The sequence below is a fragment of the Oncorhynchus mykiss genome, chromosome 1 (assembly GCF_013265735.2).
Source record: "Oncorhynchus mykiss isolate Arlee chromosome 1, USDA_OmykA_1.1, whole genome shotgun sequence".
Classification (NCBI taxonomy): domain Eukaryota; kingdom Metazoa; phylum Chordata; class Actinopteri; order Salmoniformes; family Salmonidae; genus Oncorhynchus; species Oncorhynchus mykiss.
In genome coordinates this window covers 1,083,039-1,155,127 of record NC_048565.1, presented here as the reverse complement: position 1 = coordinate 1,155,127, position 72,089 = coordinate 1,083,039, and the positions used below count along the sequence as shown (strand labels likewise).

General features: G+C 43.4%; 1 protein-coding gene across 1 annotated transcript; it reads right to left on the bottom strand.

Annotated features, from left to right (window-relative positions):
• Positions 1 to 21,219: 21,219 nt before the first annotated feature.
• tubgcp5 (tubulin, gamma complex associated protein 5) lies at positions 21,220 to 65,732 on the bottom strand. The gene is made up of 23 exons (XM_036978058.1): positions 65,167 to 65,732; positions 65,004 to 65,057; positions 64,807 to 64,915; positions 63,797 to 63,893; positions 63,630 to 63,706; positions 61,752 to 61,878; positions 54,496 to 54,613; positions 54,222 to 54,311; positions 51,876 to 51,969; positions 50,384 to 50,627; positions 49,835 to 50,037; positions 43,727 to 43,842; positions 39,798 to 40,063; positions 37,730 to 37,928; positions 35,840 to 36,028; positions 33,925 to 34,107; positions 33,293 to 33,377; positions 29,733 to 29,853; positions 27,340 to 27,488; positions 25,515 to 25,640; positions 23,280 to 23,368; positions 22,118 to 22,218; positions 21,220 to 21,908 (listed from the first exon to the last, which is right to left on the bottom strand). The coding sequence occupies exons 1-23, from the start codon at positions 65,304 to 65,306 to the stop codon at positions 21,862 to 21,864; spliced, it is 3,024 nt and encodes a 1,007-aa protein (XP_036833953.1). The 5' UTR covers positions 65,307 to 65,732; the 3' UTR covers positions 21,220 to 21,861.
• Positions 65,733 to 72,089: the final 6,357 nt, after the last annotated feature.

Sequence of the window (72,089 nt, the reverse complement as noted above, 5' to 3'; positions counted from 1 at the left end):
ATCTATATACCACTATTACATACCACCATCTATATACCACTATTACATACCACCATCTATATACCACTATTACATACCACCACCATCTATATACCACTATTACACACCACCATCTATATACCACTATTACATACCACCACCATCTATATACCACTATTACATACCACCAACCACCATCTACATACCACTATTACATACCACCAACATCTATATACCACTATTACATACCACCACCATCTAACATCTATATACCACTATTACATACCACCATCTATATACCACTATTACATACCACCACCATCTATATACCACTATTACATACCACCACCATCTATATACCACTATTACATACCACCAACCACCATCTACATACCACTATTACGTACCACCACCATCTATATACCACTATTACATACCACCAACATCTATATACCACTATTATGTACCACCAACATCTATATACCACTATTACATACCACCAACCAACATCTATATACCACTATTACATACCACCATCTATATACCACTATTACATACCACCATCTATATACCACTATTACATACCACCATCTATATACCACTATTACATACCACCATCTATATACCACTATTACATACCACCATCTATATACCACTATTACATACCACCATCTATATACCACTATTACATACCACCATCTATATACCACTATTACATACCACCACCATCTATATACCACTATTACACACCACCATCTATATACCACTATTACATACCACAACCATCTATATACCACTATTACATACCACCAACCACCATATACATACCACTATTACATACCACCAACATCTATATACCACTATTACATACCACCACCATCTAACATCTATATACCACTATTACATACCACCATCTATATACCACTATTACATACCACCAACCAACATCTATATACCACTATTACATATCACCATCTATATACCACTATTACATACCACCAACCAACATCTATATACCACTATTACATACCACCAACCACCATCTACATACCACTATTATGTACCACCACCATCTATATACCACTATTACATACCACCATCTATATACCACTATTACACACCACCATCTATATACCACTATTACATACCACCAACATATATATACCACTGTTACATACCACCACCATCTATATACCACTATTACACACCACCATCTATATACCACTATTACATACCACCATCTATATACCACTATTACATACCACCACCATCTATATACCACTATTACATACCACCAACCACCATCTACATACCACTATTACATACCACCAACATCTATATACCACTATTATGTACCACCAACATATATATACCACTATTACATACCACCATCTATATACCACTATTACATACCACCAACCAACATCTATATACCACTATTACATACCACCACCATCTATATACCACTATTACATACCACCATCTATATACCACTATCACATACCACCATCTATATACCACTATTACATACCACCATCTATATACCACTATTACATACCACCAACATCTATATACCACTATTACATACCACCATCTATATACCACTATTACATACCACCACCATCTATATACCAATATTACATACCACCAACCACCATCTACATACCACTATTACATACAACCAACATCTATATACCACTATTATGTACCACCAACATATATATACCACTATTACATACCACCATCTATATACCACTATTACATACCACCAACCAACATCTATATACCACTATTACATACCACCACCATCTATATACCACTATTACATTCCACCATATATATACCACTATCACATACCACCAACCAACATCTATATACCACTATTACATACCACCATCTATATACCACTATTACATACCACCAACCAACATCTATATACCACTATTACATATCACCATCTATATACCACTATTACATACCACCAACCAACATCTATATACCACTATTACATACCACCAACCACCATCTACATACCACTATTACGTACCACCACCATCTATATACCACTATTACATACCACCATCTATATACCACTATTACATACCACCATCTATATACCACTATTACATACCACCAACCACCATCTATATACCACTATTACATACCACCACCATCTATATACCACTATTACATACCACCATCTATATACCACTATTACATACCACCAACCACCATCTACATACCACTATTACACACCACCATCTATATACCACTATTACATACCAACATCTATATACCACTATTACATACCACCAACCAACATCTATATACCACTATTACATACCACCAACCAACATCTATATACCACTATTACATATCACCATCTATATACCACTATTACATACCACCAACCAACATCTATATACCACTATTACATACCACCAACATCTATATACCACTATTACATACCACCACCACCATCTATATACCACTATTACACACCACCATCTATATACCACTATTACATACCACCATCTATATACCACTATTACATACCACCAACCAACATCTATATACCACTATTACATACCACCATCTATATACCACTATTACATACCACCAACCAACATCTATATACCACTATTACATATCACCGTCTATATACCACTATTACATACCACCAACCAACATCTATATACCACTATTACATACCACCAACATCTATATACCACTATTACATACCACCAACCAACATCTATATACCACTATTACATACCACCAACATCTATATACCACTATTACATACCACCAACATCTATATACCACTATTACGCACCACCAACCAACATCTATATACCACTATTACATACCACCAACCAACATCTATCTATATACCACTATTACATACCACCAACATCTATATACCACTATTACACACCAGCAACCAACATCTATATACCACTATTACATACCACCACCATCTCTATACCACTATTACACACCACCCACCAACATCTATATACCACTATTACATACCACCAACCAACATCTATATACCACTATTACATACCACCATCTATATACCACTATTACATACCACCAACCAACATCTATATACCACTATTACATACCACCATCTATATACCACTATTACATACCACCATCTATATACCGCTATTACATACCACCATCTATATACCACTATTACATACCACCATCTATATACCACTATTACATACCACCATCTATATACCACTATTACATACCACCACCATCTATATACCACTATTACACACCACCATCTATATACCACTATTACATACCACCACCATCTACATACCACTATTACATACCACCAACATCTATATACCACTATTACATACCACCACCATCTAACATCTATATACCACTATTACATACCACCATCTATATACCACTATTACATACCACCACCATCTATATACCACTATTACATACCACCACCATCTATATACCACTATTACATACCACCAACCACCATCTACATACCACTATTACGTACCACCACCATCTATATACCACTATTACATACCACCAACATCTATATACCACTATTATGTACCACCAACATCTATATACCACTATTACATACCACCAACCAACATCTATATACCACTATTACATACCACCATCTATATACCACTATTACATACCACCATCTATATACCACTATTACATACCACCATCTATATACCACTATTACATACCACCATCTATATACCACTATTACATACCACCATCTATATACCACTATTACATACCACCATCTATATACCACTATTACATACCACCATCTATATACCACTATTACATACCACCACCATCTATATACCACTATTACACACCACCATCTATATACCACTATTACATACCACAACCATCTATATACCACTATTACATACCACCAACCACCATATACATACCACTATTACATACCACCAACATCTATATACCACTATTACATACCACCACCATCTAACATCTATATACCACTATTACATACCACCATCTATATACCACTATTACATACCACCAACCAACATCAATATACCACTATTACATACCACCAACCAACATCTATATACCACTATTACATAACACCATCTATATACCACTATTACATACCACCAACCAACATCTATATACCACTATTACATACCACCACCATCTATATACCACTATTACATACCACCAACATCTATATACCACTATTACATACCACCACCATCTATATACCACTATTACACACCACCATCTATATACCACTATTACATACCACCATCTATATACCACTATTACATACCACCAACCAACATCTATATACCACTATTACATATCACCATCTATATATACCACTATTACATACCACCAACCAACATCTATATATACCACTATTACATACCACCAACCAACATCTATATACCACTATTACATACCACCAACCAACATCTATATACCACTATTACATACCACCAACATCTATATACCACTATTACGCACCACCAACCAACATCTATATACCACTATTACATACCACCAACCAACATCTATATACCACTATTACATACCACCAACATCTATATACCACTATTACACACCAGCAACCAACATCTATATACCACTATTACATACCACCACCATCTCTATACCACTATTACACACCACCCACCAACATCTATATACCACTATTACATACCACCAACCAACATCTATATACCACTATTACATACCACCACCATCTATATACCACTATTACATACCACCATCTATATACCACTATTACATACCACCAACCAACATCTATATACCACTATTACATACCACCATCTATATACCACTATTACATACCACCATCTATATACCGCTATTACATACCACCATCTATATACCACTATTACATACCACCATCTATATACCACTATTACATACCACCATCTATATACCACTATTACATACCACCACCATCTATATACCACTATTACACACCACCATCTATATACCGCTATTACATATGACCACCATCTATATACCACTATTACATACCACCAACCACCATCTACATACCACTATTACATACCACCAACATCTATATACCACTATTACATACCACCACCATCTAACATCTATATACCACTATTACATACCACCATCTATATACCACTATTACATACCACCACCATCTATATACCACTATTACATACCACCACCATCTATATACCACTATTACATACCACCAACCACCATCTACATACCACTATTACGTACCACCACCATCTATATACCACTATTACATACCACCAACATCTATATACCACTATTATGTACCACCAACATCTATATACCACTATTACATACCACCAACCAACATCTATATACCACTATTACATACCACCATCTATATACCACTATTACATACCACCATCTATATACCACTATTACATACCACCATCTATATACCACTATTACATACCACCATCTATATACCACTATTACATACCACCATCTATATACCACTATTACATACCACCATCTATATACCACTATTACATACCACCATCTATATACCACTATTACATACCACCACCATCTATATACCACTATTACACACCACCATCTATATACCACTATTACATACCACAACCATCTATATACCACTATTACATACCACCAACCACCATATACATACCACTATTACATACCACCAACATCTATATACCACTATTACATACCACCACCATCTAACATCTATATACCACTATTACATACCACCATCTATATACCACTATTACATACCACCAACCAACATCAATATACCACTATTACATACCACCAACCAACATCTATATACCACTATTACATACCACCATCTATATACCACTATTACACACCACCAACCAACATCTATATACCACTATTACATACCACCACCATCTATATACCACTATTACATACCACCAACATCTATATACCACTATTACATACCACCACCATCTATATACCACTATTACACACCACCATCTATATACCACTATTACATACCACCATATATATACCACTATTACATACCACCAACCAACATCTATATACCACTATTACATATCACCATCTATATATACCACTATTACATACCACCAACCAACATCTATATATACCACTATTACATACCACCAACCAACATCTATATACCACTATTACATACCACCAACCACCATCTATATACCACTATTACATACCACCAACCAACATCTATATACCACTATTACATACCACCATCAATATACCACTATTACATACCACCAACCAACATCTATATACCACTATTACATACCACCACCATCTATATACCACTATTACATACCACCAACATCTATATACCACTATTACATACCACCACCATCTATATACCACTATTACACACCACCATCTATATACCACTATTACATACCACCATCTATATACCACTATTACATACCACCAACCAACATCTATATACCACTATTACATATCACCATCTATATATACCACTATTACATACCACCAACCAACATCTATATACCACTATTACATACCACCAACCAACATTTATATACCACTATTACATACCACCACCATCTATATACCACTATTACACACCACCATCTATATACCACTATTACATACCACCAACCACCATCTACATACCACTATTACATACCACCAACATCTATATACCACTATTATGTACCACCAACATATATATACCACTATTACATACCACCATCTATATACCACTATCACATACCACCAACCAACATCTATATACCACTATTACATACCACCATCTATATACCACTATTACATACCACCAACCAACATCTATATACCACTATTACATATCACCATCTATATACCACTATTACATACCACCAACCAACATCTATATACCACTATTACATACCACCAACCACCATCTACATACCACTATTATGTACCACCACCATCTATATACCACTATTACATACCACCATCTATATACCACTATTACACACCACCATCTATATACCACTATTACATACCACCAACATATATATACCACTGTTACATACCACCACCATCTATATACCACTATTACACACCACCATCTATATACCACTATTACATACCACCATCTATATACCACTATTACATACCACCACCATCTATATACCACTATTACATACCACCAACCACCATCTACATACCACTATTACATACCACCAACATCTATATACCACTATTATGTACCACCAACATATATATACCACTATTACATACCACCATCTATATACCACTATTACATACCACCAACCAACATCTATATACCACTATTACATACCACCACCATCTATATACCACTATTACATACCACCATCTATATACCACTATCACATACCACCATCTATATACCACTATTACATACCACCATCTATATACCACTATTACATACCACCAACATCTATATACCACTATTACATACCACCATCTATATACCACTATTACATACCACCACCATCTATATACCAATATTACATACCACCAACCACCATCTACATACCACTATTACATACCACCAACATCTATATACCACTATTATGTACCACCAACATATATATACCACTATTACATACCACCATCTATATACCACTATTACATACCACCAACCAACATCTATATACCACTATTACATACCACCACCATCTATATACCACTATTACATTCCACCATCTATATACCACTATCACATACCACCAACCAACATCTATATACCACTATTACATACCACCATCTATATACCACTATTACATACCACCAACCAACATCTATATACCACTATTACATATCACCATCTATATACCACTATTACATACCACCAACCAACAACTATATACCACTATTACATACCACCAACCACCATCTACATACCACTATTACGTACCACCACCATCTATATACCACTATTACATACCACCATCTATATACCACTATTACATACCACCATCTATATACCACTATTACATACCACCAACCACCATCTATATACCACTATTACATACCACCACCATCTATATACCACTATTACATACCACCATCTATATACCACTATTACATACCACCAACCACCATCTACATACCACTATTACACACCACCATCTATATACCACTATTACATACCAACATCTATATACCACTATTACATACCACCAACCAACATCTATATACCACTATTACATATCACCATCTATATATACCACTATTACATACCACCAACCAACATCTATATACCACTATTACATACCACCAACCAACATCTATATACCACTATTACATACCACCAACCAACATCTATATACCACTATTACATATCACCATCTATATACCACTATTACATACCACCAACCAACATCTATATACCACTATTACATACCACCAACATCTATATACCACTATTACATACCACCACCATCTATATACCACTATTACACACCACCATCTATATACCACTATTACATACCACCATCTATATACCACTATTACATACCACCAACCAACATCTATATACCACTATTACATACCACCATCTATATACCACTATTACATACCACCAACCAACATCTATATACCACTATTACATATCACCGTCTATATACCACTATTACATACCACCAACCAACATCTATATACCACTATTACATACCACCAACATCTATATACCACTATTACATACCACCAACCAACATCTATATACCACTATTACATACCACCAACATCTATATACCACTATTACATACCACCAACATCTATATACCACTATTACGCACCACCAACCAACATCTATATACCACTATTACATACCACCAACCAACATCTATCTATATACCACTATTACATACCACCAACATCTATATACCACTATTACACACCAGCAACCAACATCTATATACCACTATTACATACCACCACCATCTCTATACCACTATTACACACCACCCACCAACATCTATATACCACTATTACATACCACCAACCAACATCTATATACCACTATTACATACCACCACCATCTATATACCACTATTACATACCACCATCTATATACCACTATTACATACCACCAACCAACATCTATATACCACTATTACATACCACCATCTATATACCACTATTACATACCACCATCTATATACCGCTATTACATACCACCATCTATATACCACTATTACATACCACCATCTATATACCACTATTACATACCACCATCTATATACCACTATTACATACCACCACCATCTATATACCACTATTACACACCACCATCTATATACCACTATTACATACCACCACCATCTACATACCACTATTACATACCACCAACATCTATATACCACTATTACATACCACCACCATCTAACATCTATATACCACTATTACATACCACCATCTATATACCACTATTACATACCACCACCATCTATATACCACTATTACATACCACCACCATCTATATACCACTATTACATACCACCAACCACCATCTACATACCACTATTACGTACCACCACCATCTATATACCACTATTACATACCACCAACATCTATATACCACTATTATGTACCACCAACATCTATATACCACTATTACATACCACCAACCAACATCTATATACCACTATTACATACCACCATCTATATACCACTATTACATACCACCATCTATATACCATTATTACATACCACCATCTATATACCACTATTACATACCACCATCTATATACCACTATTACATACCACCATCTATATACCACTATTACATACCACCATCTATATACCACTATTACATACCACCATCTATATACCACTATTACATACCACCACCATCTATATACCACTATTACACACCACCATCTATATACCACTATTACATACCACAACCATCTATATACCACTATTACATACCACCAACCACCATATACATACCACTATTACATACCACCAACATCTATATACCACTATTACATACCACCACCATCTAACATCTATATACCACTATTACATACCACCATCTATATACCACTATTACATACCACCAACCAACATCAATATACCACTATTACATACCACCAACCAACATCTATATACCACTATTACATACCACCATCTATATACCACTATTACATACCACCAACCAACATCTATATACCACTATTACATACCACCACCATCTATATACCACTATTACATACCACCAACATCTATATACCACTATTACATACCACCACCATCTATATACCACTATTACACACCACCATCTATATACCACTATTACATACCACCATCTATATACCACTATTACATACCACCAACCAACATCTATATACCACTATTACATATCACCATCTATATATACCACTATTACATACCACCAACCAACATCTATATATACCACTATTACATACCACCAACCAACATCTATATACCACTATTACATACCACCAACCACCATCTATATACCACTATTACATACCACCAACCAACATCTATATACCACTATTACATACCACCACCATCTATATACCACTATTACATACCACCAACATCTATATACCACTATTACATACCACCACCATCTATATACCACTATTACATACCACCAACCAACATTTATATACCACTATTACATACCACCACCATCTATATACCACTATTACACACCACCATCTATATACCACTATTACATACCACCAACCACCATCTACATACCACTATTACATACCACCAACATCTATATACCACTATTATGTACCACCAACATATATATACCACTATTACATACCACCATCTATATACCACTATCACATACCACCAACCAACATCTATATACCACTATTACATACCACCATCTATATACCACTATTACATACCACCAACCAACATCTATATACCACTATTACATATCACCATCTATATACCACTATTACATACCACCAACCAACATCTATATACCACTATTACATACCACCAACCACCATCTACATACCACTATTATGTACCACCACCATCTATATACCACTATTACATACCACCATCTATATACCACTATTACACACCACCATCTATATACCACTATTACATACCACCAACATCTATATACCACTGTTACATACCACCACCATCTATATACCACTATTACACACCACCATCTATATACCACTATTACATACCACCATCTATATACCACTATTACATACCACCACCATCTATATACCACTATTACATACCACCAACCACCATCTACATACCACTATTACATACCACCAACATCTATATACCACTATTATGTACCACCAACATATATATACCACTATTACATACCACCATCTATATACCACTATTACATACCACCAACCAACATCTATATACCACTATTACATACCACCACCATCTATATACCACTATTACATACCACCATCTATATACCACTATCACATACCACCATCTATATACCACTATTACATACCACCATCTATATACCACTATTACATACCACCAACATCTATATACCACTATTACATACCACCATCTATATACCACTATTACATACCACCACCATCTATATACCACTATTACATACCACCAACCACCATCTACATACCACTATTACATACCACCAACATCTATATACCACTATTATGTACCACCAACATATATATACCACTATTACATACCACCATCTATATACCACTATTACATACCAACAACCAACATCTATATACCACTATTACATACCACCACCATCTATATACCACTATTACATACCACCATCTATATACCACTATCACATACCACCAACCAACATCTATATACCACTATTACATACCACCATCTATATACCACTATTACATACCACCAACCAACATCTATATACCACTATTACATATCACCATCTATATACCACTATTACATACCACCAACCAACATCTATATACCACTATTACATACCACCAACCACCATCTACATACCACTATTACGTACCACCACCATCTATATACCACTATTACATACCACCATCTATATACCACTATTACATACCACCAACCACCATCTATATACCACTATTACATACCACCACCATCTATATACCACTATTACATACCACCATCTATATACCACTATTACATACCACCAACCACCATCTACATACCACTATTACACACCACCATCTATATACCACTATTACATACCAACATCTATATACCACTATTACATACCACCAACCAACATCTATATACCACTATTACATATCACCATCTATATATACCACTATTACATACCACCAACCAACATCTATATACCACTATTACATACCACCAACCAACATCTATATACCACTATTACATACCACCAACCAACATCTATATACCACTATTACATATCACCATCTATATACCACTATTACATACCACCAACCAACATCTATATACCACTATTACATACCACCAACATCTATATACCACTATTACATACCACCACCATCTATATACCACTATTACACACCACCATCTATATACCACTATTACATACCACCATCTATATACCACTATTACATACCACCAACCAACATCTATATACCACTATTACATACCACCATCTATATACCACTATTACATACCACCAACCAACATCTATATACCACTATTACATATCACCGTCTATATACCACTATTACATACCACCAACCAACATCTATATACCACTATTACATATCACCATCTATATACCACTATTACATACCACCAACCAACATCTATATACCACTATTACATATCACCATCTATATACCACTATTACATACCACCAACCAACATCTATATACCACTATTACATACCACCAACCACCATCTACATACCACTATTACGTACCACCACCATCTATATACCACTATTACATACCACCATCTATATACCACTATTACATACCACCATCTATATACCACTATTACATACCACCAACCACCATCTATATACCACTATTACATACCACCACCATCTATATACCACTATTACATACCACCATCTATATACCACTATTACATACCACCAACCACCATCTACATACCACTATTACACACCACCATCTATATACCACTATTACATACCAACATCTATATACCACTATTACATACCACCAACCAACATCTATATACCACTATTACATATCACCATCTATATATACCACTATTACATACCACCAACCAACATCTATATACAACTATTACATACCACCAACCAACATCTATATACCACTATTACATACCACCAACCAACATCTATATACCACTATTACATATCACCATCTATATACCACTATTACATACCACAAACCAACATCTATATACCACTATTACATACCACCAACATCTATATACCACTATTACATACCACCACCATCTATATACCACTATTACATACCACCATCTATATACCACTATTACATACCACCAACCAACATCTATATACCACTATTACATACCACCATCTATATACCACTATTACATACCACCAACCAACATCTATATACCACTATTACATATCACCGTCTATATACGACTATTACATACCACCAACCAACATCTATATACCACTATTACATACCACCATCTATATACCACTATTACATACCACCAACCAACATCTATATACCACTATTACATACCACCATCTATATACCACTATTACATACCACCAACCAACATCTATATACCACTATTACATATCACCATCTATATACCACTATTATATACCACCAACCAACATCTATATACCACTATTACATACCACCAACATCTATATACCACTATTACATACCACCACCATCTATATACCACTATTACACACCACCATCTATATACCACTATTACATACCACCATCTATATACCACTATTACATACCACCAACCAACATCTATATACCACTATTACATATCACCATCTATATACCACTATTACATACCACCAACCAACATCTATATACCACTATTACATACCACCAACCAACATCTATATACCACTATTACATACCACCAACCAACATCTATATACCACTATTACATATCACCATCTATATAAAACTATTACATACCACCAACCAACATCTATATACCACTATTACATACCACCAACATCTATATACCACTATTACATACCACCACCATCTATATACCACTATTACATACCACCATCTATATACCACTATTACATACCACCAACCAACATCTATATACCACTATTACATACCACCATCTATATACCACTATTACATACCACCAACCAACATCTATATACCACTATTACATACCACCATCTATATACCACTATTACATACCACCAACCAACATCTATATACCACTATTACATACCACCATCTATATACCACTATTACATACCACCAACCAACATCTATATACCACTATTATATACCACCAACCAACATCTATATACCACTATTACATACCACCAACATCTATATACCACTATTACATACCACCACCATCTATATACCACTATTACATACCACCACCATCTATATACCACTATTACATACCACCAACATCTATATACCACTATTACATACCACCACCATCTATATACCACTATTACACACCACCACCATCTATATACCACTATTACATACCACCATCTATATACCACTATTACATACCACCAACCAACATCTATATACCACTATTACATATCACCATCTATATATACCACTATTACATACCACCAACCAACATCTAAATACCACTATTACATACCACCAACCAACATCTATATATCACTATTACATACCACCATCTAGATACCACTATTACATACCACCAACCAACATCTATATACCACTATTACATATCACCATCTATATACCACTATTACATACCACAAACCAACATCTATATACCACTATTACATACCACCAACATCTATATACCACTATTACATACCACCACCATCTATATACCACTATTACATACCACCATCTATATACCACTATTACATACCACCAACCATCATCTATATACCACTATTACATACCACCAACCAACATCTATATACCACTATTACATACCACCACCATCTATATACCACTATTACATACCACCAACATCTATATACCACTATTACATACCACCACCATCTATATACCACTATTACACACCACCATCTATATACCACTATTACATACCACCATCTATATACCACTATTACATACCACCAACCAACATCTATATACCACTATTACATATCACCATCTATATACCACTATTACATACCACCACCATCTAACATCTATATACCACTATTACATACCACCAACCAACATCTATATACCACTATTACATACCACCAACCAACATCTATATACCACTATTACACACCACCAACATCTATATACCACTATTACATACCACCATCTATATACCACTATTACATACCACAAACATCTATATACCACTATTAATACCGCCGACATCTATATACCACTATTACATACCACCATCTATATACCACTATTAATACCACCAACTATGTACCACTATTACCCACCACCATCTAACATCTATACACCAATATTACACACCACCATATATATACCACTATTACACACCATCTATATACCACTATTAATACCACCAACTATATACCACTATTACATACCACCATCTATATACCACTATTACATACCACCATCTATATACCACTATTACATACCACCATCTATATACCACTATTACATACCACCATCTATATACCACTATTAATACCACCAACTATATACCACTATTACATACCACCATCTATATACCACTATTACACACCACCAACTATATACCACTATTACATACCACCATCTATATACCACTATTACATACCACCATCAATATACCACTATTAATACCACCATCTATCTATCTACCACTATTACACACCACCATCTATATACCACTATTAATACCACCGACATCTATATACCACTATTACACACCACCAACTATATACCACTATTACACACCACCAACATCTATATACCACTATTACATACAACCATCTATATACCACTATTACATACCAACATCTATATACCACTATTAATACCACCAACTATATACCACTATTACATACCACCAACCAACATCTATATACCACTATTAATACCACCAACTGTACCACTGTTAGATAACACCAACTATAAAAATAACTACCATCAACTAGCATCTACAGTTGAAGTCAGAAATGTACATATTCTTATGTTGGAGCCATTAAACATACACATTAAAGCTCGTTTTTCAACCACTCCTCACATTTCTTGTTAACAAACTATAGTTTTGGCAAGTCGGTTAGGACATCTACTTTGTCATCTACAAGTCATTTTTCCAACAATTGTTTACAAAGAGATTATTTCACGTATAATTCACTGAATCACAATTCCAGTGTTCCAGAAGTGTGCATACACTAAGTTGAGTGTGCATACACTAAGTTGAGTGTGCATATTCTAAGTTGAGTGTGCATACACTAAGTTGAGTGTGCATACACTAAGTTGAGTGTGCGTACACTAAGTTGAGTGTGCATATTCTAAGTTAAGTGTGCATATTCTAAATTGATTGTGCATATTCTAAGTTGAGTGTGCATATTCTAAGTTGAGTGTGCATATTCTAAGTTGAGTGTGCATACACTAAGTTGAGTGTGCATATTCTAAGTTGAGTGTGCATATTCTAAGTTGAGTGTGCATATTCTAAGTTGAGTGTGCATTTAAACAGATTTGAAAATTCCAGAAAATGGTGTCATGGCTTTAGATATCAAGCCCTGACCTTAGTTATCTTAGTTTTCTTTATAATTTGGTTAGGTCAGGGTGTGACAAGGGTGGTTTGTGTGGTTTTGTATTGTCTAGGGGTTTTTGTATGTTTATGGGTTTACTTAGTCTATGTGTTTATATGTCTATGGTTGCCTAGATTGGTTCTCAATCAAAGGCAGCTGTTTATCGTTGTCTCTGATTGGGGACCATATTTAGGTAGCCATATTCCTTGGATAGTTTGTGGGTTGTTATTCTATGTTTAGTTGCCTGTTCTGCACTAGCCATATTGCTTCACTGTTCCTTGATCTTTTCAGTGTTCTCTCTTTAATTAAAGAGTTATGTTCGCTTACCACGCTGCGCCTTGGTCTCCTCATTACGACGACCGTGACATTAGAAGCTTCTGATAGGCTAATTGACATAATTTCTATAATTTAGTCCAAACAACTACCTCTCCCCCTACTGTATTTATTTATTTAGCTCCTTTGCACCCCATTATTTCTCTCTCTACTTTGCATATTCTTCCACTGCAAATCTACCAATCCAGTGTTTCACTTGCTATATTGTATTTACTTCGCCACCATGGCCTTTTTTTTTGCCTTTACCTCCCTTATCTCACCTCATTTGCTCACATTGTATATAGACTTGTTTATGCTGTACTATTGACTGTATGTTTGTAACTCCGTGTTGTTGTATGTGTCGAACTGCTATGCTTTATCTTGGCCAGGTCGCAATTGTAAATGAGAACTTGTTCTCAACTTGCCTACCTGGTTAAATAAATAAGTAAAAATACAAATTTGAGCCAATTGGAGGTGTACCTGTGGATGTACTGTATTTCAAGGCCTACCTTCAAATTCAGTGCCTCTTTGCTTGACATCACGGGAAAATCTAAAGAAATTAGAATAAAAATGGTAGACCTCCACAAGTCTGGTTCATCCTCGGGAGCAATTTCCAAATGCCTGAAGTTACCACGTTCATCTGTACAATAGTATGCACATATAAACACCATGGGACAATGCAGCTGTCATACTGCTCAGGAAGGAGACGCGTTCTGTCTCCTAGAGATGAACGTACTTTGATGCGAAAAGTGCAGATCAATCCCAGAACAACAGCAAAGGACCTTGTGAAGATGCTGGAGGAAACAGGTACAAAAGTATCTATATCCACTGTAAAACGAGTCCTATATTGACGTAACCTGAAAGGCCGCTCAGCAACATCTGCTAACCATGTATATGTGACCAATAACATCTGCTAACCATGTATATGTGACCAATAACATCTGCTAACCATGTGTATGTGACCAATAACATCTGCTAACCATGTGTATGTGACCAATAACATCTGCTGACCATGTGTATGTGACCAATAACATCTGCTAACCATGTGACCAATAACATCTGCTAACCATGTGACCAATAACATCTGCTGACCATGTGTATGTGACCAATAACATCTGCTAACCATGTGACCATTAACATCTGCTGACCATGTGTATGTGACCAATAACATCTGCTAACCATGTGACCAATAACATCTGCTGACCATGTGTATGTGACCAATAACATCTGCTAACCATGTGTATGTGACCAATAACATCTGCTGACCATGTGTATGTGACCAATAGCATCTGCTAACCATGTGTATGTGACCAATAACATCTGCTAACCATGTCTATGTGACCAATAACATCTACTAACCATGTGTATGTGACCAATAACATCTGCTAACCATGTGTATGTGACCAATAACATCTGCTAACCATGTGTATGTGACCAATAACATCTGCTAACCATGTGTATGTGACCAATAACATTTGCTAACCATGTGTAAGTGACCAATAACATCTGCTAACCATGTGTATGTGACCAATAACATCTGCTAACCATGTGTATGTGACCAATAACATCTGCTAACCATGTGTAAGTGACCAATAACATCTGCTAACCATGTGTATGTGACCAATAACATTTGCTAACCATGTGTAAGTGACCAATAACATCTGCTAACCATGTGTATGTGACCAATAACATTTGCTAACCATGTGTATGTGACCAATAACATCTGCTAACCATGTGTATGTGACCAATAACATCTGCTAACCACGTGTATGTGACCAATAACATCTGCTAACCATGTGTATGTGACCAATAACATCTGCTAACCATGTGTATGTGACCAATAACATCTGCTAACCATGTGTATGTGACCAGTAACATTTGATTTGATTTAAAGCTGGATTCAAGCATTAAAGCAAATTACCCCAAAACAACTATTAGTTGTGCTTGTCATAAGGACTCATGCATTTGACCTGTTTTAGCATGGACATTGCCAATGAGGGCTTGCACCATTTTAAAGTTGTCAACTGGGTGGGGATTCTTAAGAGCTGGGAGAAATCTGCCAATGAAGAAAATGTACTACTTTAAAATGGAAATGGCCTCAATGGCGCTGCCCATGCTGTGACATACTTAATGACATACAAAGATGAGTCCTGGGTCTCTTATTGCCTGTTCTCCATATGCATGTCTGCCCACTCATTGGCTAGAAGGATCCCACCTGACCTCTTCTGCCTTCCATCTATGAGGGCATGTCATTTTCATTGTTAAGAGCGGTCACTCAAATATGTTGTCAATATAACAGACAATCTTGGACTTCATCCACTAGGGATGAAGGAAACAACTTACCAGGGAAGGACTAAACGCACTCCTCAATGAATGATACATTAGTTACATTACAGCTTAAAAGTGATTCAATTGTTTTTTCCACCCTCATTTTTTAAAATGTATTTTATTTCTCCTTTATTTAGCCAGGTAGGCTAGATCACCTTTATTTAACAAGTTAGGCTAGTTGAGAACACCTTTATTTAACCAGGTAGGCTAGTTGAGAACACCTTTATTTAACCAGGTAGGCCAGTTGAGAACAAGTTCTCATTTACAACTGTGACCTGGCCAAGATAAAGCAAAGCAGTGCGACACAGACACACAGTTACAAATGGAATAAACAATAAACAAGCCAATAACACAATAAACAAGTCAATGACACAGTAGAAAAAAGAAAGTCTATATACATTGTGTGCAAAAGGCATGAAGAGGTAGGCAATAAATAGGCCATAGGAGCGAAATTACAATTTAGCAGATTAACACTGGAGTGATAAATGAGCAGATGATGATGTAGAGATGTAGAGATATTAAGTTAAGATATAAAGATATAAAGACATAAGATATAGATATAAAGTAAATAAAATAAACAGTATGGGAATGAGATAGGTAAATTGGGTGGGCTATTTACAGATGGACTATGTACAGCTGCAGCGATCGGTAAACTGCTCAGATAGTTGATGCTTAAAGTTGGTGAGGGAAATAAACTTCAGCGATTTTTGCAATTCGTTCCAGTCACAGGCAGCAGAGAACTGGAAGGAAAGGCGGCCAAATGAGGTGTTGGCTTTAGGGATGATCAGTGAGATATACCTGCTGGAACGTCAATCTACATACAACAATATCCCATGACAAAGCAAAAACAAGTTTTTAGAAATGTTTTCAGATGTATATACATTTTTATTAAATATCACATTTACATAAATATCCAAACGACTCAAATCTTCATGGGTATTTATTGTTTATTTTACCTTTATTTAAGTAGGCAAGTCAGTTAAGAACAACATTCATATTTTCAATGACGGCCTGGGAACAGTGGGTTAACTGCCTGTTCAGGGGCAGAACGACAGATTTGTACCTTGTCAGCTCGGGGGTTTGAACTTGCAACCATTCTGGTTACTAGTCCAACGCTCTAACCACTAGGCTAGAATGATGGAGACCACAGTGTTCTTGGGGACCTTCAATGCTGCAGACATTTTTTAGTACCCTTCCCCAGATCTGTGCCTCGACACAATCCTGTCTAGGAGCTCTAAGGCAATTCCTTCGACCTCATGGCTTGGTTTTTGTTGACATGCACTGTCAACTGTGGGACCTTTATATAGACGTGTGTGTGCCTTTCCAAATAATGTCCAATCAATTGAATTTACCACAGGTGGACTCCAATCAAGTTGTAGAAACATCTCAAGGATGATCAATGGAAACAGGATGCACCTGAGCTCCATTTCGAGTCTCATAGCAAAGGGTAGGAATATTTATGTAAATAAGGTATCTGCTTTTTATTTAAAGATTTGCTAACATTTATAGACCCGTTATTGTTTTGTCATTATGGGGTATTGCGTGTAGATTGATGAGGAAAACAAATGATGCAATCCCTTTTAGAATAAGGCTGTAACGTAATAAATAAAAAGTGAACGTGACTGAATAGTTTCCACGGTAACATGATATTGTGTAATAATGTGACCAGGTTTGATTGAATATTTAGTTAATGTTTATTATCCGTACATTTCAATGAACTAAACTAACACCAGGGAGATACGAGAGAGATTTAAACATGCATTATTATGATATTCTGGATTGACAGTAGTTCAATTAACAAATATACAAATGCAAAACAATTCAAAAATAATCTCACCAGAAATCAAAATCCAATAAAACCCAAACAAATGTAAATCCGTAGTTGTAAAACACTAAACAGCAGGATTGTGCAGGAAGCCTACATATGGATGACAACACCATAAAACAGCTTCAAAATCAACAATATTTACAAGCAGTCACACATCTGTAATACTTCTGAGACTCTGGATTGTCTTGAGGGCATTGAGGAGGAGCATCCATGATTTAGGAGAAGGGATAGACCCTTCACACACGCTCTGTTTCTCCACTAGCAACGGGGAGAGTGTGACATCCTTATTCACCAGTCTTGTGTGCTATGAAGTCAGAACAACAACAGTCACAACTAAAGTGTATGCATCCCAAATGCCACTCTATTCCCTATAGGGCCAAAACTAGTGCACTTTGAAGGGAAGAGGATGCCATTTGGGGGGGGGGGTCTGGTGGTCGGGGGGAGCGAAGGGTCTGGTGGGCGAGCAGAAAGAGATGTTCTTCTCTCAGCACTGTTCAAAGCCAGCCATCAGAGACAGGGCAAGGGACTCCACTATTAGAGAGAAGAGAGAAAAGACCGTCAGGACACCCCTCACAGCAGACGCCCCTCACAGCAGACGCCCCTCACAGCAGACGCCCCTCACAGCAGACGCCCCTCACAGCAGACGCCCCTCACAGCAGACGCCCCTCACAGCAGACGCCCCTCACAGCAGACACCACTCAGACAAACATCTTAATTTAACAGATCAGTGTGGAACTTACAGTGTGGAAATGACCCGCGGCAGACAGCTTTGTTCAGTATAGTCACCAGGAACATGTGACAGTTCTTGAAATCAGATTCCATCTTATCAATGGATTCGATCCTGGAAACGACAGAGGAACACAATTTTCAAGGTTCATTTAAATCAAATTTGATTTGTGACATGCGGCAAAATACAAAAAGGTACCTTTATTTTATTTCACCTTTATTTAACCAGGTAGGCTAGTTGAGAACAAGTTCTCATTTACAACTGTGACCTGGCCAAGATAAATCAAAGCAGTGAGATACACATTAAATAAACAAACATACAGTCAATAACACAATAGAAAAATCTATGTACAGTGTGTAGGGGAAATATAGTAAGATTAGGGAGGTAAGGTAATAAATAGGGCCATAGTGGCGAAGTAATCAATTTAGCAGATTAACACTGGAGTGATAGATGTCAAGATGATGATGTGCAAGTAGAGATACTGGGGTGCAACAGAGCAAAAATAAATAACGAGGGGATGAGGTAGTTGGATGGACTATTTACAGATGTGTACAGGTGCAGTAAGCTGCTCTGACAGCATACTTATTTTCCACCAAAATGTGCAAATAAATTCATTAAAAATCCTACAATGTGATTTTCTGGATTTTTGTCCCTCATTTTGTCTGTCGTAGTTGAAGTGTACCTATGATGAAAATTACAGGCCTCTCTCATCTTTTTAAGTGGGAGAACTTGCACAATTGGTGGCTGACTAAATATTTTTTTTGCCCCACTGTATATCTTAAAATCTGTGAAGGTTATTTAATAGTTTTTACAAAAGCTATTTAAATTTAAGGACATAAATACCCTGACCAGAGGATAAACATATCTTCAAATTTCTGTTTAGGTTATTTAAATAGTTTAATATTTAGTTTTTAATTTAACGGCATCACCAGCTACGTTCCAATCGCTGGAAGGAGGAAAACAATCGCAACAAATTGGACTCGCCGTTGTTTCCAGGCATCGTAAGGTGAGTACAGCGACGATTCTTACACTAAATAGCAGAATAACATTCATTGTAAAATTGAAAAGCAAAGACCATCAGTGGTCCTTCGAGACAGATATACACTCTACTTAACAGAAACACATGAGATTGATTTTAATCATGGATGATTTCTCTAATAAATGACACCACTCACTTCCACGCTCCAAAGCCAACCTGCCAGCGGTCTGAGAAGATGAGGACCAGATTGAGAACCTTCATGATCGCCTCCTTCACAAAGCTCACCTGGAGACGAAACATCCCCAGTTACATTATGAAAACTAACATTAAATAATGTGATGCGTTCTGAATGCTCCAGTGTTGATCTCTGCAGGGGTTCTGTGTTTTCTTTAGCAGGACTGCATCACCTTCCCTCATGAGATGGAACATTTCTCCATGGGGAGAGTGGGACAGCTTCACTTACTCATGGGGGACAGCTATACCTCTTAGGAGGGCAGGTATACATCTAGCAGGACATGTATACATCTAGCAGGACAGGTATACATCTAGCAGGACAGGTGTACATCTAGCAGACAGGTATACATCTAGCAGACAGGTATACATCTAGCAGACAGGTATACATCTAGCAGACAGGTATACATCTAGCAGACAGGTATACATCTAGCGGACAGGTATACATCTAGCGGACAGGTATACATCTAGCGGACAGGTATACATCTAGCGGACAGGTATACATCTAGCGGACAGGTATACATCTAGCGGACAGGTATACATCTAGCGGACAGGTATACATCTAGCGGACAGGTATACATCTAGCGGACAGGTATACATCTAGCGGACAGGTATACATCTAGCGGACAGGTATACATCTAGCGGACAGGTATACATCTAGCGGACAGGTATACATCTAGCGGACAGGTACACATCTAGCGGACAGGTACACATCTAGCGGACAGGTACACATCTAGCGGACAGGTACACATCTAGCGGACAGGTACACATCTAGCGGACAGGTACACATCTAGCGGACAGGTATACATCTAGCGGACAGGTATACATCTAGCGGACAGGTATACATCTAGCGGACAGGTATACATCTAGCGGACAGGTATCTGTAGCAAAGGTAGACCAGTATCTAGTAGTACAGCTATCGAGTGGACAGGTATTGTCAAACATCTAGTAGTACAGCTATCAAGTGGACAGGTATTGTCAAACATCTCATTCCAATATTATGGGCATTAATATGGAGTTGGTCCCTCCTTTGTTGCTATAACAGCCTCCACTCTTGTGGGATGGCTTTCCACTATGTTGGACATGTGCACTATAAGAGCTCAGTGACCATCAACATGGGTAACACCTTCATAGGATGCTACCTTTCCAACAAGTAATTTCGATTAAATTTCTGCCCTGCTGGAGCTGCCCAGGTCAACAGTAAGTGCAGTTATTGTGAAGTGGAAACGTAAAGGAGCATCAACGGCTCAGCTGCAAAGTGGTAGGCCACACAAGCTCACAGAACGGTACCACCGAATGCTGCAGCACTTAAGAATAGTCTGTCCTCGGTTGCAACACTCACTATTGAGTTCCAAACTGCCACTGGAAGCAACGTCAGCACAAGAACTGTTCGTCTGGAGCTTCATGAAATGGGTTTCCGTGGCCGAGCAGCCGCACACAAGCCTAAGATCACCATTCTCAATGCCAAGCGTCGGCTGGAGTGGTGTAAAGCTCGCAGCCATTGGAGCCGTGGAAACACGTTCTCTGGAGTGATGAATCACGCTTCACCATCTGGCAGTCCGAAGGACAAATCTGGGTTTGGCCGATGCCAGGAGAACGCTACCTGCCCCAATGCATAGTGCCAACTGTAAAGTTTGGTGGAGGAGGAATGATAGTCTGGGGCTGTTTTTCATGGTTCGGGTCCCTTAGTTCCAGTGAAGGGAAATCTTAACGCTACAGCATACAATGACATTCTAGATGATTCTGTGCTTCCAACTTTGTGGCAACAGTTTGGGGAAGGACCTTTCCTGTTTCAGCATGACAATGGCCCCGTGCACAAAGCCTGGTCCGTACATAAATGGTTTGTCGAGATCGGTGTGGAAGAACTTGACTGGCCTGCACAGAGCCCTGACCTCAACCCCATCAAAACCTTTGAGATGAATTGGAACGCCGACTGCGAGCCAGGCCTAATCGTCCAACATCAGTGCTCGACCTCACTAATGCTCGTGGCTGAATGGAAGCAAGTCCCCTCAGCAATGTTCCAACATCTAATGGAAAGCCTTTCCAGAAGGATGCTTGTTATAGCAGCAAATGGGCACCAATCCACAGGCATTAGCCTATGATTTTGGAATGAGATGTTTGACGAGCAGGTGTCCACATACTGTTGGGTAATATAGTGTATATAGTGGATCAGTATCTATAAGACAGGTATCCATCTTACCTTCTCTCGCAATAGACAACGGTCGTGGATAGTGGACAGGTATCTGTAGTGGATCTTAATCAGCTGGTCCAGGTCTTTAGCCTCCTGGACTTGGTGCTGGAACTCCAGTCCAGTGCTGTGAAGAATCTAACAAGACAGGGATATCGCCAAGTACGATATGGAACGTTTAGATATTGACCAGAAATCTATCTAGACATGTAATATGATTAGAGCTCCATACAGATGCCTGATGGGAAACTTCTGAACTACAACTAACGCGACAACTAGAGCTACACTACAACAGCACTACACCTAGCCTAGCACTACACCTAGCCTAGCACTACACCTAGCCTAGCACTACACCTAGCCTAGCACTACACCTAGCCTAGCACTACACCTAGCCGAGCACTACACCTGGACGAGCACTACACCTAGCCGAGCACTACACCTAGCCGAGCACTACACCTAGCCTAGCACTACACCTAGCCTAGCACTACACCTAGCCTAGCACTACACCTAGCCTAGCACTACACCTAGCCGAGCACTACACCTGGCCGAGCACTACACCTGGCCGAGCACTACACCTGGACGAGCACTACACCTAGCCGAGCACTACACCTAGCCGAGCACTACACCTAGCCGAGCACTACACCTAGCCTAGCACTACACCTAGCCGAGCACTACACCTAGCCTAGCACTACACCTAGCCGAGCACTACACCTGGCCGAGCACTACACCTAGCCGAGCACTACACCTAGCCGAGCACTTCACCTAGCCGAGCACTTCACCTAGCCGAGCACTACACCTAGCCGAGCACTTCACCTAGCCGAGCACTTCACCTAGCCGAGCACTACACCTAGCCGAGCACTACACCTGGCCGAGCACTACACCTAGCCGAGCACTACACCTAGCCTAGCACTACACCTAGCCGAGCACTACACCTAGCCGAGCACTACACCTAGCCGAGCACTACACCTAGCCGAGCACTTCACCTAGCCGAGCACTTCACCTAGCCGAGCACTACACCTAGCCGAGCACTACACCTAGCCGAGCACTTCACCTAGCCGAGCACTTCACCTAGCCGAGCACTTCACCTAGCCGAGCACTTCACCTAGCCGAGCACTTCACCTAGCCGAGCACTTCAACTAGACTAGCACTTCAACTAGACTAGCACTTCAACTAGACTAGCACTTCAACTAGACTAGCACTTCAACTAGAGCTACACTACAACAGCACTACACCTGGACGAGCACTACACCTAGCCGAGCACTACACCTGGCCGAGCACTACACCTAGCCGAGCACTACACCTAGCCGAGCACTACACCTAGCCGAGCACTACACCTAGCCGAGCACTACACCTAGCCTAGCACTACACCTAGCCGAGCACTTCACCTAGCCGAGCACTACACCTAGCCGAGCACTTCACCTAGCCGAGCACTACACCTAGCCGAGCACTTCACCTAGCCGAGCACTACACCTAGCCGAGCACTACACCTAGCCGAGCACTTCACCTAGCCGAGCACTTCACCTAGCCGAGCACTACACCTAGCCGAGCACTTCAACTAGACTAGCACTTCAACTAGACTAGCACTTCAACTAGAGCAACACTACAACAGCACTACAACTAGCCTAGCACTACACCTAGCCTAGCAGTACACCTAGACTGGCACTACACCTAGACTACAACTAGTCTAGTACTGGCTACTTCTATCTCTTCCAATGATGACCTTTGAACTTGACTAGGAGTAATACATGTCCACTTTGTGTCCACTTACTCTAGTCATGTCCACTATGTCTCAGACTTCTTACCCTAGTCATGTTCACGGTCTCGGACAACCTCTTACCCTGGTCACAATGTAGTTGTGGAGGCTGTTGACGAAGTGCATCAGTTTGACCCTAAGCAGAAACATCCTGTGGATCTGCTGGTTGATTGGCTCTTTAGCCTTCACCTCCTCCGGGGTCCCTTCCAACCGCTTAGCTGCTACTGTCAAATCTATAGGAGGAAACAATCCAGCATTAATTAACACCTGTGGTGAGGTCATGACCTTCAGAAATCCCTGATGTTTTGAGAGAATCTTCTTATTTGACCATATATATATATATTTGATTGTGAAGCAGACGGATTACCAGGATGCGCTGACAAGCTGGCAAGTGTCTTCACTGGCATTTTCAACCTCTCCCAGTCCCAGTCTGTAATACCAACATGTTTCAGGCAGACCACTATAGTGCCTGTGCCCAAGAACGCCAAGCTAACCTGTCTAAGTGCCCCGTCTGCACTAACATCTGTAGTCTTGGTTCACATCAACACCAGCATCCCAGAAACCCTGGACCCACTCCAATTCACATGCTGTTTTTTACCATGTGTTTTTCAGTCCAAATTAACGGTTTCTAATAATTGTCCAGTTGCTTATAAAAGGACTTGTTCAGAAATATAGGAACGTTCTGGAATAGATATCTGTTGGAGAAGGAAAACCATCTCTTCCCAGTAGGGATAAGGGGAACGTTCTGGAATAGATCTCTGTTGGAGAAGGAAAACCATCTCTTCCCAGTAGGGATAAGGGAAACGTTCTGGAATATATATCTGTTGGAGAAGGAAAACCATCTTGATGGCATTAACTCTTCCCAGTAGGGATAAGGGAAACGTTCTGGAATAGATATCTGTTAGAGAAGGAAAACCATCTCTTCCCAGTAGGGATAAGGGAAACGTTCTGGAATAGATATCTGTTGGAGAAGGAAAACCATCTCTTCCCAGTAGGGATAAGGGGAACGTTCTGGAATAGATCTCTGTTGGAAAAGGAAAACCATCTCTTCCCAGTAGGGATAAGGGAAACGTTCTGGAATAGATATCTGTTGGAGAAGGAAAACCATCTCTTCCCAGTAGGGATAAGGGAAACGTTCTGGAATAGATATCTGTTGGAGAAGGAAAACCATCTCTTCCCAGTAGGGATAAGGGGAACGTTCTGGAATAGATCTCTGTTGGAGAAGGAAAACCATCTCTTCCCAGTAGGGATAAGGGAAACGTTCTGGAATAGATATCTGTTGGAGAAGGAAAACCATCTCTTCCCAGTAGGGATAAGGGGAACGTTCTGGAATGTGATGGAGAAGGAAAACCATCTTGATGGCATTAACTCTTCCCAGTAGGGATAAGGGGAACGTTCTGGAATAGATATCTGTTGGAGAAGGAAAACCATCTCTTCCCAGTAGGGATAAGGGGAACGTTCTGGAATGTGATGGAGAAGGAAAACCATCTTGATGGCATTAACTCTTCCCAGTAGGGATAAGGGAAACGTTCTGGAATAGATATCTGTTGGAGAAGGAAAACCATCTCTTCCCAGTAGGGATAAGGGGAACGTTCTGGAATGTGATGGAGAAGGAAAACCATCTTGATGGCATTAACTCTTCCCAGTAGGGATAAGGGGAACGTTCTGGAATAGATATCTGTTGGAGAAGGAAAACCATCTCTTCCCAGTAGGGATAAGGGGAACGTTCTGGAATGTGATGGAGAAGGAAAACCATCTTGATGGCATTAACTCTTCCCAGTAGGGATAAGGGGAACGTTCTGGAATAGATATCTGTTGGAGAAGGAAAACCATCTCTTCCCAGTAGGGATAAGGGGAACGTTCTGGAATAGATCTCTGTTGGAGAAGGAAAACCATCTCTTCCCAGTAGGGATAAGGGGAACGTTCTTCAGAACTGTATGTTGGTTTTGAATGGGGGGGAAATTAGCTTAAAATACATAACAGTACAGTTTTGTAATTTTCAATTCCCAGGTAGGGAAACTTTTCTAAGGTCATCTTAAAACAGGAGATATTCTAGTCAAGGGTCCTGTTCTTGAACGGACATCAAATCATTATGTGTTGTTATATGTTTCCTTGTGTCGATTGTCAATAAAGTTTATAAAATTGAGATTCAAAGTGAGAGAAAGACAAGGAGAGAGACAGAGGGGGGAGAGAGAGACAGAGGGGGGAGAGAGAGACAGAGGGGGGAGAGAGAGACAGAGGGGGGAGAGAGACAGAGGGGGGAGAGAGACAGAGGGGGGAGAGTGAGGGGGGAGAAAGAGAGGTGGAGAGAGAGAGAGAGGGGAGAGAGACAGAGGGGGGAGAGTGAGGGGAGAGAAAGAGAGGGGAGAGAGAGAGAGAGGGGAGAGAGAGAAGAGAGAGAGGGGGGGGGGGGGTGCTGGAGAGAGCGAAGAGAGGTGCGGGGCAGAGCGACAGAGACCGAGTAATACTAGACTTACCACTGAATGCCAGCGTGTCCAGACTGTATTTGGCCCATTTGATCTGCAGCAGCAGCAGGAACACCTGGTTGTAGATCCTCTGACACTCTGAGCTGACCACAATGTCAACAGGCCAGGGCACCTTCAGGACAACCCACAAGAGAAACATAGAATCAACTGTTTAGTGCACTAAGTCGCATATTCCTGTGTATTCTGATACCTACAAATGGTTGAATTAACTTGAAAATAGGGAGTGTACTATATAGGGAACAGGGTGCCGTTTGGGGAGGTACACTAGTCACATTTCATCTACTGCAGAGTAAGAGTATAGTGTGGCTGCTGATTCTGATCTTCCCCCTGACCTTTCCCAACCCAGACTAAAGATCTAGAAGCTTCTGTACACCATCTCTGCTTTACTCGTGGAGAACAGGCTGCTCTGGCCAATGAATGGTGCTCCATTTATTCAAGTCAGATCAAAGCTGAATCAATGTCTACAAGATCACACAATGATCGTGTTCTACATAACAGAACCCAATACAATAGCATTGTATTACTACGTTATCATGTAGCCGAAACTCCACAGCCGCGAGCTACTAGGCAAAATACAGAGAGGCTATGCTACAGTTTACCACCATCTGTTCTGTAATAGAGGCTACGCTACAGTTTACCACCATCTGTTCTATAATAGAGGCTATGCTACAGTTTACCACCATCTGTTCTGTAATAGAGGCTATGCTACAGTTTACCACCATCTGTTCTGTAATAGAGGCTATGCTACAGTTTACCACCATCTGTTCTATAATAGAGGCTATGCTACAGTTTACCACCATCTGTTCTATAATAGAGGCTACGCTACAGTTTACCACCATCTGTTCTGTAATAGAGGCTATGCTACAGTTTACCACCATCTGTTCTGTAATAGAGGCTATGCTACAGTTTACCACCATCTGGTCTGTAATAGAGGCTACGCTACAGTTTACCACCATCTGTTCTGTAATAGAGGCTATGCTACAGTTTACCACCATCTGTTCTATAATAGAGGCTATGCTACAGTTTACCACCATCTGTTCTGTAATAGAGGCTATGCTACAGTTTACCACCATCTGTTCTGTAATAGAGGCTATGCTACAGTTTACCACCATCTGTTCTGTAATAGAGGCTATGCTACAGTTTACCACCATCTGTTCTGTAATAGAGGCTATGCTACAGTTTACCACCATCTGTTCTGTAATAGAGGCTACGCTACAGTTTACCACCATCTGTTCTGTAATAGAGGCTATGCTACAGTTTACCACCATCTGTTCTGTAATAGAGGCTATGCTACAGTTTACCACCATCTGTTCTGTAATAGAGGCTATGCTACAGTTTACCACCATCTGTTCTGTAATAGAGGCTATGCTACAGTTTACCACCATCTGTTCTGTAATAGAGGCTATGCTACAGTTTACCACCATCTGTTCTGTAATAGAGGCTATGCTACAGTTTACCACCATCTGTTCTGTAATAGAGGCTACGCTACAGTTTACCACCATCTGTTCTGTAATAGAGGCTATGCTACAGTTTACCACCATCTGTTCTGTAATAGAGGCTATGCTACAGTTTACCACCATCTGTTCTGTAATAGAGGCTATGCTACAGTTTACCACCATCTGTTCTATAATAGAGGCTATGCTACAGTTTACCACCATCTGTTCTGTAATAGAGGCTATGCTACAGTTTACCACCATCTGTTCTATAATAGAGGCTATGCTACAGTTTACCACCATCTGTTCTGTAATAGAGTTTTGGAATAGGTTTCATTTCTCAGAACAAGAATAGACTGATGAGTTTCAGAAGGAAGTTCTTTGTTTCTGGCCATTTTGGGCCTGTTATCGAACCCACAAATGCTGATGCTCCAGATACTCAACTAGTCTAAAGGCCAGTTTTATTGCGTCTTTAATCAGAACAATTGTTTTCGGCTGTGTTAACATAATTGCAAAAGGGTTTTCTAATGATCAATTAGCCTTTTAAAATGCTAAACTTGGATTAGCTAACACAACGTGCCACTGGAACACAGGAGTGATGGTTGCTGATAATGGGCCTCTGTTAATGTTGTAAATGACTGGAAACAGTACAATGTCTACACTGTATTTCTGATCAATTTTATGTTATTTTAATGGACAGAAAAAAAGCTTTTCTTTCAAAAACAATTCTAAGTGACCCCAAACTTTTGAACGGTAGTGTATGTTTGCGCCCATCTCAGTGAACTAATCCATTATGGAGGCCTAGACTCGAGCTCCGTACCGCATCGCCATGCTCCCCCCCCAAATGTTGTAACAATGCGGAGCGCTCTGTAAAGCTCCGCATTGATGTGATTGGTGGACGGTTGTTGGGGGCGTTACATCCTGTAGAAAACACTAACTCACTTCCTTGACAACAGCTCTGCAATGCTCAGCAAAGCGCAGGAAGTATGAAATCCCTTCTGCTGAGGCCGTATCACCATAAACGCTGCACGGCCAATGGAGACGTCAGATTGACCATGTGACCAGATGCACAATACACTTCCTCTCTCCGGCCAATTTGTGCACATCGTTTCATAACTTCACTGTGTGAATTGTTTGTGTTTTATTGTTAGTGTATATTAATTCCCCATTACATATATCACCTGTACGACATTTACCCTTCATTCCTATAATGAAAAAAAAATCTACAATGGTAATGTATTTTAGTACTTTCAATATTATTATTCCAGTCTTCCTGTTCTCATTGTCTGGAGTGGACACATGGTTTGCAGAGTGTACAACCACAAGTTCTGATTTATTTCATTCCATTTCTGAGTTGTCAGTTTAGTCGTTGTCTTTTGTTTGGAGCGCACAGATACGTGTAGGGAAGGAGACCACAGAAACGTGTAGGGAAGGACACCACAGATACGTGTAGGGAAGGAGACCACAGAAACGTGTAGGGAAGGACACCACAGAAACGTGTAGGGAAGGACACCACAGATACGTGTAGGGAAGGACACCACAGATACGTGTAGGGAAGGACACCACAGATACGTGTAGGGAAGGACACCACAGATACGTGTGTTTAAAGTAGAGGTAAAGAAACACAGAACACATGCGAAGAAGCTTCTGGACCTTTAATCCGGCGAAAAAAATGGTCAGGGAAAAGTCGGATCTGCAGCGAAAATGTTATCAGTATTGTGGATAAGGTTGGTAGGAGACTCACCTTGTAACTGAGGGTCAAACCATCCAGATTATTAAGTCTGTTTCTACCACAGCCAACCTGTTATCATGTGGATAAGGTTGGTAGGAGACTCACCTTGTAACTGAGGGTCAAACCATCCAGATTATTAAGTCTGGCTGTGGTAGAAACAACCTGTTATCATGTGGATAAGGTTGGTAGGAGACTCACCTTGTAACTGAGGGTCAAACCATCCAGATTATTAAGTCTGGCTGTGGTAGAAACAACCTGTTATCATGTGGATAAGGTTGGTAGGAGACTCACCTTGTAACTGAGGGTCAACCCATCCAGATTATTAATAGTCTGTTTCTACCACAGCCAACCTGTTATCATGTGGATAAGGTTGGTAGGAGACTCACCTTGTAACTGAGGGTCAAACCATCCAGATTATTAATTGGCTGTTTCTTTCTGACTGGATCTATCGTCTCCAGGAAGATGGACAACCTGGAAATCAGACATTTTTATTTTACTTTATTGTGACAATAAATTCAATGCCATCAAAATGGAAAAAACAACTATTAGCCAATCACTATTGTTGATTTACATCCTGTGTGATCAGTTAGCCTATCAACTCACTGAAATCTCTCAAAACCAGAGCAAACCCTAACCAATGAGAGCCCAGTCAGTGTGGGGTGTAACCAATGAGAGCCCAGTCAGTGTGGGGTGTAACCAATGAGAGCCCAGTCAGTGTGGGGTGTAACCAATGAGAGCCCAGTCAGTGTGGGGTGTAACCAATGAGAGCCCAGTCAGTGTGGGGTGTAACCAATGAGAGCCCAGTCAGTGTGGGGTGTAACCAATGAGAGCCCAGTCAGTGTTGGGTGTAACCAATGAGAGCCCAGTCAGTGTTGGGTGTAACCAATGAGAGCCCAGTCAGTGTGGGGTGTAACCAATGAGAGCCCAGTCAGTGTTGGGTGTAACCAATGAGAGCCCAGTCAGTGTGGGGTGTAACCAATGACAGCCCAGTCAGTGTGGGGTGGTTGTGTTGCAGTACCTGCTGCTGTCCTCTGGACACCGCTGTCCCACAGCTTCCTGCAGTTGAACGTTGAGGAACGCCAGTTGCTGCCAGCTCTCCTTCTCCAGGACCTTATCAAAGATGGCTGTATAGAAGTCATACATGGTGTCTCCTGCCTCCAACAGGAAGTAGTTCCTCATGGCCTGAAGGTACTCCAGCAGTCTGGGGGTTAAAGGTTAGGGTGAGTCTAGGGCCTATAACAGCTGTAGAAGTCATACTGGGGGACCTCAGCAGTCTGGGGGTTAAAGGTTAGGGTGAGTCTAGGGCCTATAACAGCTGTAGAAGTCATACTGGGGGACCTCAGCAGTCTGGGGGTTAAAGGTTAGGGTGAGTATAGGGTTTGGGGGAGGGGCCAGGGACACCTGTGCTAGTCAGTCCTACAGTACTGGAACTATTAATGAGTCCCAAATGATACGATATTCCCTATATAGTGCACTACTTTGACCAGGGCCAATAGGGCTGTGGTGCACTATATAGGGCAGTCCAACCCTCTTCCTGGAGATCTACTGTCCTGTAGGTTATCAACCCAATCCTAATTTCGCATATCTGATTCAGCTAGTTAAGGTCTTGTTGAGTAGCTAATTAGTAGAATGTGTTAAATTAGGATTGGACTGAAAACCTACAGGACAGTAGATCTCCAGGAAGAGGGTTGGACTGAAAACCTACAGGACAGTAGATCTCCAGGAAGAGGGTTGGACTGAAAACCTACAGGACGGTAAATCTCCAGGAAGAGGGTTGGACTGAGAACCTACAGGACAGTAGATCTCCAGGAAGAGGGTTGGACTGAAAACCTACAGGACGGTAAATCTCCAGGAAGAGGGTTGGACTGAAAACCTACAGGACAGTAGATCTCCAGGAAGAGGGTTGGACTGAAAACCTACAGGACAGTAGAACTCCAGGAAGAGGGTTGGACTGAGAACCTACAGGACGGTAAATCTCCAGGAAGAGGGTTGGACTGAGAACCTACAGGACGGTAAATCTCCAGGAAGAGGGTTGGACTGAAAACCTACAGGACGGTAAATCTCCAGGAAGAGGGTTGGACTGAAAACCTACAGGACAGTAGATCTCCAGGAAGAGGGTTGGACTGAAAACCTACAGGACAGTAGAACTCCAGGAAGAGGGTTGGGCAGCCCTGATATAGGAAATAGTTAACAGTAGTGCACTATATAGGAAATAGCGTGTCATTTGGGATGAAGCTTATACCCACTCAATGATACGGTACCTGGTATGTTTCAATGAACAAGGTCAATGACCTTAATTGATGAATGAAGTACAAGGGAAGAATGAACATCTGCAGACAAACACCTGGCCCTGGAGGACTAGAGACATGAGACAGAGTACTGACTGACAGACACCTGGAGGACTAGAGACATGAGACAGAGTACTGACTGACAGACACCTGGAGGACTAGAGACATGAGACAGAGTACTGACTGACAGACACCTGGAGGACTAGAGACATGAGACAGAGTACTGACTGACAGACACCTGGAGGACTAGAGACATGAGACAGAGTACTGACTGACAGACACCTGGAGGACTAGAGACATGAGACAGAGTACTGACTGACAGACACCTGGAGGACTAGAGACATGAGACAGAGTACTGACTGACAGACACCTGGAGGACTAGAGACATGAGACAGAGTACTGACTGACAGACACCTGGAGGACTAGAGACATGAGACAGAGTACTGACTGACAGACACCTGGAGGACTAGAGACATGAGACAGAGTACTGACTGACAGACACCTGGAGGACTAGAGACATGAGACAGAGTACTGACTGACAGACACCTGGAGGACTAGAGACATGAGACAGAGTACTGACTGACAGACACCTGGAGGACTAGAGACATGAGACAGAGTACTGACTGACAGACGTATTGAGTTTACCTGTAGTCCTTCTTCAGGGTGGTCATGAGGTTGCCACAGCACTCAATGTATCTCTTCTGGATGTGTGGGTAGAGGCAGGAGCGCAGCGTCAGCTCAAATGTCTGACACGTCACCGACTCAGACGAACGGTCCACGATCACGTCACCGCCTGAGAACCTCTCGTGGAAGTCACTCTGCTCCAGGTACAGCCTGGAGGGGGGGGGGGGGGGGGGGGGGGATTAGGAGTTACCAGAGCTGGGTTACTCTTTCTGGAGCCACCAAACAAGCTAAAACTTAACATAATCAAGATATTTTAATTCAATTATAGTTTTTCCACTAATTGGTCTTTTTTAAATTTTATTTCACCTTTATTTAACCAGGTAGGCTAGTTGAGAACACCTTTATTTAACCAGGTAGGCTAGTTGAGAACACCTTTATTTAACCAGGTAGGCTAGTTGAGAACACCTTTATTTAAGCAGGTAGGCTAACTGTGACCTGGCCAAGATAAAGCAAAGCAGTGCAGCACACACAACACAGAGTTACACATTAAAATTAAAAAGCGTACAGTCAGTAACACAATAGAGAAGAAAGATTTGTCTATTTATGTACAGTGTTCAAATGTAGAAGAGTAGGGAGGTAGCCAATAAATAGGCCATAGAGGCGAAAATAATTACAATTTAGCATTAATACTGGAATGGTAGATGTGCAGATGATGATGTGCAAGTAGAGATACTGGGGTGCAAAGGAGCAAGAGGGTAAGTAATAATATGGGGATGAGGTTGTTTGATGGGCTATTTACAGATGGGCTGTGTACAGGTACAGTGATCGGTAAGCAGCTTTGACAGCTGGTGCTTAAAGTTAGAGGGGGAGATTTGAGTCTCCCGCTTCAGTGATTTTTTGCAATTCGTTCCAGTCATTGGCAGCTGAGAGCTGGAAGGAAACGCGGCCAAAGGGGGTGTTGGCTTTGGGGATGATCAGTGAGATATACCTGCTGGAGCGCGTGCTACGGGTGGTTGTTGCTATGGTGACCGGTGAGCTGAGATAAGGCGGAGCTTTACCTAGCAAAGACTTATAGATGACCTGGAGCCAGTGGGGTTGGAACAGGGAGTAAAAGGAGCAGGTTTCTGGGCACGGAATAATAGATTCAAGACAACGTACAGACAAAGGTGGTAGGATGTGAATACAGTGGAGGTAAACCTTGGCATTGAGTGACGATGAGAGAGGTTTTGTCTCTAGAGGCACCATTTAAGCCAGGTGCCGTCACTGCATGTGTGGGGGGTGGAACATAAGGGCTAGCTAAGGGATAATGAGCAGGGCTGGCGGCTCTACAGTGAAATAAGACAAAAATAACTAACCAAAACAGCAATAGACAAGGCATATTGACATTAGGGAGAGGCATGTGTAGCCGAGTGATCATAGGGTCCAGTGAGTACCTAGGCGAGCTAGCCGGGAGAAGGGCCTAGCTCGAGGCTAGCTCCAGGCTAACTGGCGCTTGCTTCAGGACAGAAACCCCCTCGGACTGTTACCTCGGTAGACCAGTTGTGATGAATCGGCGGGGCTGAGGTTCCAGGCCAATTGGCAAGAGGTAATTGAAGCACAAGGATTGCTTGAAGGAATCTCTTCGGCTAGCTGGGAGATGGGCCTAGTTTGAGGCTAGCTCCAGGCTAACTACTATCTAGTTATTGGCTAGCTCCTGAAGGGGGTTCCGGTTCAAAAGTGTAAAAATAGCAGATCCATACCACATTACGTGAGGCGGGTTGCAGGAGAGTATGTTCAGCCGCCTCGGCCCCTACCCCGCGCCGCCTCGGCCCCTACCCCGCGCCGCCTCGGCCCCTACCCCGCGCCGCCTCGGCCCCTACCCCGCGCCGCCTCGGCCCCTACCCCGCTCCAAGTATACTCTCCTCCACTCACCTGGCGAAGTTGATGGCCAGTAGAGGGTCATGTATGTCATCCATCTGTAGATGCTGAGCTACAATCGACTGCATCTTGATCAGGCTCTGCTTAGTGGCCTGTTGCTCGGTGACCGTATCCACGGGGGAGTCGTCCCGGCAACGGAGGCGGGACTGAACAGACTCCAGAAAAAGAGTGTACAAGCTCTTCCTTTCTGCATCTAAAACACACAGAGAACATTAGGAACCCAAGCAGTAAGCATCTAAAACACACAGAGAACATTAGGAACCCAAGCAGTAAGCATCTAAAACACACAGAGAACATTAGGAATCCAAACAGTAAGTATCTAAAACACACAGAGAACATTAGGAACCCAAGCAGTAAGCATCTAAAACACACAGAGAACATTAGGAATCCAAACAGTAAGTATCTAAAACACACAGAGAACATTAGGAACCCAAGCAGTAAGTATCTAAAACACACAGAGAACATTAGGAATCCAAGCAGTAAGCATCTGAAACATACAGAGAACATTAGGAATCCAAGCAGTAAGTATCTAAAACACACAGAGAACATTAGGAATCCAAGCAGTAAGCATCTAAAACACACAGAGAACATTAGGAACCCAAGCAGTAAGTATCTAAAACACACAGAGAACATTAGGAACCCAAGCAGTAAGTATCTAAAACACACAGAGAACATTAGGAACCCAAGCAGAAAGCATCTAAAACACACAGAGAACATTAGGAACCCAAGCAGAAAGCAGGTGTGTTGCACCATACGGCCATGCTTCACTAGATTATAGCTCAAGGCTCAGGGATGAGATAGGAACAATTTTATGGTTCCATAATATTGTATATTCTGAAAAACACAAACTGTGTTTTTCAGGCATAAGCAGTACTCAAACTCCCCTGTCTCCCATCTCAAACACATCTCTCTGTACCACACTCTGCACTAGAAACACTAGCCTGGTGACCAATTACAGACCAGCTACAGCCATCGGTCTGCTCAGCCTCTATAGACCAACACTGACCTCTAGTGGAGCCATCGGTCTGCTCAGCCTCTACAGACCAACACTGACCTCTAGTGGAGCCATCGGTCTGCTCAGCCTCTACAGACCAACACTGACCTCTAGTGGAGCCATCGGTCTGCTCAGCCTCTACAGACCAACACTGACCTCTAGTGGAGCCATCGGTCTGCTCAGCCTCTACAGACCAACACTGACCTCTAGTGGAGCCATCGGTCTGCTCAGCCTCTACAGACCAACACTAACCTCTAGTGGAGCCATCGGTCTGCTCAGCCTCTACAGACCAACACTGAGCTCTAGTGGAGCCATCGGTCTGCTCAGCCTCTACAGACCAACACTGACCTCTAGTGGAGCCATCGGTCTGCTCAGCCTCTACAGACCAACACTGACCTCTAGTGGAGCCATCGGTCTGCTCAGCCTCTACAGACCAACACTAACCTCTAGTGGAGCCATCGGTCTGCTCAGCCTCTACAGACCAACACTGACCTCTAGTGGAGACATCGGTCTGCTCAGCCTCTACAGACCAACACTGAGCTCTAGTGGAGCCATCGGTCTGCTCAGCCTCTACAGACCAACACTAACCTCTAGTGGAGCCATCGGTCTGCTCAGCCTCTACAGACCAACACTGACCTCTAGTGGAGCCATCGGTCTGCTCAGCCTCTACAGACCAACACTGACCTCTAGTGGAGCCATCGGTCTGCTCAGCCTCTACAGACCAACACTGACCTCTAGTGGAGACATCGGTCTGCTCAGCCTCTACAGACCAACACTGAGCTCTAGTGGAGCCATCGGTCTGCTCAGCCTCTACAGACCAACACTAACCTCTAGTGGAGCCATCGGTCTGCTCAGCCTCTACAGACCAACACTGAGCTCTAGTGGAGCCATCGGTCTGCTCAGCCTCTACAGACCAACACTGACCTCTAGTGGAGCCATCGGTCTGCTCAGCCTCTACAGACCAACACTAACCTCTAGTGGAGCCATCGGTCTGCTCAGCCTCTACAGACCAACACTGAGCTCTAGTGGAGCCATCGGTCTGCTCAGCCTCTACAGACCAACACTGACCTCTAGTGGAGCCATCGGTCTGCTCAGCCTCTTTACAGTCCAGGTTCTTGAGGAGCTGCATGCTCTTCCCAGCCATGATGATCTGTTTGAGGACCGGCTTGAGGAAGGAGACCATGGTGAGCTGAGACTTCGATCCCTGTTCCCCTGCGCTGCTCCCGCTGGCCGCGTCACTCAGCTTGTCCTCGCTCTCCACCGTCTCGGAGATACTGTACAAGGTGTAGGTGGCGTACCAAAAGTCTCTGTGATTCACTGGTACGTCTTTGTTCCTGGGTTGGGAGATACAGACAAGGTAGGGGTCAGGACCATTGATTTATATATACACACACTAGATGACTAATATAGGGGGTGCTGTGTTGAAGCCAACACGCCTCCATGTTGGTACCCCCCCACTTTATGAAGGTCTACATTCATATATACCATGTTTATTCTATTACAGACACTGTACGTTATACTATGTGAGCTTTTATATACAAATCATATCATAAAAACCACATTGAAAACCTGGTTGTTTTATTCAATTCAGAATTTGAAGAGGCATGCCGTATGTAGCCATGTCACATGGATATTCTCATTTTGAAAAAAGCCTTTTCAGTGTTAAAATAGGATCAACTAACAGACATATAATACGTCTCTAAAATGGCACCCTATTCCCTGAAGTGCACTATTCCCTATGGGCGGCTCTGGTGTAAAGTAGTGCACGATTCCCTATGGGCTCTGGTGTAAAGTAGTGCACTATTCCCTATGGGCTCTGGTCTAAAGTAGTGCACTATTCCCTATGGGTTCTGGAGTAAAGTAGTGCACTATTCCCTATGGGCTCTGGTGTAAAGTAGTGCACTATTCCCTATGGGCTCTGGTGTAAAGTAGTGCACTATTCCCTATGGGTTCTGGTCTAAAGTAGTGCACTATTCCCTATGGGCTCTGGTGTAAAGTAGTGCACTATTCCCTATGGGTTCTGGTCTAAAGTAGTGCACTATTCCCTATGGGCTCTGGTTTAAAGTAGTGCACTATTCCCTATGGGCTCTGGTCTAAAGTAGTGCACTATTCCCTATGGGCTCTGGTGTAAAGTAGTGCACTATTCCCTATGGGCTCTGGTGTAAAGTAGTGCACTATTCCCTATGGGCTCTGGTCTAAAGTAGTGCACTATTCCCTATGGGCTCCGGTGTAAAGTAGTGCACTATTCCCTATGGGCTCTGGTGTAAAGTAGTGCACTATTCTCTATGGGTTCTGGAGTAAAGTAGTGCACTATTCCCTATGGGCTCTGGTGTAAAGTAGTGCACTATTCCCTATGGGTTCTGGAGTAAAGTAGTGCACTATTCCCTATGGGCTCTGGTCTAAAGTAGTGCACTATTCCCTATGGGTTCTGGTGTAAAGTAGTGCACTATTCCCTATGGGCTCTGGTGTAAAGTAGTGCACTATTCCCTATGGGTTCTGGTCTAAAGTAGTGCACTATTCCCTATGGGCTCTGGTCTAAAGTAGTGCACTATTCCCTATGGGCTCTGGTGTAAAGTAGTGCACTATTCCCTATGGGCTCTGGTGTAAAGTAGTGCACTATTCCCTATGGGCTCTGGTCTAAAGTAGTGCACTATTCCCTATGGGCTCTGGTGTAAAGTAGTGCACTATTCCCTATGGGCTCTGGTCTAAAGTAGTGCACTATTCCCTATGGGCTCTGGTCTAAAGTAGTGCACTATTCCCTATGGGCTCCGGTGTAAAGTAGTGCACTATTCCCTACGGGTTCTGGAGTAAAGTAGTGCACTATTCCCTATGGGCTCTGGTCTAAAGTAGTGCACTATTCCCTATGGGTTCTGGAGTAAAGTAGTGCACTATTCCCTATGGGTTCTGGTGTAAAGTAGTGCACTATTCCCTATGGGTTCTGGAGTAAAGTAGTGCACTATTCCCTATGGGCTCTGGTCTAAAGTAGTGCACTATTCCCTATGGGTTCTGGAGTAAAGTAGTGCACTATTCCCTATGGGCTCTGGTGTAAAGTAGTGCACTATTCCCTATGGGCTCCGGTGTAAAGTAGTGCACTATTCCCTATGGGCTCTGGTGTAAAGTAGTGCACTATTCCCTATGGGTTCTGGTCTAAAGTAGTACACTATTCCCTATGGGCTCTGGTTTAAAGTAGTGCACTATTCCCTATGGGCTCTGGTCTAAAGTAGTGCACTATTCCCTATGGGCTCTGGTGTAAAGTAGTGCACTATTCCCTATGGGCTCTGGTGTAAAGTAGTGCACTATTCCCTATGGGTTCTGGAGTAAAGTAGTGCACTATTCCCTATGGGCTCTGGTGTAAAGTAGTGCACTATTCCCTATGGGCTCTGGTCTAAAGTAGTGCACTATTCCCTATGGGCTCTGGTCTAAAGTAGTGCACTATTCCCTATGGGTTCTGGTCTAAAGTAGTGCACTATTCCCTATGGGCTCTGGTGTAAAGTAGTGCACTATTCCCTATGGGCTCTGGTGTATAGTGCACTATTCCCTATGGGCTCTGGTCTAAAGTAGTGCACTATTCCCTATGGGCTCTGGTGTAAAGTAGTGCACTATTCCCTATGGGCTCTGGTCTAAAGTAGTGCACTATTCCCTATGGGCTCTGGTCTAAAGTAGTGCACTATTCCCTATGGGCTCTGGTCTAAAGTAGTGCACTATTCCCTATGGGCTCCGGTGTAAAGTAGTGCACTATTCCCTATGGGCTCTGGTGTAAAGTAGTGCACTATTCCCTATGGGCTCTGGTCTAAAGTAGTGCACTATTCCCTATGGGCTCTGGTCTAAAGTAGTGCACTATTCCCTATGGGCTCCGGTGTAAAGTAGTGCACTATTCCCTACGGGTTCTGGTCTAAAGTAGTGCACTATTCCCTATGGGTTCTGGTGTAAAGTAGTGCACTATTCCCTATGGGCTCTGGTCTAAAGTAGTGCACTATTCCCTATGGGTTCTGGAGTAAAGTATTGCACTATTCCCTATGGGCTCTGGTGTAAAGTAGTGCACTATTCCCTATGGGCTCCGGTGTAAAGTAGTGCACTATTCCCTACGGGTTCTGGAGTAAAGTAGTGCACTATTCCCTATGGGCTCTGGTCTAAAGTAGTGCACTATTCCCTATGGGTTCTGGAGTAAAGTAGTGCACTATTCCCTATGGGCTCTGGTGTAAAATAGTGCACTATTCCCTATGGGTTCTGGTCTAAAGTAGTGCACTATTCCCTATGGGCTCTGGTGTAAAGTAGTGCACTATTCCCTATGGGTTCTGGTGTAAAGTAGTGCACTATTCCCTATGGGTTCTGGAGTAAAGTAGTGCACTATTCCCTATGGGCTCTGGTCTAAAGTAGTGCACTATTCCCTATGGGTTCTGGAGTAAAGTAGTGCACTATTCCCTATGGGCTCTGGTGTAAAGTAGTGCACTATTCCCTATGGGCTCTGGTGTAAAGTAGTGCACTATTCCCTATGGGTTCTGGTCTAAAGTAGTGCACTATTCCCTATGGGCTCTGGTTTAAAGTAGTGCACTATTCCCTATGGGCTCTGGTCTAAAGTAGTGCACTATTCCCTATGGGCTCTGGTGTAAAGTAGTGCACTATTCCCTATGGGCTCTGGTCTAAAGTAGTGCACTATTCCCTATGGGCTCTGGTCTAAAGTAGTGCACTATTCCCTATGGGTTCTGGTCTAAAGTAGTGCACTATTCCCTATGGGCTCTGGTGTAAAGTAGTGCACTATTCCCTATGGGCTCTGGTGTATAGTGCACTATATAGGGAATAGGGCTCTGTACTAAAGTAGTGCACTATATAGCGAATAGGGCTCTGGTCTAAAGTAGTGCACTATATAGCGAATAGGGTGGCGACAGATGACACCCAACACTGTCAGGACATGTAAAGAGAGCCTTCATCAACGGCCCATGTACCCTGAGTGCCTAAATATTTTCATGACATGGCCAGAAGCGAGGCTTGTTCCATACCTCTGAATGATGAACTCTTTAGCGGGGTCAAACAGGTGACCATGAACGATCCATTCATCCACGATCTCTAGGTATGGTCTGACTGTCTCTGTCCACAGAGAGAATAACAGAGCCACCTAGGTCAGAGGTCAGGGTAGTTAGACAGTTACACACCTGGCTGTTTGGAGTCGATTAACTCTCACTCAAAGACATGCACGAAACCAAACACACTCACAGACACGGTCACAGACACGGTCACACTCACAGACACGGTCACACTCACGGTCACACTCACGGTCAGACACACAGAGACGGTCACACTCACAGACACGGTCACACTCACAGACACGGTCACACTCACGGTCACAGACACGGACAAGGTCACAGACACGGTCACACTCACAGACACGGTCACACTCACAGACACGGTCACACTCACAGACACGGTCACACTCACAGACACGGACACAGACACGGTCACACTCACAGACACGGTCAGACACACGGACACGGTCAGACACACGGACACGGTCAAACTCACACTCACAGACACGGTCACACTCCCAGACACGGTCACACTCCCAGACACGGACACAGACACGGTCACACTCACAGACACGGTCAGACACACGGACACGGTCGGTCACAGACACGGTCAAACTCACACTCCCAGACACGGTCACACTCCCAGACACGGTCACACTCCCAGACACGGTCACACTCCCAGACACGGTCACACTCCCAGACACGGTCACACTCCCAGACACGGTCACAGACACGGACAAGGTCACAGACACGGTCAAGGTCACAGACACGGTCAAGGTCACAGACACGGTCAAGGTCACAGACACGGTCACACTCACAGACATGGTCACAGACACGGTCACACTCACAGACACGGTCACAGACACGGTCACAGACACAGACACGGTCACACTCACAGACATGGTCACAGACACGGTCCCACTCACAGACACGGTCCCACTCACAGACACGGTCACACTCACAGACACGGTCACACTCACAGACACGGTCACACTCACAGACACGGTCACACTCACAGACACGGTCACACTCACAGACACGGTCACAGACACGGTCACACTCACAGACACGGTCACAGACACGGTCACACTCACAGACACGGTCACACTCACAGACATGGTCACAGACACGGTCACAGACACGGTCACACTCCCAGACACGGTCACACTCCCAGACACGGTCACACTCCCAGACACGGTCACACTCCCAGACACGGTCACACTCACAGACACGGTCACAGACACGGACAAGGTCACAGACACGGTCAAGGTCACAGACACGGTCACACTCACAGACATGGTCACAGACACGGTCACGGTCACAGACACGGTCACAGACACGGTCACAGACACGGTCACAGACACAGTCACACTCACAGACATGGTCACAGACACGGTCCCACTCACAGACACGGTCACACTCACAGACACGGTCACACTCACAGACACGGTCACACTCACAGACACGGTCACACTCACAGACACGGTCACACTCACAGACACGGTCACACTCACAGACACGGTCACACTCACAGACACGGTCACACTCACAGACACGGTCACACTCACAGACACGGTCACACTCACAGACACGGTCACACTCACAGACACGGTCACACTCACAGACACGGTCACACTCACAGACACGGTCACACTCACAGACACGGTCACAGACACGGTCACACTCACAGACACGGTCACAGACACGGTCACACTCACAGACACGGTCACACTCACAGACATGGTCACAGACACGGTCACAGACACGGTCACACTCCCAGACACGGTCACACTCCCAGACACGGTCACACTCCCAGACACGGTCACACTCCCAGACACGGTCACAGACACGGACAAGGTCACAGACACGGTCAAGGTCACAGACACGGTCACACTCACAGACATGGTCACAGACACGGTCACGGTCACAGACACGGTCACAGACACGGTCACAGACACGGTCACAGACACAGTCACACTCACAGACATGGTCACAGACACGGTCCCACTCACAGACACGGTCACACTCACAGACACGGTCACACTCACAGACACGGTCACACTCACAGACACGGTCACACTCACAGACACGGTCACACTCACAGACACGGTCACACTCACAGACACGGTCACACTCACAGACACGGTCACAGACACGGTCACAGACACACAGACACGGTCATAGACACGGTCACACTCACAGACACGGTCACAGACACACAGACACACAGACACGGTCACAGACACGGTCACACTCACAGACATGGTCACAGACACGGTCACACTCACAGACACGGTCACACTCACAGACACGGTCACACTCACAGACACGGTCACACTCAGACACGGTCACACTCACGGTCACACTCACGGTCACACTCACGGTCAGACACACAGACACGGTCACACTCACAGACACGGTCACACTCACAGACACGGTCACACTCACAGACACGGTCACACTCACAGACACGGTCACACTCACAGACACGGACAAGGTCACAGACACGGTCACACTCACAGACACAGACACGGTCACACTCACAGACACAGACACGGTCACACTCACAGACACAGACACGGTCACACTCACAGACACAGACACGGTCACACTCACAGACACGGTCAGACACACGGACACGGTCACAGACACGGTCAAACTCACACTCCCAGACACGGTCACACTCCCAGACACGGTCACACTCCCAGACACGGTCACACTCCCAGACACGGTCACACTCCCAGACACGGTCACACTCACAGACACGGTCACACTCACAGACACGGTCACACTCACAGACACGGTCACACTCACAGACACAGACACGGTCACACTCACAGACACAGTCACACTCACAGACACAGACACGGTCACACTCACAGACACAGACACGGTCACACTCACAGACACGGTCAGACACACGGACACGGTCACAGACACGGTCAAACTCACACTCCCAGACACGGTCACAATCCCAGACACGGTCACACTCCCAGACACGGTCACACTCACGGTCACACTCACAGACACGGTCACACTCACGGTCACACTCACGGTCAGACACACAGACACGGTCACACTCCCAGACACGGTCACACTCACAGACATGGTCACACTCACAGACACGGTCACACTCACAGACACGGTCACACTCACAGACACGGTCACAGACACGGTCACACTCACAGACACGGTCACACTCACAGACACGGTCAAAGACACGGTCACAGACACGGTCACACTCACAGACACGGTCACACTCACAGACACGGTCACAGACACGGTCCCACTCACAGACATGGAGACACTCACAGACACGGACAAGGTCACAGACACGGACAAGGTCACAGACACGGTCACACTCACAGACACGGTCACACTCCCAGACACGGTCACACTACCAGACACGGTCACACTCACAGACACGGTCACACTCACAGACATGGTCACAGACAAGGTCACAGACACGGTCAAGGTCACAGACACGGTCACACTCACAGACATGGTCACAGACACGGTCACACTCACAGACACGGTCACAGACACGGTCACAGACACGGTCACAGACACAGACACGGTCACACTCACAGACATGGTCACAGACACGGTCCCACTCACAGACACGGTCACACTCACAGACACAGTCACACTCACAGACACAGTCACACTCACAGACACGGTCACACTCACAGACACGGTCACACTCACAGACACGGTCACACTCACAGACACGGTCACACTCACAGACACGGTCACAGACACACAGACACACAGACACGGTCACAGACACACAGACACGGTCACAGACACACAGACACGGTCACAGACACGGTCACACTCACAGACACGGTCACAGACACACAGACACACAGACACGGTCACAGACACGGTCACAGACACGGTCACAGACACGGTCACACTCACAGACATGGTCACAGACACGGTCACACTCACAGACACGGTCACACTCACAGACACGGTCACACTCACAGACACGGTCACACTCAGACACGGTCACACTCACGGTCACACTCACGGTCAGACACACAGACACGGTCACACTCACAGACACGGTCACACTCACAGACACGGTCACACTCACAGACACGGTCACACTCACAGACACGGACAAGGTCATAGACACGGTCACACTCACAGACACAGACACGGTCACACTCACAGACACAGACACGGTCACACTCACAGACACAGACACGGTCACACTCACAGACACAGACACGGTCACACTCACAGACACGGTCAGACACACGGACACGGTCACAGACACGGTCAAACTCACACTCCCAGACACGGTCACAATCCCAGACACGGTCACACTCCCAGACACGGTCACACTCCCAGACACGGTCACACTCCCAGACACGGTCACACTCCCAGACACGGTCACACTCCCAGACACGGTCACACTCCCAGACACGGTCACACTCCCAGACATGGTCACACTCACAGACACGGTCACAGACACGTCACACTCACAGACACGGTCACACTCACAGACACGGTCACAGACACGGTCACAGACACGGTCACACTCACAGACACGGTCACACTCACAGACATGGTCACAGACACGGTCCCACTCACAGACATGGAGACACTCACAGACACGGACAAGGTCACAGACACGGTCACACTCACAGACACGGTCACACTCCCAGACACGGTCACACTCCCAGACACGGTCACACTCACAGACACGGTCACACTCACAGACACGGTCACACTCACAGACACGGTCACACTCACAGACACGGTCACAGACACGGTCACAGACACGGTCACACTCACAGACACGGTCACAGACACGGTCACACTCACAGACATGGTCACAGACACGGTCCCACTCACAGACATGGAGACACTCACAGACACGGACAAGGTCACAGACACGGTCACACTCCCAGACACGGTCACACTCCCAGACACGGTCACACTCCCAGACACGGTCACACTCCCAGACACGGTCACACTCCCAGACACGGTCACACTCACGGTCACACTCACAGACACGGTCACACTCACAGACACGGTCACACTCACGGACACGGTCACACTCACGGACACGGTCACACTCACGGACACGGTCACAGACACGGACAAGGTCACAGACACGGACAAGGTCACAGACACGGTCAAGGTCACAGACACGGTCACACTCACAGACATGGTCACAGACACGGTCACACTCACAGACACGGTCACAGACACGGTCACACTCACAGACACGGTCACACTCACAGACACGGTCAGACACACAGACACGGTCAGACACACAGACACGGTCACAGACACGGTCACACTCACAGACACGGTCACACTCACAGACACGGTCACAGACACAGACACGGTCACAGACACGGTCACACTCACAGACACGGTCAGACACACAGACACGGTCACAGACACGGTCACACTCACAGACACGGTCACACTCACAGACACGGTCACAGACACAGACACGGTCACAGACACGGTCACACTCACAGACACGGTCACACTCACAGACACGGTCAGACACACAGACACGCTCACAGACACGGTCCCACTCACACTCACAGACACGGTCACACTCACGGACACGCTCACAGACACGGTCCCACTCACACTCACAGACACGGTCACACTCACAGACACGGTCACACTCACGGACACGGTCACACTCACGGACACGGTCACAGACACGGTCACACTCACGGACACGGTCACAGACACGGTCACACTCACGGACACGGTCACAGACACGGTCACACTCACGGACACGGTCACAGACACGGTCACACTCACGGACACGGTCACAGACACGGTCCCACTCACACTCACAGACACGGTCACACTCACGGACACGCTCACAGACACGGTCCCACTCACACTCACAGACACGGTCACACTCACAGACACGGTCACACTCACAGACACGGTCACACTCACAGACACGGTCACACTCACAGACACGGTCACAGTGTGTGGACACGGTCACAGTGTGTGGACACGGTCACAGTGTGTGGACACGGTCACACTCACAGACACGGTCAGACACACAGACATGTAAACACAAACACTCACGGCCTGTTGGGATGCCTCTCCCACGCTGTCGTACTCTATGATAGCCTTGTACAGTGTGTTGAGCAGGTGTGAGGCCCGCACCACGTTAGGGGTCTCAGGGGGGACCTCTGCCACACCCGTACAGAACACCTTGTGGAGCACCTTGATCTGGGCCAGGTGAGGGGTCAGTCTGTCCAGCACCCCCGCCAGGGTCACCGTCTCATCTACAGAGGTTATAACAGGGTCACAGTCTCATCTAGAGGTTATAACAGGGTCACCGTCTCATCTAGAGGTTATAACAGGGTCACAGTCTCATCTAGAGGTTATAACAGGGTCACCGTCTCATCTAGAGGTTATAACAGGGTCACCGTCTCATCTAGAGGTTATAACAGGGTCATCGTCACATCTACAGAGGTTATAACAGGGTCACAGTCTCATCTAGAGGTTATAACAGCGTCACCTCCGACCACAACATGGAAGTTAGCTGAATTTCGCAACTGTAATAACAGTATACATCAGACAAAAGCCACAAGAAACTCATCAACGTATAACGATGAAAGGTAAACCTGCCTTTGCCTATGAGGTCTCTTTCTATGGTGGTGAGCTCCTGTTTGAAGGAGGTGAAGTATTTGTAGAGAGCCCAGACAAAAGCCTGGTAAGTCCTGAAGGGAGGCTCGGTGCCCTGCTTAGAGGAGTAGGAGCCTGGAGGGCAGGGCTCAGTGTCGTACCCCGTTACCTCGTCTATAAACCTCTGCAGCCGGAACACTGCCTGGCCATAGACTGCTATGTGCTCCAACACGGACCGTAGGCAGTTCTAGCAGGGAGAGAGACAGAGAGAGAGAAGAAAGAGGAGAGAGAGGAGAGAGAGACAGAGAAAGAGAGTAGAAAGGAGAGAGACAAAGAGAGAGACAGAGAAAGAGGAGACAGAGAGAGAGAGAGAGAGAGGGGAGAGAAATAGGAGAGACCGAGAAAGAGAGAGAGAGAGAGGAGAAAGAGGAGAAAGGGGAGAGAGAGAGAGACAGAGAGAGAGAGAGGAGCGAGACAGAGAGAGAAAGAGAGAGGAGAAAAAGGAGAGAGAGGAGAGAGACAGACACAAGAAAGAGAGAAAGAGAGAGAGAGGAGAAATAGGAGAGAGAGAGACCAAGAAAGAGACAGAGAGAGAGAGAGGAGAAAGCAGAGAGACAGAGACAGAGAGAGAGAGAGAGGAGCGAGACAGAGAGAGAAAGAGGAGAGAAAGAGAAAAAGAAAGACAGATAGAGAGGAGAGAGACAGAGAGAGAGACAGAAAGAGGAGAGAGAGACAGAAAGAGAGAGGAGTAAGAGAAAGAGAGAGGAGTAAGACAGAAAGAGAGAGGAGTAAGAGAAAGAGAGAGGAGTAAGACAGAAAGAGAGAGAGAGGAGAAAAAGGAGAGAGAGGAGAGAGACAGAGACGAGAAAGAGGAGAGAAAGAGAAAGACAGATAGAGAGGAGAGAGAGTAGAAAGAGGAGAGAGAGAGGAGAAAGAGGAGAGAGAGAGACAGAGAGAGAGGAGAAAAAGGAGAGAGAGGAGAGAGACAGAGACGAGAAAGAGGAGAGAAAGAGAAAGACAGAGAGAGGAGCGAGAGAGTAGAAAGAGAGAGAGAGAGAGGAGAAAGAGGAGAGAGAGACAGAGAGAGAGAGAGAGGAGAAAGGAGAGAGAGGAGAGAGACAGAGACGAGAAAGAGGAGAGAAAGAGAAAGACAGATAGAGAGGAGAGAGAGTAGAAAGAGGAGAGAGAGAGGAGAAAGAGGAGAGAGAGAGACAGAGAGAGAGGAGAAAAAGGAGAGAGAGGAGAGAGACAGAGACGAGAAAGAGGAGAGAAAGAGAAAGACAGAGAGAGGAGAGAGAGAGTAGAAAGAGAGAGAGAGAGAGGAGAAAGAGGAGAGAGAGACAGAGAGAGAGAGAGAGGAGAAAGGAGAGAGAAAGAAAAAGAAGGACAGATAGAGAGGAGAGAGAGATGGGGTTAGACAGGGAATTCCAATTTATGAGACCAATTTGTTCCAGATTGTAATATACACATGTAATGATTAGACTTGTAGTCTTACGTTAGTCAGGTGAGTGACCACCACATCATTCCTGACCACCACTTTTCCATCCTGATGCTGGAATATAAAGTGTTTCTTCACCCCAGAGAGCAGCCTGGGGACAAACAATCATGGATCAACTGAAGCCCTAAAAGAGACTTTCCGGAAGATTTGCATCATTTTTAACCAGTAGCTCTGACCGTAGCGCTCAAGAGCCAAAACGGGAGTACTACGTCGTTGGCTCCCTCTTTCTCTGCTGTGTGTGCATCTTGCTAGCTGTCACTCAAATGGCGAGGGGCTAAAGCTCATTGGCTGGAACTCGCATTGCTAGGGGGCTGGCGTACGAGGGGGAAACGGCACTGCGCAGCTTTCAGAAAACAGTCACTTTCAAACAAAGGATGTTGTGGCTAATTAAGGTAAAACCGTAATTCAGATTCTGCATGTATGAACTACACATTGATATATCCAGCCCAAAGCGTGAGGTTTAAAAAAAATACTTAAGTAGACGCCAAAGTTCTGGAGCCAGGGCTCTAGTGCGACCATTTTAAACGAATGCAACTAAAAACTGTGTGAACTGCCCTGTGCGAACTGCCCTGTGTGAACTGCCCTGTGTGAACTGCCCTGTGTGAACTGCGCTGTGTGAACTGCCCTGTGTGAACTGCCCTGTGTGAACTGCCCTGTGTGAACTGCCCTGTGTGAACTGCCCTGTGTGAACTGCCCTGTGTGAACTGCCCTGTGTGAACTGCCCTGTGTGAACTGCCCTGTGTGAACTGCCCTGTGTGAACTGCGCTGTGTGAACTGCCCTGTGTGAACTGCCCTGTGTGAACTGCCCTGTGTGAACTGCCCTGTGTGAACTGCCCTGTGCGAACTGTGAGTGAAGTGCTGAAAGATGAATTTTTAGAAGCACACAGGCATAGAAGTCTAATTTACCTGCCAGTCCAGAGTGACAGTCCTGGTGTTTCCTGGCTATTTACATAGTATTGTAAAATAACTGATCCAAAGGGCTTTGACTTCTCAAACATGGCAGGAAGCGAACACAATATGATGCCCCATCCCCTTATTAATTCAGCCACTTACATAGCAACTTAAACTGAGGGGTCATGTTTTTCAAGCAGGAGATAAAGATAAAAACCGCAAAACTAATATCTTGCTGTGTTTAGTAAACACAGATCTAAAAAGCTTCTTAATGTCATTTCTGCTCGGCTTCAGACTCGTTTTGTTCTTCAGTAGCACTTCTAAACTTGGATGAGAATTCAGAACAGACATTCTGTCAGCAGACAGCTCTGACCGACAGCTCTGACCGACAGCTCTGACCGATGTCTAGCTACAGTTGAAGTCATTATAGGCCATTCACCAGCCCCCACTATATAGGCCATTCACCAGCCCCCACTATATAGGCCATTCACCAGCCCCCACTATATAGGCCATTCACCAGCCCCCACTATATAGGCCATTCACCAGCCCCCACTATATAGACCATTCACCAGCCCCCACTATATAGGCCATTCACCAGCCCCCACTATATAGACCATTCACCAGCCCCCACTATATAGGCCATTCACCAGCCCCCACTATATAGGCCATTCACCAGCCCCCACTATATAGGCCATTCACCAGCCCCCACTATATAGGCCATTCACCAGCCCCCACTATATAGGCCATTCACCAGCCCCCACTATATAGACCATTCACCAGCCCCCACTATATAGGCCATTCACCAGCCCCCACTATATCGGCCATTCACCAGCCCCCACTATATAGACCATTCACCAGCCCCCACTATATCGGCCATTCACCAGCCCCCACTATATAGGCCATTCACCAGCCCCCACTATATAGACCATTCACCAGCCCCCACTATATAGGCCATTCACCAGCCCCCACTATATCGGCCATTCACCAGCCCCCACTATATACACCATTCACCAGCCCCCACTATATCGGCCATTCACCAGGCCCCACTATATCGGCCATTCACCAGGCCCCACTATATAGGCCATTCACCAGCCCCCACTATATAGACCATTCACCAGCCCCCACTATATAGGCCATTCACCAGCCCCCACTATATCGGCCATTCACCTGATCATTCGTTTTTTCCCGCTCATATAGTCCAGAAAGAAAATATTCTATCCAGTATAAAGGCTGAAGGAGGAGAAGTCCACAGCTCATTGTCTAAGAAGGTTACCAAGGTAAAGACTATCCTGAGTCACGCCTGAGAGCATCAGCATGGAAATTGGACCACGATGACAACAAAAAGTCTCAGTGGAATTACACAACCTGCCAGCGCGGAAATGTTGACAGTCGCTACCAAGAGAACCATCCCATCTTACCGCAGTGTCTCCCGGATCAACCATCCCATCTTACCACAATGTCTCCCGGATCACTTGCGTCTCGGTGACAAAGGCTTTCTCTTCAGGCAGATACAATGGGTCAGTGTTGTACACGTGTTGGTCCCTGTGGAGAAAAAAAAAACGCAATAAAGCTTTAGGATTACAATCTCTTCACAAACATCAACACAGCATGCTCAGATAACCATGTCTGCCCAGAGCGATTTGGGCCAGGTCAAAAGCAGTGTACTATATAGGGAATCGTGTTCTATTTGGGACTCAACCCAGGTTGCCAGGTTCAGGGGTCATACCAGACGTTGAGCAGGTTGGAGTGTAGATGGAGACTGTGAGGGAAGCGGGGAGTGTGGCCCTGCCAGTACGGAGTAACCACATGTTGCTCTAACCAGGACCTGGCATCAGGCTCACCCACTGTAATCACAAGACAATAAACCCACTGTAATCACAAGACAATAAACCCACAAGACAACAAACCCGCTGTAGTCACAATAAACCCACTATAATCACAAGACAAACCCACTGTAACCACAATAAACCCACTGTAACCACAATAAACCCACTGTAATCACAATAAACCCACTGTAACCACAAGACAATAAACCCACAAGACAATAAACCCACTGTAATCACAATAAACCCACTGTAATCACAATAAACCCACTGTAATCACAATAAACCCACTGTAATCAAGATAAACCCACAAGACAATAAACCCACAAGACAATAAACCCACTGTAATCACAATAAACCCACTGTAATCACAATAAACACACTGTAGCCACAAGACAATAAACCCACTGTAATCAGAAGACAATAAACCCACTGTAATCACAAGACAATAAACCCACTGTAACCACAATAAACCCACTGTAACCACAATAAACCCACTGTAACCACAATAAACCCACTGAAACCACAATAAACCCGCTGTAACCACAATAAACCCGCTGTAGCCACAAGACAATAAACCCGCTGTAGTCACAATAAACCCGCTGTAGCCACAATAAACCCGCTGTAGCCACAAGACAATAAACCCACTGTAATCACAATAAACCCACTGTAACCACAAGACAATAAACCCACAGTAATCACAATAAACCTGCTGTAACCACAAGACAATAAACCCACTGTAATCACAATAAACCCGCTGTAGCCACAATAAACCCGCTGTAGCCACAAGACAATAAACCCACTGTAATCACAATAAACCCACTGTAACCACAAGACAATAAACCCACTGTAATCACAATAAACCCACAAGACAATAAACACACTGTAATCACAATAAACCTGCTGTAACCACAAGACAATAAACCCACTGTAATCACAAGACAATAAACCCACTGTAATCACAATAAACCCACTGTAGCCACAAGACAATAAATCCGCTGTAATCACAATAAACCCACTGTAATCACAATAAACCCACTGTAACCACAATAAACCCACTGTAATCACAACACAATAAACCCACTGTAGTCACAACACAATAAACCCACTGTAGTCACAACACAATAAACCCACTGTAGTCACAACACAATAAACCCACTGTAGTCACAATAAACCCACTGTAATCACAATAAACCCACTGTAGTCACAATAAGCCCACTGTAATCACAAGACAATAAACCCGCTGTAATGACAAGACAATAAACCCGCTATAACCACAACACAATAAACCCACTAATCACAATAAACCCACTGTAATCACAAGACAATAAACCCACAATAAACCCACTATAATCACAATAAACCCACTGTAGCCACAAGACAATAAACCCACTGTAGTCAGAAAAAACCCACTAATCACAATAAACCCACTGTAATCACAAAACAATAAAACCACTGTAATCACAATAAACCCACTGTAATCACAATAAACCCACTGTAACCACAATAAACCCACTGTAATCACAATAAACCCACTGTAATCACAATAAACCCACTGTAATCACAATAAACCCACTGTAATCACAATAAACCCACTGTAGTCACAAAACAATAAACCTACTGTAATCACAATAAACCCACTGTAATCACAAGACAATAAAGCCACTGTAATCACAAGACAATAAAGCCACTGTAATCACAATAAAGCCACTGTAATCACAATAAACCCACTGTAATCACAATAAACCCACTGTAATCACAATAAACTCACTGTAATCACAAGACAATAAACCCACTGTAGTCACAATAAACCCGCTGTAGTCGCAATAAACTCACTGTAGTCACAATAAACCCACTGTAGTCACAATAAACCCACTGTAGTCACAATAAACCCACTGTAGTCACAATAAACCCACTGTAGTCACAACAAACCCGCTGTAGTCACAACACAATAAGCCCACTGTAGTCACAACACAATAAACCCACTGCAGTCACAATAAACCCACTGTAACCACAAGACAATAAACCCGCTGTAGTCACAACACAATAAACCCACTGTAGTCACAATAAACCCACCGTAATCACAAGACAATAAACCTACTGTAATCACAATAAACCCACTGTAGTCACAATAAACCCACAAGACAATAAACCCGCTGTAGTCACAACACAATAAACCCACTGTAATCACAAACCCACTGTAGCCACAATAAACCCAGTGGAGTCACAATAAACCCACTGTAACCACAATAAACCCACTGTAACCACAATAAACCCACTGTAGTCACAATAAACCCACTGTAGCCACAAGACAATAAACCCACTGTAATCACAATAAACCCACTGTAACCACAATAAACCCACTGTAATCACAATAAACCCACTGTAACCACAATAAACCCACTGTAATCCCAATAAACCCACTGTAACCACAATACACCCACTGTAGTCACAATAAACCCACTGTAGTCACAATAAACCCACTGTAGTCACAATAAACCCACTGTAGCCACAAGACAATAAACCCACTGTAATCACAATAAACCCACTGTAACCACAATAAACCCACTGTAGTCACAATAAACCCACTGTAACCACAAGACAATAAACCCACTGTAATCACAATAAACCCACAAGACAATAAACCCACTGTAATCACAATAAACCTGCTGTAACCACAAGACAATAAACCCACTGTAATCACAAGACAATAAACCCACTGTAATCACAATAAACCCACTGTAATCACAATAAACCCACTGTAGCCACAAGACAATAAACCCGCTGTAATCACAATAAACCCACTGTAATCACAATAAACCCACTGTAATCACAATAAACCCACTGTAACCACAATAAACCCACTGTAATCACAACACAATAAACCCACTGTAGTCACAACACAATAAACCCACTGTAGTCACAACACAATAAACCCACTGTAATCACAATAAACCCACTGTAATCACAATAAACCCACTGTAGTCACAATAAGCCCACTGTAATCACAAGACAATAAACCCACTGTAGTCACAATAAACCCACTGTAATCACAATAAACCCACTGTAGTCACAATAAGCCCACTGTAGTCACAAGACAATAAACCCGCTGTAATGACAAGACAATAAACCCGCTATAACCACAACACAATAAACCCACTAATCACAAGACAATAAACCCACAATAAACCCACTATAATCACAATAAACCCACTGTAGCCACAAGACAATAAACCCACTGTAGTCAGAATAAACCCACTAATCACAATAAACCCACTGTAATCACAAAACAATAAACCCACTGTAATCACAATAAACCCACTGTAATCACAATAAACCCACTGTAACCACAATAAACCCACTGTAATCACAATAAACCCACTGTAATCACAATAAACCCACTGTAATCACAATAAACCCACTGTAGTCACAAAACAATAAACCCGCTGTAATCACAAGACAATAAACCCACTGTAATCACAATAAACCCACTGTAATCACAATAAACCCACTGTAATCACAAGACAATAAAGCCACTGTAATCACAATAAACCCACTGTAATCACAATAAACCTACTGTAATCACAATAAACCCACTGTAATCACAAGACAATAAACCCACTGTAATCACAAGACAATAAAGCCACTGTAATCACAATAAACCCACTGTAATCACAATAAACCCACTGTAATCACAATAAACTCACTGTAATCACAAGACAATAAACCCACTGTAGTCACAATAAACCCACTGTAGTCACAATAAACCCACTGTAGTCACAATAAACCCACTGTAGTCACAATAAACCCACTGTAGTCACAATAAACCCGCTGTAGTCACAACAAACCCGCTGTAGTCACAACAAACCCGCTGTAGTCACAACACAGTAAACCCGCTGTAGTCACAACACAATAAGCCCACTGTAGTCACAACACAATAAACCCACTGCAGTCACAATAAACCCACTGTAACCACAAGACAATAAACCCGCTGTAGTCACAACACAATAAACCCACTGTAGTCACAATAAACCCACCGTAATCACAAGACAATAAACCTACTGCAATCACAATAAACCCACTGTAGTCACAATAAACCCACAAGACAATAAACCCGCTGTAGTCACAACACAATAAACCCACTGTAATCACAAACCCACTGTAGCCACAATAAACCCAGTGGAGTCACAATAAACCCACTGTAACCACAATAAACCCACTGTAACCACAATAAACCCACTGTAGTCACAATAAACCCACTGTAGCCACAAGACAATAAACCCACTGTAATCACAATAAACCCACTGTAACCACAATAAACCCACTGTAATCACAATAAACCCACTGTAACCACAATAAACCCACTGTAATCCCAATAAACCCACTGTAACCACAATACACCCACTGTAGTCACAATAAACCCACTGTAGTCACAATAAACCCACTGTAGTCACAATAAACCCACTGTAGCCACAAGACAATAAACCCACTGTAATCACAATAAACCCACTGTAACCACAATAAACCCACTGTAGTCACAATAAACCCACTGTAACCACAAGACAATAAACCCACTGTAATCACAATAAACCCACAAGACAATAAACCCACTGTAATCACAATAAACCTGCTGTAACCACAAGACAATAAACCCACTGTAATCACAAGACAATAAACCCACTGTAATCACAATAAACCCACTGTAATCACAATAAACCCACTGTAGCCACAAGACAATAAACCCGCTGTAATCACAATAAACCCACTGTAATCACAATAAACCCACTGTAATCACAATAAACCCACTGTAACCACAATAAACCCACTGTAATCACAACACAATAAACCCACTGTAGTCACAACACAATAAACCCACTGTAGTCACAACACAATAAACCCACTGTAATCACAATAAACCCACTGTAATCACAATAAACCCACTGTAGTCACAATAAGCCCACTGTAATCACAAGACAATAAACCCACTGTAGTCACAATAAACCCACTGTAATCACAATAAACCCACTGTAGTCACAATAAGCCCACTGTAATCACAAGACAATAAACCCGCTGTAATGACAAGACAATAAACCCGCTATAACCACAACACAATAAACCCACTAATCACAAGACAATAAACCCACAATAAACCCACTATAATCACAATAAACCCACTGTAGCCACAAGACAATAAACCCACTGTAGTCAGAATAAACCCACTAATCACAATAAACCCACTGTAATCACAAAACAATAAACCCACTGTAATCACAATAAACCCACTGTAATCACAATAAACCCACTGTAACCACAATAAACCCACTGTAATCACAATAAACCCACTGTAATCACAATAAACCCACTGTAATCACAATAAACCCACTGTAGTCACAAAACAATAAACCCGCTGTAATCACAAGACAATAAACCCACTGTAATCACAATAAACCCACTGTAATCACAATAAACCCACTGTAATCACAAGACAATAAAGCCACTGTAATCACAATAAACCCACTGTAATCACAATAAACCTACTGTAATCACAATAAACCCACTGTAATCACAAGACAATAAACCCACTGTAATCACAAGACAATAAAGCCACTGTAATCACAATAAACCCACTGTAATCACAATAAACCCACTGTAATCACAATAAACTCACTGTAATCACAAGACAATAAACCCACTGTAGTCACAATAAACCCACTGTAGTCACAATAAACCCACTGTAGTCACAATAAACCCACTGTAGTCACAATAAACCCACTGTAGTCACAATAAACTCACTGTAGTCACAATAAACCCACTGTAGTCACAATAAACCCACTGTAGTCACAATAAACCCGCTGTAGTCACAACAAACCCGCTGTAGTCACAACACAGTAAACCCGCTGTAGTCACAACACAATAAGCCCACTGTAGTCACAACACAATAAACCCACTGCAGTCACAATAAACCCACTGTAACCACAAGACAATAAACCCGCTGTAGTCACAACACAATAAACCCACTGTAGTCACAATAAACCCACCGTAATCACAAAACAATAAACCTACTGCAATCACAATAAACCCACTGTAGTCACAATAAACCCACAAGACAATAAACCCGCTGTAGTCACAACACAATAAACCCACTGTAATCACAAACCCACTGTAGCCACAATAAACCCAGTGGAGTCACAATAAACCCACTGTAACCACAATAAACCCACTGTAACCACAATAAACCCACTGTAGTCACAATAAACCCACTGTAGCCACAAGACAATAAACCCACTGTAATCACAATAAACCCACTGTAACCACAATAAACCCACTGTAATCACAATAAACCCACTGTAACCACAATAAACCCACTGTAATCCCAATAAACCCACTGTAACCACAATACACCCACTGTAGTCACAATAAACCCACTGTAGTCACAATAAACCCACTGTAGTCACAATAAACCCACTGTAGCCACAAGACAATAAACCCACTGTAATCACAATAAACCCACTGTAACCACAATAAACCCACTGTAGTCACAATAAACCCACTGTAGTCACAATAAACCCACTGTAATCCCAATAAACCCACTGTAGCCACAAGACAATAAACCCACTGTAATCCCAATAAACCCACTGTAGTCACAATAAACCTACTGTAGTCACAATAAACCCACTGTAGCCACAAGACAATAAACCCATTGTAATCACAATAAACCCACTGTAACCACAATAAACCCACTGTAGTCACAATAAACCCACTGTAGTCACAATAAACCCACTGTAGTCACAATAAACCCACTGTAATCCCAATAAACCCACTGTAATCCCAATAAACCCACTGTAATCACAATAAACCCACTGTAACCACAATAAACCCACTGTAGTCACAATAAACCCACTGTAGTCACAATAAACCCACTGTAGCCACAATAAACCCACTGTAGCCACAATAAACCCACTGTAGCCACAATACAAAAAACCCACTGTAATCCCAATAAACCCACTGTAGTCACAATAAACCCACTGTAGTCACAATAAACCCACTGTAGTCACAATAAACCCACTGTAATCACAATAAACCCGCTATAACCACAACACAATAAACCCACTGTAATCACAAGATTGGGCTTCAGGTATTGAGAGTATATGATCTGTACCTGTCCAGGTAACAGGGACCGTCTTCTCCTGGTCCTCCTGGGGGGTACGGTCCACCTGTATCCCAGAATCCTCTCTGCTGAGCGGCTGCTGACTGTCCTCGTCCTCGCTTTCCTCCTCAGACCACTCCTAGATAGAGAGATGTTTAACAGACCACTCCTAGATAGAGAGATGTTTAACAGACCACTCCTAGATAGAGAGATGTTTAACAGACCACTCCTAGATAGAGAGATGTTTAACAGACCACTCCTAGATAGAGAGATGTTTAACAGACCACTCCTAGATAGAGAGATGTTTAACAGACCGCTCCTAGATAGAGAGATGTTTAACAGACCGCTCCTAGATAGAGAGATGTTTAACAGACCGCTCCTAGATAGAGAGATGTTTAACAGACCGCTCCTAGATAGAGAGATGTTTAACAGACCGCTCCTAGATAGAGAGATGTTTAACAGACCGCTCCTAGATAGAGAGATGTTTAACAGACTGCTCCTAGATAGAGAGATGTTTAACAGACCGCTCCTAGATAGAGAGATGTTTAACAGACTGCTCCTAGATAGAGAGATGTTTAACAGACTGCTCCTAGATAGAGAGATGTTTAACAGACCGCTCCTATGGTAGAGAGATGTTTAACAGACCGCTCCTATGGTAGAGAGATGTTTAACAGACCGCTCCTATGGTAGAGAGATGTTTAACAGACCGCTCCTATGGTAGAGAGATGTTTAACAGACCGCTCCTATGGTAGAGAGATGTTTAACAGACCGCTCCTATGGTAGAGAGATGTTTAACAGACCGCTCCTATGGTAGAGAGATGTTTAACAGACCACTCCTATGGTAGAGAGATGTTTAACAGACCGCTCCTATGGTAGAGAGATGTTTAACAGACCGCTCCTATGGTAGAGAGATGTTTAACAGACCGCTCCTATGGTAGAGAGATGTTTAACAGACCGCTCCTAGATAGAGAGATGTTTAACAGACCGCTCCTAAATAGAGAGATGTTTAACAGACCCCTCCTAGATAGAGAGATGTTTAACAGACAGCTCCTATGGTAAAGAGGTAGAGGAACACAGACCGCATGAGAGGAATGTACACAAGGACGAGGAATAGAGACAGTTTGTGGAAGTATGCCGTATCTACTTTGAAGAACTAGTCAAATTATTTGGTCAAACAGCTATGAAGCGTACTGAGGCAGGCTAGCTAAATAGGATGACTGTTCTCCCCGTGCTGTCTTCAGAGATAACGTTAGATGGTCTGGCTGGCTGCTACTGCCTTAGCAGAGATGAGATGATGACTTTAAGGAATGAAAAATAATAAAGTCATCAAATACAAAATGCAATATACACAACTGAAATATTGTATTATTTCATAGGAATTTCCTATTTTTCAATTGATGTCTACCCAATGTGGACCTGACAAAGACAATGGAATATTTTCTTCCACTATTTTTGGCTTTGGAATTTCAATTAAAAAGCTCTGAAATCATTTTAATGTCGTCATTTTATAATGCATTTGATGTTGTAAAAAAATCTAGAATTTTTTAATATTGGAACCGAAACCAAACCGACCTCAAAAAGCACTAATCACTCAGTAGTAAGAGAGAGAGACTCCTGTTAGAGACAGTTAACAGTTAGCATCAAAACAAGGCCAGGAAGAGGAAGGACTACACACTACATCAAATCAGCCATCCCATTAGAACTGACTGAATCAGACAGAGTGCTTGGAGAGAGATGGCTCTGGTCAATAAGGGTGGCATTTGGACGGCGCCACGGTTTCAAAACAGTGCAGTAGATTCTGGTAATAATATAAATGAAGGGCTGAACATCACGGAACATGTTTGAAATGGAAAATGAGCAGAAGAAAGAGTTGAATCATGTTTTACTCACTGGGGTGTCTGGATATGGATCTGTGTCTAGCTCTCCTTCCTTTAAATATCCACACCAGTCAAAGTCGTCTTCTTTCTCTACACAGACACAGGGGGTCATGTAGTCCAGACTGAGAACACATCAGGAGTAAGAGGAAAATCAGAGGAAGGAAAGGGTTATGTACTCACCAGTCTCCTTCAGTCTGGGTGTCTCGCTGTAGTTGGAGTTAAGGGGAGAGTCGGAGAGGTGTAGGAGAAGGTCCAGGAGACTGTGATGAACGTCAGTCTGTAACAAAACATAGGAGGACACAAGGTAGGTCATTCACTGCACTGCAAACTAAGCGTACAGGTTCATTTTATGATACAGGCTGTGTGCATTATGTTGATCATATGCGAGCCTGCCAGACGAGTTAAATGCCTTTTACGCTAGCTTTGAGACAAGAAACACTGAAGCATGCATGAGAGCACTAGCTGTTCCAGACGACTGTGTGATCACGCTCTCCGTAGCCGATGTGAGCAAGACCTTTAAACAGGTCAACATTCACAAAGCCGCGGGGCCAGATGGATTACCAGGACGTGTACTGAGAGCACAGACCAACCAGCAAGTGTCTTCCCTGACATTTTTACACCACAAACTGTCATGTTCCAAACACACAAAGACCGTCGTGCAGAGGGCACGACAACACTGTTTCCCCCTCAGAAGACTGAAAAGATTTGGCATGGGTCCTCAGATCCTCAAAAAAATCTACAGCTGCAACATCGAGAGCATCCTGACTGGTTGCATCACTGCCTGGTATGGCAACTGCTTGGCCTCCGACCGCAAGGCGCTACAGAGGGTAGTGCGTACGGCCCAGTACATAACCTGGGGCCAAGCTTCCTGACATCCAGGACCTCTATACCAGGCAGCGTCAGAGGAAGGCCCCAAAAAATTGTCAAAGACTCCAGTCACGCAAGTCAAAAACTGTTCTCTCTACAACCGCACAACAAGTGGTACCGGAGCCCCAAGTCTAAGACCAAAATGTTCCTGAACAGCTTCTACTCCCAAGACAGAAGACTGCTGAACAACTAATCAAATGCCCACCCAGACTATTTACATTGACCTTTCAGTCACTGGTGCCACACTATGCTTCCTGCCCCCCACCCCCACCTCACTTGTAATTATAGAGTCTGTGTGCAGTATGTTTCTGGTCCAACCATACCTTAGTTCCATCTGTGTTGGGTAGAGGTGAGTTGAGGAACTCTTCTGTCAGTCTGACCCAGCTCTCTGCTTTACTCAGGTCTGAATGCACCATCAGTTTCTCATAGATCCTGAAACAGTGGTATTGCATCATGCTCATAATGAACAGGTAACGTTAATTCTACATACACAAATCATATAACCTGTTTGCCAACTCACCCATTCACACTGCGTTGAACTTTATGACTATTGGCATCTAGGAAACGGTGAAACCTGCCAACACAGAGACAAACCCACGATGACCATCATAACAGTTCATCTTTGACTATTTCACCTTTTCTAAAGCAGCTGTGTAATCATAATTAAAATGTGGCATCCTTACCTGAAATTGGACCAGGTAAATTTCAGTGCCAGTTGAAAGTTCTGCTCTTCTTCATCTTGAATCCCACTGATGTGCTTGACCAGGTTCTTCACCTCTTCCTCGGTCTCCTTTTCGAATTTGGTCCAGTGCGCCTGTGACATTATTGTGACCAATTTGACTAGCGTTAGCAAGCTAATACATTCACTGTGCTGTAAAATTCACCAACGAAGAAACTGCATTTATTGATAGCTGGACTCTTGATGCTGTATCGTCGGATAGTGCCAGCTAAATATTTTTCAATTAGCATGCCAGCTTATTAGCTGGCCGTTGCGTTGAAATTCATTATGTGGAAACAGTGGGAGCTAGCTAGCTACGCGTTAGCAACGAGTAAAGGCCTAAAGACACGTCCCTTGAAGTTATGATACTAAACTAGAGAAATTAAATCGCATGCATTATTTCTGCATCAGAAGACGTTGCAATGAATGAATTTGTTTCAGCCGTTAATGTTTATTATCATAGCTAGCTATCTTCATGCAACAACTTCTCGACTACTAGCAACGCTAACGATGACGTCACTGTCCTATGGTAATGAAAAAACCTTCAAAATAAAAGCCCGCATTTCAAAACATATATATTTTTTAACTTTAGTTAACTAGGCAAGTCAGTTAAGAAGAAATTATTATTTACAATGACGGCCTACTAGAATACAAAATGAATTGTGCGGGGATGGGGTATGGGATTTTTTTTTTTTTTTTAATATATATATAAATATATATGTATATATATATATATATTTTTTTTTAATAATTTTTATTTTCATTTCACATTCAAATACAATTACAAATTTAGTGCATAACGTTGTACATAACATGGATACTTAAACAGTATCAACAAGTACCGTAACCATATAAGAATATCAAAACTCCTAAAAAAAAGTGCTGTTCTGCAGAACCTGACCAGTATTATTGGCCTATATTCAAGCTTAACATGCCTCTAACAATCTCCAAAAACAATACAAACAATTCTATAAATAAAAATATATACATATATATACACATATGCCAAAATGCACTCTGGATAAACCTCAGTGTACATCAAATATCTACAAAGGCTTAGTTTACATTTCAATTGTACCTATGTAATACAATTATATATCGGTTAGAAACACATTTACAATGACGGGTAAATCCCTTTCCATCTCTGTCTTACTGATGCAATGCCCCCCTTATCTATTTCAAATTGTATTCTTTTCCAAACTTCCTGTTTTATAAATTGAACCAATCCCGTCGGTGACCACTTGAGGGTGTCATTAACTGCACCACATCTGGCCTCCCAAATTTTGGTCTTGATAAGGGACACCAGAGTCACTAATGCTAATAATTGCACCCTTTCCACATTTTTTATTTCAAGTTTGGCAACCCCTTCATAATCAATGTTTTTTTAAATCTCAAAAAATTGTTGACTTTTTCCCCAAACTGATTGAGCAAAAGAACATTCCCATAAAACATGTGGAATTGTTTCGATTGCGAAACAATTGTCCCTGGGACAGAATTTATTTGGGGTCAAATTATGATCTTATAAAGTTGAACGGACTGGAAGACGTCTGTGTAAAACAAGCCAATTAAAATCTTTCAGTCTGTTGTCTAAACCTTTAATTGTGTCCGTATCCAGGTGGAAGGCGATATTGGTAATCCGTCTCTAGAACCACTCCTTTATTGGGGGTCTCTTGCTAATTGCCTATAATTTCCACCTGTTGTCTATTCCATTTGCACAACAGCATGTGAAATTTATTGTCAATCAGTGTTGCTTCCTAAGTGGACAGTTTGATTTCACAGAAGTGTGATTGACTTGGAGTTACATTGTGTTGTTTAAGTGTTCCCTTTATTTTTTTGAATAGTGTACTCTACAAGTAGCCCTATGATACATTGTATGAGCATCACCAACAACACAGTGAATGGGAAGATAGATTTTTTGGAACAGTATTTTTATTGGAATTTCACAATTTTCACCCATATTAAGAGATACAACAACAGAGACAAAGCAACAACAACAGAGACCAAGCACACAGAAGAAAACAACAAGAAAAACAGCGCCCACTTATACATATCTACGCATTTATATCTATATATATATCTATATATATATATATATATATATATATATATATATATATATATATATATATATACACACACACACACACACATACATATACATACACTCATGCATATACACATATATACGTGTACGCACGCACACACATACACACACATACATACATACATACACACATACATACATACTTGAGTGTGTTAAGTGTAACGGGATTATTGCAGTGATCTTCTACAGACTTGAAACTTCTGAAAAATAAAAGATCCTGTAAGGGGTATTTTGAAAGAGAAGTCTCAATGTCTAACCAAATAGAGGAGTCATCATTTGTGATACAGTCAGAAATATAACAAAGGTGGGCACACCATTGATAGAACCGGATATTGGGCAGGTCCAAGCCGCCCATAGAACTTGGCAGCTGCAATATTGCCATCTTATGTCTTGGCTTGCGTTTACTCCATATAAAGGAACTGTTACGGTGCGTGAATGAGGACCCAAAAGCGAATCAACTTAAACAGAGCTTCTTTAATTACCAAACATAGGTAGGCTCAGATGGACCGGCAGATTCCGACAGGACAGGACAAGGTTACAGCAAACATGACGACAGTCTGGTTCAGGCATGAATGACACAAACAAACAAGAATCCGACAAGGACAGGAGCAGAAACAGAGAGAGATATAGGGACCTAATCAGAGGGAAAAAGGGAACAGGTGGGGAACGGGGTGAATGGGTAGTTAGAGGAGACAAGGGACAGCTGGGGGAAAGCGGGGGAGAAAAGGTAACCTAACACGACCAGCAGAGGGAGACAGGGTGAAGGGAAAGGACAGAGACAAGACAACATGACAGTACATGACAGTACCCCCCCACTCACCGAGCGCCTCCTGGCGCACTCGAGGAGGAAACCTGGCGGCAACGGAGGAAATCATCAATCAGCGCACGGTCCAGCACGTCCCGAGAGGGAACCCAACTCCTCTCCTCAGGACCGTACCCCTCCCAGTCAACTAGGTACTGATGACCACGGCCCCGAGGACGCATGTCCAAGATTTTACGGACCCTGTAGATAGGTGCGCCCTCGACAAGGATGGGGGGCGGGGGGGGAAGACGAGCGGGGGCGCGAAGAACGGGCTTAACACAGGAGACATGGAAGACCGGGTGGACGCGACGAAGATATCGCGGAAGAAGAAGTCGCACTGCGACAGGATTAATGACCTGAGAGATACGGAATGGACCAATGAACCGCGGGGTCAACTTGCGAGAAGCCGTCTTAAGGGGAAGGTTCTGAGTGGAGAGCCAAACTCTCTGACCGCGACAATATCTAGGGCTCTTAGTTCTACGCTTATTAGCAGCTCTCACAGTCTGCGCCCTATAACGGCAAAGTGCAGACCTGACCCTCTTCCAGGTGCGCTCGCAACGTTGGACAAAAGCCTGAGCGGAGGGGACGCTGGACTCGGCGAACTGAGATGAGAACAACGGAGGCTGGTACCCGAGGCTACTCTGAAAAGGAGATAGCCCGGTCGCAGACGAAGGAAGCGAGTTGTGGGCGTATTCTGCCCAGGGGAGCTGTTCTGACCAAGACGCAGGGTTGCGAAAAGAAAGACTGCGTAAGATGCGACCAATAGTCTGATTGGCCCGTTCTGCTTGACCGTTAGACTGGGGGTGAAAGCCGGAAGAGAGACTGACGGAAGCCCCAATCAAACGGCAAAACTCCCTCCAAAATTGAGACGTGAATTGCGGACCTCTGTCCGAAACGACGTCTGACGGAAGGCCATGAATTCTGAAAACATTCTCGATGATGATTTGTGCCGTCTCTTTAGCAGAAGGAAGCTTAGCAAGGGGAATGAAATGAGCCGCCTTAGAGAACCTATCGACAACCGTAAGAATAACAGTCTTCCCCGCTGACGAAGGCAGTCCGGTGACAAAATCTAAGGCGATGTGAGACCACGGTCGAGAGGGAATAGGAAGCGGCCTGAGACGGCCGGCAGGAGGAGAGTTACCGGTCTTAGTCTGCGCGCAGACCGAACAAGCAGCCACGAAACGACGCGTGTCATGCTCCCGGGTGGGCCACCAGAAACGCTGGCGAATGGAAGCAAGCGTACCCCGAACGCCAGGGTGGCCGGCTAACTTGGCAGAGTGAGCCCACTGAAGAACGGCCAGACGAGTAGGAACGGGAACGAAAAGAAGGTTCCTAGGACAAGCGCGCGGCGACGGAGTTTGAGTGAGTGCTTGCTTTACCTGCCTCTCAATTCCCCAGACAGTCAACCCGACAACACGCCCCTCAGGGAGAATCCCCTCGGGGTCAGTGGAGGCTACTGAAGAACTGAAGAGACGAGACAAAGCATCAGGCTTGGTGTTCTTAGAGCCCGGACGATAAGAAGTCACGAACTCGAAACGAGCGAAAAACAGCGCCCAACGCGCCTGACGCGCATTAAGTCGTTTGGCAGAACGGATGTACTCAAGGTTCCTATGGTCAGTCCAAACGACAAAAGGAACGGTCGCCCCCTCCAACCACTGTCGCCATTCGCCTAGGGCTAACCGGATGGCGAGCAGTTCGCGGTTACCCACATCATAGTTACGTTCCGACGGCGACAGGCGATGAGAAAAATACGCGCATGGGTGGACCTTGTCGTCAGAGAGGGAGCGCTGAGAAAGGATGGCTCCCACTCCCACCTCTGACGCGTCAACCTCGACAACGAACTGTCTAGAGACGTCAGGTGTAACAAGGATAGGAGCGGATGTAAAACGATTCTTGAGGAGATCAAAAGCTCCCTGGGCGGAAACGGACCACTTAAAGCACGTCTTGACAGAAGTAAGGGCTGTGAGAGGAGCTGCCACCTGACCGAAATTACGGATGAAACGACGATAGAAGTTCGCGAAGCCGAGAAAGCGCTGCAGCTCGACGCGTGACTTAGGGACGGGCCAATCAATGACAGCTTGGACCTTAGCGGGATCCATCTTAATGCCTTCAGCGGAAATAACAGAACCGAGAAATGTGACGGAGGAGGCATGAAAAGTGCACTTCTCAGCCTTCACAAAAAGACAATTCTCTAAAAGGCGCTGGAGGACACGTCGAACGTGCTGAACATGAATCTGGAGTGACGGTGAAAAAATCAGGATATCGTCAAGGTAAACGAAAACAAAAATGTTCAGCATGTCTCTCAGGACATCATTGACTAATGCCTGAAAGACAGCTGGAGCGTTAGCGAGGCCGAAAGGAAGAACCCGGTATTCAAAGTGCCCTAACGGAGTGTTAAACGCCGTCTTCCACTCGTCCCCCTCCCTGATGCGCACGAGATGGTAAGCGTTACGAAGGTCCAACTTAGTGAAAAACCTGGCTCCCTGCAGGATCTCGAAGGCTGAAGACATAAGAGGAAGCGGATAACGATTCTTCACTGTTATGTCATTCAGCCCTCGATAATCTATGCAGGGACGCAGAGACCCGTCCTTCTTCTTGACAAAAAAAAACCCCGCTCCGGCGGGAGAGGAGGAGGGGACTATGGTACCGGCGTCAAGAGCTACAGACAAATAATCTTCGAGAGCCTTACGTTCGGGAGCCGACAGAGAGTATAGTCTACCCCGGGGGGGGGTGGTTCCCGGAAGGAGATCAATACTACAATCATACGACCGGTGTGGAGGAAGAGAGGTGGCCCTGGACCGACTGAACACCGTGCGCAGATCGTGATATTCCTCCGGCACCCCTGTCAAATCACCAGGCTCCTCCTGTGAAGAAGAGACAGAGGAAACAGGAGGGATAGCAGACATTAAACATTTCACATGACAAGAGACGTTCCAGGAGAGGATAGAATTACTAGACCAATTAATGGAAGGATTATGACAAACTAGCCAGGGATGGCCCAAAACAACAGGTGTAAAAGGTGAACGAAAAATTTAAAAAGAAATGGTTTCACTATGATTACCAGAAACAGTGAGGGTTAAAGGTAGCGTCTCACGCTGAATCCTGGGGAGAGGACTACCATCCAGGGCGAACAAGGCCGTGGGCTCCTTTAACTGTCTGAGAGGAATGTCATGTTCCCGAGCCCAGGTCTCGTCCATAAAACAGCCCTCCGCCCCAGAGTCTATTAAGGCACTGCAGGAAGCTGACGAACCGGTCCAGCGTAGATGGACCGACAAGGTAGTGCAGGATCTTGAAGGAGAGACAGGAGTAGTAGCGCTCACCAGTAGCCCTCCGCTTACTGACGAGCTCTGGCCTTTTACTGGACATGAAGTGACAAAATGACCAGCGGAACCGCAATAGAGACAGAGGCGGTTGGTGATTCTCCGTTCCCTCTCCTCAGTCGAGATGCGGATACCTCCCAGCTGCATGGACTCAGCACCCGAGCCGGCAGAGGAAGATGGTAGTGATGCGGAGAGGGAGGCGACGGAGAGCGCGAGCTCCTTTCCACGAGCTCGGTGACGAAGATCAACCCGTCGCTCAATGCGAATAGCGAGTTCAATCAAGGAATCCACGCTGGAAGGAACCTCCCGGGAGAGAATCTCATCCTTTACCTCTGCGCGGAAACCCTCCAGAAGACGAGCGAGCAAGGCCGGCTCGTTCCAGCCACTGGAGACAGCAAGAGTGCGAAACTCAATAGAGTAGTCTGTTATGGATCGATTGCCTTGACATAGGGAAGACAGGGCCCTGGAAGCCTCCTCCCCAAAAACAGATCGATCAAAAACCCGTATCATCTCCTCCTTAAAGTCTTGATACTGGTTAGTACACTCAGCCCTTGCCTCCCAGATTGCCGTGCCCCACTCACGAGCCCGTCCAATAAGGAGAGATATGACGTAGGCGACACGAGCAGTGCTCCTGGAGTAAGTGTTGGGCTGGAGAGAAAACA

What these genes read in the sequence shown, in the direction of transcription:
- tubgcp5 (XM_036978058.1), bottom strand. Translation starts at nt 65,306, where the DNA reads ATGTCACAGGCGCACTGGACCAAATTCGAAAAGGAGACCGAGGAAGAG. An exon ending in GTTCAACGCAGTGTGAATGG is followed by an intron (nt 64,916 to 65,003) that starts GTGAGTTGGCAA and finishes CCACTGTTTCAG; the next exon opens with GATCTATGAGAAACTGATGG. An exon ending in TGGTCACTCACCTGACTAAC is followed by an intron (nt 50,628 to 51,875) that starts GTAAGACTACAA and finishes TCTCCCTGCTAG; the next exon opens with AACTGCCTACGGTCCGTGTT.